General features: G+C 33.1%; 1 protein-coding gene across 2 annotated transcripts; it reads left to right on the top strand.

Annotated features, from left to right (window-relative positions):
• The first annotated feature begins 5,131 nt into the window (after window positions 1-5,131).
• Window positions 5,132-34,832, top strand: LOC117175955. Of its 2 annotated transcripts, none has more exons than XM_033365840.1 (2): window positions 5,132-5,228; window positions 33,596-34,832. In XM_033365840.1, exons 1-2 carry the CDS (start codon window positions 5,174-5,176, stop codon window positions 34,183-34,185), a joined length of 645 nt encoding a protein of 214 aa, XP_033221731.1. In that variant the 5' UTR covers window positions 5,132-5,173; the 3' UTR covers window positions 34,186-34,832. The 2 variants fall into 2 exon arrangements, with proteins under 2 accessions (XP_033221731.1, XP_033221725.1); XM_033365834.1 differs by lacking the exon at window positions 33,596-34,832 and adding an exon at window positions 11,880-14,280 and having other exon boundaries at window positions 5,135-5,228.
• Window positions 34,833-62,524: the final 27,692 nt, after the last annotated feature.

Below are 62,524 nucleotides of genomic sequence, written 5' to 3'. Positions count from 1 at the left end.
GGCACCCATCTTGCCGATAGCTTCTTCATGCCTAATTTTTCATGTAGAATTGAAACAACTGCACCTATAGATATCCTTGTGGCCTCAGCTAACTCACGCACTCTTAATCTTCTATCCTTCGACACCATATCGTGGATTTTATTGATGATTTCGGGAGTACTTGCTTCTACGGGTCTTCCTGAACGTGGTTCGTCACTTATTGATGCACGACCACGCTTAAATTCATTTACCAAGTTATAAAGCGTTGCTAAGGCAGGGGCAGATGTGCCATGAACTGAGTCCAATTCATTTTTTATCTCATATGGAGTTAAACCCTTTAAATGAAAATGTTTGATTACCGCTCTGAACTCGTTTTTTTCAATTTTTCTTAACGAACAATTTTTTTTTCAATTGGTTATAAAAACACGTAAACTCAGAAGATGTGGACTGTGACTGCACCATATATCTAGCCGGGAGTTGTGCTGACTGAAAACAGATGATTTGGAGCGATTCGCGCGCCATCTGTTGGTCATTCTAAGGACTTATTGAACTACCCTCGTATATTAAGATGAATTAGCAAACAATTCCATACATTTTCAAAATATATAAAGATGTTTAAAACTGAATCATGGGTAATTTATGGTAAGTTATCATATTTAACTACAAAATTACTACAAATCACGAAAATTTCCATGAATTACTGGAAGTTTATAGACATTCTTAAATTAAATTTTGGTCAATTCATGGAAAATTGCAACGAACTTTCACATTTTACGTTTTGAGTTTGAAACTTACACCAGGAAGGAATTTTTATAACATCGATATTATCACGAAATTAAAAATGTTAAGAAATTACGTTATTAATTAATATTATCTTAATAATTCATTTATTATTGTTTTATTAATAATTTTAATTATTTTATTAAGATTAGCTTCTGTTGTGGAGTGTCACACTTGTCGCAGACTAGGTGAAATCATTAATTATTAATTGTTTTAAAAAGTCGGCAGTCTTCAGGTTTGATCTAATTTGCACATTTTCATTTATTGCGGAGGAGAATGTAGCTGCGCTCCAAAATTAACCACCAGTGTTGATGCTGGTCTGTGAAATTGTGCAAATCCCGATATGCACAATAAAAATTTAATTTAATTTCAAATTAATGTTGACGGCTGCCTAACATTTACTTCGCCATTTAATTTGTGGACAATTCTAGGAAAAGTCCTCTTCATTCCCGATGTCTCTAAGGTTTTCCCACCATTAGCAGTCCTCTGTGAGACGACAAAACCTAGAAATCCTGATGCTTTTATAAATAATTTTATAGAAGAGTTGAATGAGCTCCAAAGAAATGGCATTGCTATTTCAAAAAGACATTTTATTGTTCAATTAAAGTGCGCGATCTGCGATACAGCTGCCAGAGCGATTTTGAATAAACTATGGTGCACACATGATTTTAAGTTTGTGAAAGATTGAGGTTAAGAGAAAGAATGGAACATTTTAGATGATTGCAACATTTTTACGAAGAAAATCCATACGAGTTTCAAATAAAAACCAGATCAAAAAATTTGTATAAAAGATGACTTGTGTAGACGCGTTGATGGAGGAGAAATTGACATCACAATTAGATACGTTGATGGTGTTCCTTTTATAGTCACCAAGAAACAAGGACACGTCAGGTGAACGGCTCAACGCACACGTCTCGTCAGTCCACTGTATGCCCAATCCTATAGGAAAAGTGGCGCAAGAATCGTTCGATGATAGATCGATTGCAACAGACTCAAGCATTTGATTGCAATTGATCGATGATAGATTTTATTTTGTTCAATTTTTGGTTAGTTTTATTGGTTATTATTATTTATGTATCTATTTTAGAAAAAGAAGTCAACATAATCTACAAATCAAGGTGAGAAGGGAAGGGGGGGTCTTTGCTAGAGACAATAGTTCTTGCTACGTCCCCTGGGTGGCGCTGATCTTGTATTTGGCCACAATATATAAGTAGCCTCTCTAAATACATGGGATTGGGCACACCGTGCGTCAGTCTACTACGTGCCTACCATCTCCGCGCATCTACTAGTAAAACATATAAGGTCTTTGCACTAAACTCCTTACTCCACGATAATCATTTGCTGTCCCCTCAGCTGTGATGACATTTTCATTTTAACGGAAATCTGGCTTTCCAGCAAATTTCACGATGCTGAACTGGATTCAATGGATTCACTTTACATCGTTATGATCGTTTCTCAGCAACTAGGTCATCAGTGAGAGGGGGGGGGGGGCAGGAGTTCTCATCGCTATTTGTCAGACTAAACCGTCATCCCTAGTTCCTGTCCCTGCTAGTTCGGCGGATTATCTTTACGTCTCCATCTGTTTGGAGGACTTCAAAATTATATTGGGGAAAGCTTATATTCCACCTGGCAGTCCTTTATCTCTCTAAGAAGATATTAGCGCAAACAGTTTAAACATCCAAGCTCGATTTCCTAGGGCTCAATTGCTTTGGGTTAGGGACTTCAATCTTCCAAAGGTCAGATTTGAGAATGACTTTAACGGAGCACCTTGTAGAACTGAATGCTATGCACCTTCATCGAAACTTACAGCTGAATATTTCACGAATGTTATTGGTTTTCTAAATTTGTTTCGATTGAACAGCCAAGTGATTGGCAACAGACTTTTCGCGGTCTGAATAGTACTGAGGCTGTAAGTGTTTTTTATGGTATTTTGTATGATGCGTGCGACAGAAGCATTCCAAAATTCAAACTCTATAATATGAAATATCCACCATGGTTTGACGCTCAATTAAAGCATCTCATTTTCCAAAAGAAAATTTCCCATCAGGAATTCAAACGCACTAGAAGCTCACGAGCTTATGATAGGTTTTCGTCATTCCGCGCTAAGTTTATAGCTCACTTTCATAAATGTTTTGTAAATTACCATCACGCAGTAGAAAATTTGCTAGATCTAAATGTCAAGAACTTCTGGAACTATGTACATAAACTGCGCAAAAAAACTACCTGAAACCCTTTATAACTATGATGAGGCAGCCTCAACTAACCAAGATACTGCTGATATTTTTGCGGAAAATTTCAAGTCTGTCAATCATTCGCCGGATGGGCTACGTATTTACGATACCACTGCTAATCTGATTGAAGATTTAGTTGATTTCCATAACTGAACAACAGCATGGATTTCTTCCTGGTAAATCAGTTATTACAAGTTTGTCTATCTTTCATAGCGATCTGTTAGAGGCTGTAGATGAAAATCACCAAGTGGATGTAGTCTATTCAGATTTTCCCAAGGCCTTTGATAGAGTTAATCATGATTTGCTTATACAAAAACGAAAATATGATGTCCTCTCTGACTCGGTTCTTAATTAGATAGAAAGCTGCTCAACTGATAGGAACCATTTTTTAACAGTAAAATAGCCTCATCTTAATCATTTAAAGTTTCAACCGGTGTACCTCAGGCTTCCCGTCTCGGCCCATTACTATATAATATTAATATTAATGACTTATGTCGGAAATTTAAATTGTGCAAAGCTTTACTTTTTGCAGACGAGGCGAAGTTCTCACAGATAACCAACCTTGATGACGATATTAAATTTCAACAGGATTTAAATGAATCGCCTAATGGTTTCTTGAGAACTTTTTATCTTTAAATATTAATAAATGTCAAATGATTACATTTTTTCATAAAAACACTACATTTAACTACGATTATGAAATTTATGGACAGCTCTTGAAACACGTTCACGAGGTTGTTGAAATTACGTTCGTATCGTCGCTCAATTTTTCTAAAGACTTAACGAACTACACTAATAAGGTGTATCAAATTTTATGTTTTATTAACAGGAATTTCACTCATTTTACTAATCCAAAAACATAAAAATATCTATATATTTCTTTAGTCCGGCCTCTTTTATCATTCGTCTATGTTATTTGGTAGCCTTCTACTTATTTTAGCTCCAACAATCTTGAAAAATTACAACACAGCTTTCTTAGACAACAGGCTGTCAGGTCTGGGACACCTATTCATAAATTTAACCACAATTATTTATCCTTTGAATTATTATTTAACATCTCCTCTTTTGCTCTGCAAAGGACCTACCAAGATCTGTCCTTTCATTTTAGAATTTTGAATAGCTCTATCGAAAGCTCCTAATTAAGAGAGCATATTATTCTATATGTTCCATGTAGGCCAATAAGAGGCAGGTCAAATCAATCGTTTGCAATTAGTGACAGAAGAACTAATGTTAATAGCAGTGGTGTTCTGAAATCGAATTTGCTCTACATGTAATAAGTATGTGGACAGACTTGAATTTTTTGGAGTCTGCCCTGCGTCATCTCATTCTTCTTTGCAGCGTTTGCTCTATTTCGAATAGTTTATTGTTACCGGATACTGATAAATTTTCTTTTGTTCCACATTAGTTCGTTTTATAATTGTCTCTACTTCTTTATCTGTTCTTCTTATTTAATGAGACTCTTATTGTTTTCTGAGTTCAAAATTTGGCTATCTTGCGTCTTTAATGATTCTTCTTATATGATGTTATTATTTATAGTTAACAATTTTTGCTATCACACACATTATAAAGGGATTTTACCTGTTAAAGCTGTCAAATGAATAAATAAACTCATTGCTTGTGAATGCTCACAACTAAATTCATATAACAGACGATGCAAAACATTTGCTTTTATGATTATTTTACTCTGGTAATTAAACTGGTTAAGTTAAAAATCTTGTACAAATAAAACATTTGAAATATTTGTGCTCTACAAATATAAACCACCTCATCATTTTTAATCCTCAAAGTCAATGAATGATACAATAAATTTATTAATCATATAATTTTGAGCAGTCTTAAGTGAAAAACTTACATCGTTTATTTCGAGTCGTTTAAGATTAATATAAATAATTATTATAATTACTGTATAATTTTTGAAAGTAAAAATCGTAGTTTGTTGAAAATTGTATGATTTTATTAATTTATAATATCAGTTTTCTAGAAAGTATTTACTGAATTTTTTTAAACCCTAGATATCGTGAAGAGTAAATATCTCAGAAGGACAAGCTGCACGCTGATAATATCAAAGATAAGGACTGCGATACGATTTATAAATAATAGAATAAAGCGCTAGAATATTTATTATTTAGTGTTAGTCAGGTTCTTTAACATTTCCTTAATCAGTCTTGCTTTAATTTGAAAATATGAGAATTTTTTATGATATTTTCATATCATTGGCAGTTATCCTAAATTACATTGGTAAATATAATCACATTATACATCTATAACTTTAAGTACATTTTTTATGCTTGAAACAAAGTAGATTTTATTCAATTCATTCCTAATTCCTTTTGAAAAACTTCTGAATTTGTATTTGATAATGAGTGGAATTCGACATGTTTCCCTGTGAATACGAAATATTTGAGGATTTTAAAACCATAAATTACTCTCGAGTCCGCATTTAGGTCTCTGACAACTTTGTATGTTGTAACTATCATGTGTGATTTTTTCCGTTTTTTTCGGACAAAAAACAGAAGATCGATTTTTTTTTAATTCCATACTCACGGGTTTTTGGGGTCTCGCTTATTACGCAAATGAACTTTAGTTATTTCAAAAGTTAATATTCAAAATGGTGAACTCCTTGAATAAAAAAATTTGTGTTTCTTGTTAAAACTATTCGCAAGCGGATCTTTTAGGACGCTGATCACGAAAATAAGCTGAAAAAATGTAAATTCAGGATGAATGTTTTAAAATGGCGCACTTTTTTTATAGAAAATTAATGTTTCTTGTTAAAATCAGTAATCATGGAGTTTTCAAACTCGCTGACTAGGAAAACCATTTCGAAAAACCAAAATTCAAAATGGTGGATTTAAAATTTGTCACGAGCATTGTTTTTATGTCTTCTTGCAAAAAGGTGGTAAGAAGTGGAATCTTTTATTACGTAATTTGATTCCCTATACCTTTTCGCACATAAAATCATTGGAGCCTGCTGCGGATCTCTCCAGATAACAACTTAATTCTTAAATGGTTTTATGGATTGCATGTAAAAACAAAAATTTGAAGCAGTCACAATCACGAAGCATTCAAGTTAAATTAAATCCACGGAGTAATAATGAGAACGGTCATACTGTATAAGACACCTTGAGTTTTGAATAAATAACCTCTGATACTGATTTTCATAAATATATTTTTCTCTAGGAGAAATAATTACGACGCTCTCGTGGAACTGACTCAACCGAAAATTATTACTCGACAGTTTTTAATGACATAAATAATTAGAACAGTTAATTTAAAGTAAATGAATAGATGGTTTTAAAAAATAGAAATCGAATACAGGACTACTAAATAATTATTATTCATATTTGTGCGTAACATAAAGGTTATTTTATACTACAAGAATTAGGTTTGTTGTATTCTGCCTAATTGTTTACCTAAAAACAAAATCAAAGTTTGAATCTTGAGTTCCTGTTTATCAAATTTTTTACGATTCTTACTACCAGTTTGAAATTTTGGTATTGTTGAATGAAAAAGTCTAGTTTCAGATTGGCCGTTTTTTATACATAAAAAAATTAATTTCTTTGAAACTCCACACACGAGAGACACAAGAAATTAAAACACAAAAGTTGTGAAGAGAATTTGCTCACGCAGCAGGCGGATTTTTTTCTTTTACTCTTTATTATGTTTTTCACAATTAAAATAAAAACTTCGCAGCCTATTAAAAAGTAATTAATAACAAATTTGTAGATCTTTTTCAAATGCACAATTTATGTCTACTCTTCTTTTTCTGTATTTTGCATGGGTTTAGAACACTCAGAAATAAACCACAGGCCAAACTAATCTGTAAACTATTTTGAAAGTTATCGTGCTAATAGCCTAAAAATCTACAAAATAACAGACAGAATAATTTTAAAACTATATATTTTTTTTATTAAGCGACAATTCTGGTGTTTCAGTTTTTTTCATTTTATAAAATGTAAAAGTAATTATCAGCTTATTTAAGAAAGATTTGCAGAAATTTATACTAATAATTTGAATATTCTGTTTATATTTTACATGTTGAAAGATATCAACAAAAATGTTGAAAAATATTATCCGTAGAATTATCTCAGGGCGTCTACTCAAATTCTATGAAAAAAATTTCCTGACACTCTAGGTTGTTGCCAGGTATCTATACATTTTCCCAAGGTATAATTTTCATGAATAATGAGCCACTCAAATATTAAATATCACATTGTTCAATGAAATTCTCATTTTATATCCCTTAAAAAGTATTACATAATACTTTTAAAAAAACCTTCCATTATCCATCTGAGAATTGTTAAATGGTAGTTAACTAAGTTTATTAAAAGTGATAAAAAAATAGGAATAAATCAAGTGTGGTCCAAAAAAGTATATTTTCACAAATATCTAACCTAAATATTGTTTGTTTTGGTGTCCAAACGTTCCCGACAATTGCCATTATTTATTTATTTTTTTAATATTTAGGGATTTCTCAAGTCTATTTTTGCACAACATTTCTTTTTTTAATTTCCACTATCAATTTATAATTTTCCTTCAGTACATATGAATTTTTTTTTCTAAAGTAAAAAAAACCATTAACAGCGGAAACTAAAATAACATAAGCAAGTTTTTGCAACTTACGGGCTAAAGAGATACCTTGAAATTTTTTTCATTCTGCCAATATACAGTGGACATTTTACACGAAAAGAAACAATTTTCAGGCATCAGGCCATTTTGAAAGACAAAAATAAGGACACCCAGTGCGCAGAAAGTTTGGCGACGTCCTTACGACATCGTTACGACATCTTCACGACATCTGTACGACATCCTATGGCAATGCCGTTGAGGTGTCTTTACGATATCGTAAATAAGTCGTATGATCTGACGATGTCTTTACGATATCGTAAAGACACCGAAACGACATGGACGTAGAATGTCGTAAAGTTGTCGTAAATATGTCGTAACGATGTCGTGAAGACGTTGCAACATTGTATGCGTATTGGGTATTTTTTAGACCACTATTATAAGTGTAGAACAATTACGCAAGTTAATTACGAATAATCTTTTTATTTATTCTTATAAATATATAATTGCATAGGAACGGTATAATTTTTGTATATAAAATCAAATGGTGTTTCTTAATTTATGAAAGTAACTTTATAGAATGGCAAGAAATTTCCTAATGGCACAAGCTTTTAGGAAAGTTATGATTACCACTCAAAAATTTCAACTATTAACGAAAAATAATTTTAATATATTTAACTCTGACCTACTTACTCTTAGAGCAGACGCAGAACACAATTAAATTTTTCTAAGTGCCACGACTTTTCTAATATCTAAGTTTTTAAGGAAATAATCCTATAACAACATGTTTCGTCAATTAACACTAGCTATAATTTACTGAATTTTATATACCCAATAATATATATCTGGAGCTTTGATAACTTATCATTTGTGAGGTAGACGCTGTACCGAAAACAGGGAAATGACCGGGAATTTTTTGAGACCGGGAAAAGCCAAAAAATTAGTATGATTGTGAATTTATTTATTTACCATAAATTTCGAAAGTTTTTACAAGAACCATCTCTCAAATCAGTTGGAATATTACAAATATCATATCACGTAATATAATTCAATTAAAAATAAATTCGATTTCAACATTTTTGATGTTAAGTTTAGTTGTTAACTGTTTTAATAACATTCATTCTTAAATGTACATTTTTAATTAAAAGAATTTAAGAGTACGAAATCCTTAATAATTAAGCAAATTGACATGTGTGATTTAAACTTTATGAACTAATTTTAATGTGAAAATAACTTAAAATTAATATATTCATTAATTAAAAGATTTTATTTTATTTAAAATCCTATTCAAATATTGTTTCAGTCGAAAATATTAAATTTTCAACCTATTCAGATCGAAAAGTTTTAATGATTAAAATGCCTGAGTGAACAATTATACATCAAATATTCAAAAGTAAAAATTTTTAAACTGAATCTTTTGAAATAGAAAGCCTTGAATAGTAAAAATTTCAGAGTGCAACATTTAAACTCTAACGTCACAATAGTTATTGTAACGTTGAATAACAATTGAAATGATAAAATTCTCATTTTTGTTAAACTGGCAGTTGGCAGTACATTTTATATTTTCAAAGTTTTTTTTTTATTGGAAGGGGCCATTTTTCAAGATTTTTATTGTGTTTGAAGAACAATTTTTTCTAATTTCAACATAGGTTTTTTTATTGCTACAGTAGTTATAGAACTAGAAAGAAGGAAATTCGTTTCTTAAAGTTTTTCTAAATAGGAATAGGCAGTCATTTTTGGATATAGTTAGATGATGTCTTTGTTGTTTTTTGAAAGATATCGTTTTTTAATTTACCCAACTATTATAACAGTAAAGACGATTTTCAATTGACATTCCGGTCGATCATATTTATTTTTTTGTGTTCTGAAATTAATTAAAAAGATATTAATTTATGTTTGATAACAATTTCAATTAGATTTTTGATATTTTATACCGGACTGACTCATGCTTACTATATTTTCCAAAAAAAACTTTTTTTTATAACGTTTTTATTGAGTTGGAAGAAGGACATGTTTCGTTCCTTCACATTTTTATTAATGCTAGTTGAAATTGAGGATTACTTTTAATTCAGAGAATTTAAAACTATAGTGCGAATTCATATTTTTTAAACAGATATCTTTAAACAATTCATGTTACGTAAAATTCTTACTTTTGACCATATTTTTTACAAAACTTGTTATTGGCCATTATCAGGTTTTCAAACTCACCTTCTTCAAACATTAAATAAGACATTTTCTAAACATGAATGCTAATTTTTGTTCGCTTAAGTTTTTAATAATACATAAAGAAATACCATCATCTCTTATTATAGTAGAAATCCTTATAGCACTACCAATTATCTCTAAATTCTTACATTTTATTTTAATTATACATATAGAATGAAACAAATATTGATATAGAAAGTCTCTCTGTGTATCCTTGGCTATTGTTCTTAATTCTATCAGTAAATATAATCATGCAGTACAGCTATAATTAAAGATCACATTTTAAAAATCAGAGCTCATTCAATTTTGTCCGAAAGCATTCTGGGAAATTTATAATATTTGTGTAATAAAAAGCGGAGTTTGAAAATTATTCTTCTTTATATGAAATGGCTGTAGGTTTTAAAACCAAAGAACGCTTCTAGTCAACCTTAAGGTATCGGAAATTTTTTAATTGAGCAGTTTTTCAAGTTGGAGTGTTGATGAACATCATCTGGATTCCATAGGGTTAGTATAAAACCTAGTAAAAGAGTTTTTTTTACGGTCCTATATATCGAATATGCTGTCGGATAAACAAAAAAAGAATGCGGATCGTCATCTTCGTCACTTCCCGTCGCAGATGACGACCGGTCGTCTTCAGCGATTGTAAAGCGCGTAACTATCTGGTCACGATAGACTCCAAAATTCACTAGACAAGCTGTAAAGTTGTAACTCTTAACTTTTTCTAACTAATGAAACTCGAATAAACAGTCGGTCCTTTTCAGGACTAGCAAATCGAATCTGTTTTTGAAAGCGTTTTCTTAGATCGCTTTTTCCGGGAAAAAGTTAGTTAAAAATTGCATGACGCTGGTTCGGTTGAGCAGAGCAAAACCTTTAAATTGAACTTTTTTCTAATCAGTATTCTTGAGTAAAGTACCTTAAGCCTGGTCTACAATCGTCGCAGACATCCTGTTGCGGCACCGAAAGCAAGTGCCACACCGCAAGTCACCGAGAGAGCGAGTCAGAGGTATCCGTTGTAGAGGCGAAAAATATTTAAAGGTCAAAGCACGACGATAAAACAGTTTATTCGATAGTAAGCTTTGATTGGCTGCCGCAACAGCGCCACTCGCGACCACTGTAGATGATTCCTTGCGTTGCGATGCCGCATCGCATTGCCGTGGCTTGCGCGGCCGCAACGAGCTATTCACAGTGATTTTATACCAGACTTTACACGGCAAACATCCTTACAAAGCGAAGAGAACGATAACCACTTCTAACGGTACAGAAGGGGGATCGCCAGCCAATCACGACACAGCGCGCTCTGCCCGCGCGAGCAGGCCGTTGAAGGGGGATGGGTATACTTCACTTCGACACTCGCGTCCTGAGGCTTATAGTGAATACCTGTTTTGGGTTTCTTCTACTGATTACAGCAGTGTCGTTTGTTCAATGAAAGTTGCAACGTGAATAGGCGTTCGATTCACGATCTTGAATATGCCTGATAGCATTCTCTCCCAAATGTCCAATTTTTTTATTTCATATTCGTTTCTCTGAAGAAATGCGTTTCTTCTAGGGCTTGTAAAGAGGGTGTGGATAAGGATTTTGCACAAAGGCCAGCGGTCGAAGTTAAATAGAGACACTGCACGTATATCTCTGGGAAGTGAACGCGTTCTCGCCCTAGCTACATAAGTTTATTTTGCTTTTAATTTGAATCCCGCAATGATTTCTCTTAACAAAACCTAATAAAACCAAGAGCCCTCACGGTTTGCTGTGTTATCACTCACGATAGACTGCACAAAATTAGTCATATGGCAAGGGCATCTATTTCATTTTTTCTAATTCTGTTTTAGGATCAAAATTTATTTGGATTTACTTAAATCCTACATATCGCGAGTTAATTGTCACTTTAAAAATTTGCATTATCCTTTTTAAAATTCAAAATCGGAAGGTTTCGGCTTCGCAATCTCCAAGAAACCCAAACATAATTAAATTAATTTCTATAGATTGTAGTACTAAGATAAGGTTCTAAAAATAACTGGGGATTCTTCATATTTCTAAAAGGAAGGAATAGACTTTGGGAAGATTCTTACTTTTGCACAATATGGAAAGCCGAAACACCTCCTTTTATTATTATTTTTCTTTTTGCAGACTTAGGTGCGCAGTTTGAAAACATACCGAATAGAGAAACTCTTTCCAGTGTTCCTCATTCCGGTACTCCTCGTGTTCTAGATAGGAACGTTTCTTCTGTCAGACAACATTTTCCTGACAGTTCTGCTTCTGCTGGTGAGCCTAATCTTCGTTTGAGATCCAGATCGCCTGCTGCCATACGTCGTCCTCCTTTTCGCATATTTGGATATGATATCGAACAACTTGCGTTTATTAGACTTATTCCCAAAAAAAATCGGCACTGGATATTTGAAATTCACAGATACACTTTTCCTGCCGATACGCCCGCCAAATTGAGAACAGGATCTGAGCTGGGGCCCATGCCAACCGGAGAAAGATTTGTTTTAACGACATCAAATGGTGAAATAATGGCATTATTGGAACGTTCTAATACAATTCTTCGTGGAATATATGCAGTTCAATATTTTCTAAAACGAGTGAAAGTAAACATGTACAGCGGTCTGGTGTTCCCCTTGAACAAAATTGAAGCAGACGTAACCCCTACAAGCGGAAATCAGCCCATCGCAAAAAATTTTAGATTAGAATTTATTGATAATAATAACGGAACATGCGACCCTCAAACAATATGAAAATTGCATTCCTGTGCAAAACAGAGCCCGTTCAAAATCTACATCACTTTTTAAACCCCTCTCAAGCTTGAAGTAAACGTTATTTTTTTTATTTAAATAAAAAAAATAAATAATTTGGCAAACTTCTCTTATCAACTTTTGAAGGTATATACCATGTTAAATAAAACAATCGGTTCTCTTGGGAAAAGTTAAAGTGGAAACGGTACCGGGAAGTGCTCTCTTAAACTGATTTAGTAAATTGTCACTGGTTAAATCCGTACTTTGAATTATCACTAGTCAAGCTGTGATTTTCCGACTTTGATTGGGTTGGCCAGAAATGATGCAACCAAGGCAGCGTTACAGAATATATCAGTAAACATAAACAATAGATTAAACCAGTGATACAGCGCTTTGAGCGACCAAAACCTGAACCTGCTCTAGAAGTCTGGTACTCGCTATGCGCCAGTCACGTTTTTGAATTTGTGGAGTGAAAACGAACTTCATTATGTGTTTGTGTTATAATTATTTTTTGCATGTTAGCAATAAGCTGAGGATCTAATATCCCTTGCTTGAAAGTTGTGATGCCCTTGACCGCGTAGGTTTGTCTTTGATCAACGCCACACATTAACATAACGACGGGCCTTCCTACAATGAGATGCAAGATATTATATCCTATTATATAGCAGCTTAACCCTCATTGATTGTTGTGAGAGTAATACGCAGTTTTAAAAAACTAATTTTTTTAAAGTTTGCTTACTAGTGATATATAATAAGTGGCATACCTAACCAGCTGCCGAGGAGCAATGCGCACGGCCAAATAAATACACTCACTGAGAAACCAGTGAATCAATAAATCTCACTGAGTGCCAGTGACACACTTCCGGCTGTTTCGGCATGTGAAGTTTCACTGGAAATCAGTGAGATTTCACTGCATTATTTTAAGGTGGTGGCTGATTTGTTCGAAATCAAATACTCGAAGAAGAAAATTCAAATTGTGTCAAAGCCTTCCGGCATAAATTGCCTCTTTGCCGAGATACCAAGTTTATTAAAAAAGGTCCTTAATTTTTAAGTGTAAATAATTTTTGAAAACATAGATGTTGAAAATTTTTTGGTACAACTGGTGAATAACCTATATACTAAAAAATAAACAAAAATAAGCAAAATTGATTACTTGAATTTTACCTTTCACATGGAACGTCCCATAAAATAAAACAAAAGCGTGCCCTCTGAGCTAAGTAATTTAATTCTCGAACGGACATACTTTAATCAATAATTTTACATTTTTTGGTTCAATCGTGGCACAGTGAGTCGGAACCACACAATTGCAGGACAAGAATCACAGTTCGGCTTAAATAAAAAACGATATGCTTCATGGGAGTTTTTGAAGTCTATAAGACCGAAACCAGTTTAAAAATTACGAAATTCAAAATGTCGGATCGAATTTGGCGGTCGAAATTGTAAAATTTTGGCCAGTATTACTGAAAGTTATTTCCTGCGAGTTTTTAATGTCGCTGAATGCAAATAAAGTGTTAAAATGGCAACATTTGAAACGGAGGATCAAATATGGCGACCAATAGTGTGGAATTTTAGCTAATATTTTTTCAAATTGGTACCAGGAGGTTTTTCAGGTCGCTGAATCCAAAGATGCTTTCCAAATTATACAATTCAAAAGTTTAAGTGACCTGACGGTTTTCGGCGTGCTTGATTAAAGTTTGTCTCCTCCTCTCTCACTAACAAAGATATTTAATTTCTGTCCGAATCGCGTTATCTTCTGAAGAACTATAAAAACATTGTAAACAATTATTTGCTGGTACTTGTGGAAATTTCGAAAGCGCAATACATTTTTTCGGAATAGGTTTTGATTTATTTCTAGGAATTGGTGCTTTTGATATAATTACAGGATTAGACGCAAAAAGCAGTGCATGTAACAGATCCATCATAGTATGTTTTATTGTGGTTTTGCGTTGTTTTCCCTGCAGTTTTTCAAAATTTTATTACATGATTCTTGTACTTCCTCTGAGAGTTCAACATTCGGAAATAAAGCATTTTCTATGATCGCTGCACCATGAATCAGAATTTTGTGTACAGAAGCTGGCATACAATACCAACCATATAGTTCTATGTAGAGTCTTGTTGCATCTTGGAGCTTTAATTACATATGATTCGCATCCAGAAGATAAATTTAGTAAAATCGTAGCAAATTCTTCTATCAATAATCTCAGATGAAGTTTTAGGATTGTTAAGAAATCTGTAAGCTGTATTTCCATCGTTCGTTGTCCTGCTACCTACGGCCTTGGCAATATCAATCAGTAGACCCATCCTACTCTTCAAAGCTGCTTGAATAGCTTTTTCCTTTCTTTAAGACTATCCTCTCCAGGAGGACTTCGAGTTTACCACTTTTTGAATTCAAAGCGGTAGGAGATGTGCAGCAAACATTCAAAACACCTAATTCAAGCGTGTAATGGTGAGAGACCAAACTGAAATGAAGATGGATCAGTTTCTCTTCTTCTAGCTTCGTCAATCTTGTTCATTATAGTTGGTGTCACCCCGCAAACGTAACATCTTTGTGAAGTGGATATTTCTGTAATGGCACTGAAGAATTTACCATCTATCGAGGTTAACAGCAGAGTATGAGAAGTCGAAATGTCACCTAGTTCATTATGTTTAATGAAGCTGGGCGAAAGATTGTCTATTTGACTCTCTATCGGATCTTATTCAGATTTAGTTACTTCAGTAGTCTCTTGAATGAATTGAATTCTTATTAATAAACAACTTCTAAAGGACGCCGGACGATAATTTTTCCACATGATTATTTTCTCAGATGCTTTTGTGGTAAGGTCTTTATTGGAGAAACCGAGAGAACGGTGATCCAACGTACAAGGATACATTAAAGCCAAATCAGGCTAAAACATTTCACGCAATCAGCACTAGCTGAGCATCATATTGAAACAGGGCACAGCATTTTATTTGAAAAAGCAGAAGTCATCGCAAAAAATACAATACTTTTCCAAAAGAATTATAGAGAATCAAGTGAAATATGAAATAAAAAGCATAATAACATCAATAGGGGCAAAGGATATAACACCAATACAATTTGGTTTTCCGTTCTCCCAGGTTTGAACAAACAGAACACCTTTAAGTTTTTCTCCAAATACGGCATTTATCATCTTCCTTTAAGTAAGCTGGAAAAAAGATTGATTCATCGGTTGAAAAACATCCCAAAAAAACTGGGATGAAAAGTATTGGTGGAGTTACAAAAGCATTACATTTTACCGAAGAGATAGATCGCGAAGAGAAGAGAAAATTAAACGTTTGATTCAATTCAAGAATCAATTTTAAAGCACCACTTTGAGAGGCAAGAAGACTTAAACCATAAAATGCTCTAAATTATCAGATTCGAGGAGAATAACACCATAAATCACCTTGAAACGTGAGAGGTAGGCGGACGCACTAAACGAATATCATAATTTAACAGACGAGGAGAACCATCCTCCATAACTTTTTTATTCTTTGGCATTAAATACTGTTTTCCTAAAACAAAATCGTTTTGAGCATTTCATTCAAAAGATACCCAAATCGTTCTCTTACTAAAAAAATTGAAAATAAAATTATTTCGAAATAAAGTTATTGAAGACAACAAACATTATTTTAACAGTTAAAACATAATTTAAAAATACGTAAAAACTATATTGAATCTATTAGCACTATGTGCACGTCTCGAAATCAAGAGATAGTAGGTTTATTTCATTTCTAAAGGAAAAATATTACGCGTGTATTTATGGCAATCGCGAATTTCTCCAAAAGCGCTGTTCGCAGTTGTTTTTTGAAAAATAACTGTTGTACCTTAAAAAAATATAGGTCAGAAATAATCTTGATTTTTAAAATATTTTTATATCAGAAAGATACAACGCGAGCTTATGTTCTCAAAAATTATTTTTAAAACTATAAAAAATGTTACTTTTTAATCGCATGCTTTATTAATAGAAAAACCAAATCTTTCTCTGTAGCAAAAAAGTGCTTTGTATAAAACAGTGTAGGAAGCGCGCAATTTCGGAGGGCGGGCTGGTCGGGCTCTACGGCTGACCACGGCCCTGTCTTTCATCGCAATTTACTCATTCATGCCCGTTCGTTGTTTCTTTTTCCTCTTTATCACTTATCCCCCCTTCTTTCATCACTTTCACTACCTCTTTTATGTGCATTTCATTCACCCTCTCTCTTTTTCCCGTCAATTTTCTCTCCTGTTCTATTTTTCTTCTCTTATGATCCTATTCCTTTATTTTAGCTTTACTCCGTTTCCGCTTCCCTACAGTTTCTTGTGGGCTCCTACATTCTATTCTTACTTCCCTTACACTCTCATCCTACAAACCTCTACTACGCTCCTCTCCACAATCTTTTGGTCTTCATTTCTTCCTTATCTTCCCAATCACTCTTTTAGATTTCTGTAGCAGACTGTTTACTTCTTCCGCTTCCTTATTCTCTACCTTCTAGTTTTCTATTCTTTCCCTAAATGCTCTTAACCTATCTTTTCGTATTGTATATTGGACCTTTACATCATTCTCGGTCTCCTTGGTATTGCCGTTAAATTTTAGCAATTCCGTCTCTTTCAATAAAAACTTATATTCACAAGCCTTTTCCACTTCTGCCTTAATCCGCTTTTATATCTTTTGAGTTTCTTATGGAAAGCCTCGACTTTTTCGTACCTTTATTCTCCTCCTTAAGTCTACGCGAACACAGACAGCCGCTTTCCCCCTCAATAACACTGAATACTCCGTCATTCCTGTCCAACTTTTTATAATTCTTCATCATCTCTCTTCTATTTATGCACAAGTACAGGTAAGAATACTTAAAGTAAAGAAAATAAAGTATTAAAAAAGGTAAAACAATCTGTCGGGTTTTGATTTCCACAGTTGTTGCCACAGCGACTATGGAGCTCGCGGTTTACAGAGATGTTTGACTGTGAACATTCTGAGTGAGCGTTTGCTTGTTTAGCAATTTTTAGCAATTTTTTAAACTCATACATTCAAAATTATGCATATACTGTTAGCGCTTGCAACCCAATTAACAAATTAGAGTTGAGCCACTTTTGTTACTAACAAATAATTGAAAATTTTCGGAATTTATTTACATTACAGTGTGAGTTTTTCTTCTTTGGTAGGTCGTAGTTAAATATTGATACAAGATAAAATAGGTTCTGCATGAGAAATATTTTTAATAAAATAGTCTTTTCCACACAATCTCGACTACTTCTTAACAATTTTCTATTTGCAATAATTTCATTGTAAAAAACCGACATGCAGCGCAGGCATATTATCATCACGCGCTGCGCGCGCGTTTCACTGTTTTGCTGATTTATTTACCTTGTGTTACTGGCTGGGTCTTTGTATTTTTACAATTAAAACTTAAAATATTTACCACCGTAATTTCGAGATTGCGAATTCTCTTTTTGTTAAAAGAGCTTTACTCTAAAGTCTGAATGCACCTAGGGCGCGCGACTGTTGGTTCTTGCACATCGCGCTCGGTCCTTGAATTTATCCGATATTCGTATTTTAAACTTGGAAGTGTACTGCAAATAAATAAAATTGCTAAAACAACAAAAAACTGTTTGTTTCCTTGGGGTCCTTTAATAGTCTACTTTCGCTAGCAAGCGCGAGAATTGACTACTATATTGGCTGGCAGCCCCAGTAGCAGCAGCTTCTAAATATTTGAATATTTAAAAAAAAACACCTGAGAGTAGATTGATAAGAAAAATTGTACTATTTCAAGCAGTCTACCAAAGGGTCAGGAATCCTTTTTTTATAATAGCACATATGATTATCTTCGAAGCGGCGATTGAGTTAATGAAATCGTAAGTAAGAGTGACTTTTAAATTAAATTAATTTTTGCGTAATCTGATAACGTTATCTGCAGTATGATTTGGATAGCCCCCTTGGATACGATGCATGAACCAGTTAATGATAATTCATTTTTTCCGCATTTGACATTATTTAACTCTGTCCCATTTATGCTTTAAGTGAAAGGCCATTTAGTACCATCCTCGAAATCAGACTCTAATGGGATTTACAGTGTAATTAGAATGATTTTCAGAGTATAACATAATATTTCTACAAGAGCACAACCAGTTTTTTAAATTTTTTGTCTGTAATGAAACATTCATGTACAACATTTGCAAATATGAGTGGTATCATAAAAAGTGGAAGTTTGTCTTACAAACCGCACTATGATAATCGAAAACAGGAGAAAATTTAAAGGTTTTCTTAACGCGTTTGCTTGTGTACTATTGCTTTTGGTGAAACAGAAGGTAAAAATGCCGTAAACCTTAATTTGCAGAACATGAAAAAACTTTTAAAATTTCTTTTGTTTAAACAATTTTTTAATAAAAATACTTCAATAGATATTGATTTGTTAATCAAGATTTACTATCTCGACTATAGCTCTCATTTGGAACGTTTGGAATTCGCCACCTTGAAGTACGACTTGAGAAAGAAGCCAATTAGCGCACAGCGCAGCCATTTCCCCTCCTCTGCGGACCAGTGGCGGAATCCCCTTCAGGGTCATATAAATATAGGAATCGCACATAGTCAATACTGAGGGCCCTCTAGAGAAGAACGCAACAATGTTCCCCCTACTACTAGTCCTCATACACGTTTCGGGATAGGGAGTCGTCATACCACTTGCATACGCGTTTCCTTTGAACACTGCTGTATAGCTTAATAGCAGATGTATCCCATACCTTCACACCCACCAGTGCCCGAGAGGATTTATCCCGGATCGGGCCTTGACCAATCCGTGTTCGAATAAAGATTTTTGCGTCCTTCTATAGAGAATCTTAATTCAATGCCAGCATACCATGTTGTACTGTACGGAAAAGTGGATACTTTATTGCTTGTTGCAAATTTAAGTGCACAGTTCGAATGTCTAGCTAATGACAACCCTATTCGTGTCGTTCCCCGTAACAGTACCTCTAACTATTTAAATTTGCCTTTTTCTTCTGATAGACCTCATTCTCCTGTTACGTCTGATGTTCCTGCGGAGCCATCCATATGTGTCAGATCCCGCTCTCCATTTCTCAAACGTTATTCTTCACTCCTGAACGAATTGGTGGAGAATCCTGAAGAACTTATTTTTGTTTGGCTTATTCCACAAACGAATCAGTGAAAGGCATTCGAAATTCTCCGATACACTTTTCCTGTAGATACTCCAATCAAATTCAGAACAGGAATAGATACCCATAAGCCAGTGCCAATCTCAAAACTACTGGTTTTAACAGCATGAAATGGTGACATCATGGAAACATTTGAAAATAATAACACAATTGTTCGTGGAATATTCAAATATTATGTCTTTTTAGAACGGGCAAAAATGAACCAAAAACATGAAAATTAGGCACTAGAAAAATGGTTAGTCAAGCCAACTACGTAGTTAGTAAGATATGGTACTACTATTCTATTAGTTGATACTGTTATTTTATTAGTTCGTAAAACAATTCGATTAGTTGCATTGACTATTTAGTTAGCTACCAGCAACTAAGTAAATGGTTTTCCTAACTAATAAAACAGCAGTGCCGCATCTTACAAAACAAATATTTTGTCCAACCATACATTTGGTTTAGTGTGCCCTTGTGCAAAACAGAGGACTTTTAGCATCTATGTCAGGTTTTTTGAAAAATTTCTCTTTCTTTGTCACAGATCTTCACAAAAAGCTCAAATTGCCCTGAGTGTCGTAGGCTAAAATGGGTCATCAAATATTTCAATTTTTTACGAACTGTTACCAGTTAAAAATTTGTTTTTTTTTCAAGAGTTTCTACTTCTGTATTTCTCCATACATAATCATAAACTAATAAATGTCCTACAATGCTGGTTTAGTTTAAATCAGAATCATTTTTAAGGGTGTCCATCTACATGTCAGTTCTGCAAGTAAAGATTTAAAATTTTTGAAAATTCGTTTGTTAATATCAAAATTTGATCATAGAGCTTAAAGCTGGGACATAGAGGTATTTCCGAAAAGTTTAACATTAACTGGCTTGAGTTTAGAATACATAAATTTTCTATTTTTCGATTCTCATACGGTAGAGTGTAATGTAATCGTCTAAATATGTGATCACCGTTTTTTAACAGATCTTTACGTTTCATCATCACTCATAGAGTCCAAAAATCATACAATTTTGTCGGTTTCTCTCCGCATGTATTTATGTATATCTGTATGGCTGTATGTATCGTTACCTGAATATTTCAACCGTGCTAACTTTTGAAGGATTTTCTCGAATAAAGTCAGCCTTTGATAAACTTTTCAATGATTATATAAAGATATAAAATGTATTTAAAAACAAGCTTAGCTTAATTTTTTGATTAGCCCAAGACTAAAAATATATAAAACAAAATGAAAGAAGTTAGATCATTTTCAAAAATATGCAATTTTATTTTTAAGAGATCCGTAAAGCGTTATATTGAAAGACATGCCATTACTTATATGCTTGTTAAAGCCGTAAAAAAGCAAGCACTAAAGTTGATTGTATGGCACTGAACAAATTGTAAATTTTTCGCTTTGCTTACTTGGACATTATTTTTAATTAATAACACAATATTTACCTTAAAGCAGACATGTCATCGAACTCTGATGGACATAGCTTAATAAAGATTATTACATTACAAAATATTAATGCAATTAAAGAGATATGATGAATTGATAAATATCATTTGCAGGCTTTGGTACAAACTTTTAAATACAAAGGCTTATTTATGTCAGCGCGCTAAATCTTAAAAACTTTTTGAACTGCGCTTGTTTCGCGCCAGCAACACGATTGGTTACTGTCAGCGTGCTGATTTTGAATAGTATCAATATTGAAATCTAATTTTGATAAGAATTAATAATTAGAAAATGCATAAAAAGTCATTTCTTAATCCTAATATAAGGTTTCAGAGTGAAAAAGAAACAAATAATTCGGTTTTTATTACAAAGACGGTATGAATTTCGATTTCAGAGAAAGAAAACATTTTTTTATCGCAACTCTGTCGAGTATGGAACTCTGTCAAGCTTCTAATTTTAATTTCTTTTTTTATTCGCCACAATTTGACTCAAAATAAAATCAATAATGTTACTAAGAAAACGAACTCATTTGGATCTCTACATGTATCTATTGTTGCTCACCCAGTGGGCACAAAATATAGCGACATCTTTACGACATCGTTACGACATCTTTACGACAACTTTATGACATCCTCTGTTCATGTCGTTTCGGTGTCTTCACGATATCGTAATGATCGTTAGATCATACGACTTATTTACGATATCGTAAAGACACCTTAACGACATGGACATAGGATGTCGTAAAGTTGTCGTAAAGATGTCGTAACGATGTTCTAAAGACGTCGCTAAATTTTGTGCCCAATGGAAAAGTTTCAAAGGTCACCAATTTTCATTTGAGCCGCAACATACATGAACCCTCAGCTTTTTCTGTGATTGCATGGCATTGAACTGGTACGATCATTCGACTGCATTCAATGAATTTACAGAGAAGCCACTTTAATTCCATATTTTTTTTGTAGATTGAAAATGATTCGAACGGAAACTGTCGAATGTCAACAAGCGCATTTGGACAAAAACGGAATTTCTATACATTTATAGACATTGAAGTGTCAACTTTTTTAATACCATATAATCAACTTCAATGCTCTCCTTTTAAAGAGAACGCATGTGCCTCTGTAAAAATGCCGTAAAACTCAATGTAAAGGGCCTGAAAAAAAGTTCAGAATTGCCTCCATTCAAAACCTTCTTCAATAATTATACGTTATGAGATATTGATTTGTTAATCAAATGTAGCGTGTTTTTTTTAATGTGGATGATTAGATGAATTTTCGTCGTTATACAAATTTCTTTCAATTAAAACGATAAAATTTCATTTCAGGCACACAATTTCTTATCCTATCTTTACAATTCACTTCACAGCAAACTCCTTCAATCTTTTCTTCACTTTATCCATAATTGTCACTCAGCAATACTCTGCTAGAAAAATATTACTTTGTTTAAACTCACACCTATCAGAATTCATTTTCAATTAATTGAATTCCCGTTAATTCCCGTGAACTCAACAACATTGTGTAAATTCCAATTAATTCGATTAAATGCAATACAATATCTTGGAATCTGTCGAAATATCTTTTAATTATTTAAAATATCGTGATTTGGCACTTTCAATTAGATGAAAAAAAGTGGAAGTACTGGAACTCAAAGATACTAGCAATATTTTTTTAACTGACACACTTAAATGGGTACATAATTGAACCATAGAAACTGTTACTATACTAAAGAAGAGACTTTATTGTTGCTAGCAAATAACTGGAAATTGCAGGAATTTAATAACATTGATGAAATATGAATTTATTAACTAAAGGTGCATTAACGTTGAGTAAGCGACTTATGTAATCAAATTATACTAATGTCATAAAAATATAGCCACTTTTCCTTATAGATCTATAATGTGAATTGTCAACTGAATATGAGAGGGTTTTTTAATTGAACATCCAAAAATGGTATGGAATAGGGGGTTGAGTGAACCGGCATTATTAATAAAATAGTATTTCTTACAGGGTGTCGATTATTCTTTACCAATTTTCAATCTGCGATCATTAAAATGCAAAAAATGAAAATAGAAATGGTCAGGAAAATAGGAATTAATTTTAAAGTCTTAAATGGGCCGTTATTGCAGAGATTATATAAATATCTTACGTCAATTCGTTATGCCTCTACGAAGTAAATTGTTAAGTCTATATAGCAGTATAAATTTAAAAAATTATAATTTTAACCTTATCCCTGTTAAGAGCACGAATTAAATGCTGATAATACATACGGTAACGACTCCTGCATATAATACACATAATCCATAAAAGTGCTGAAATTTTCATGGAGGTAGCGTTAGTCAAGAAATTCCTTTATAAAATATTAGGAAGGTTTTGTGCTAATTAGAAAAGATGAAGATTTTCTGTACATTCTTTATGTGCTCGATAGTTATCCTCAACTCTTTTGGTACGTAACTCATATAATACATCTATAATTTAAACTACAGTTTTCAAAGCTATACGAAAATTAGAATTTTAAAGATTTATTCTGCATTCTGTCCCAATAGTTTTTTCCCAACATTTTATTTAGCTTTATCAGAAATGTGTGCAATTTCAATCTGAATTTATGCCGATGGAACACAGAATCTATGTATAAAGAAGTGGATTTTGAAAAGTATATCTATTAATAGAGATTTGTAAGGACTTCAAAACTAGAAATTATTCTGAATTAAAGTGTAAGCAGAAATCTGTCCAAAAGACATCCCCTTGAAAGGTGATGCTTTGAGTTGCCACTCGATGATTTGCAGATAATACCCTAAATCCACAATACCCCATGTGCAGCATTTACCCATGTTTTGCATTACGAAAAGTGTAACTATCAAATGTGCAAGATAAAATGTATACAAGTACCATCTGTACATCGCAATGACTGGCAGGTAAAACTATCGTCTGTCTTAAGCATACGGAGCGACCCAAAAATACCAGCATTCTGCATCCACAATACCCTATTTGTCGCATTTACCTATCTGTTGTCTTACCACAAGTGACATCCCCTTAAGCGACATCCCCTTAAAATGATCAGTTAATAATTTTAAGGTAGAATTTATATCGCTGTGGTATCCCTTTGTCCTCAGTAGTATCTTCTGATCGAATCAAACGTTTAATTTCCGAAAACTGTAAATATGACGATAATTTTAAGTATTTTGTTTACAACAAAATAAAAATTTAAAAACGATTTTTCCTTCCATATTTATTAACCCAGAAATTGGCGTCAGACAAGGACGCAAGCGTGACGGCAGTGGCGACTAGTGAAGAAGAATACCGTCTGCTTTGTGCGTTATTATGAGATACTATCAGCAGTAGCATACTTGACGTACAAGCTTTGACGTAAAAAGTTGTTTTAATTTTTCCTCAATTTTTTTTTAACATTAAATGTTTTTTCTTTGTGATACTGATGGAGCAGTCAGTAAATTTAATAACGGTGCTTTCATAAAATTATTTTTAGTGTCAATATTTCTCGCTTTAAATAAATTCAAATATAGCGACGTTCTACGGATCCTCAAGTCAGTAAACATATATGGCTAGCATGTTGTGTGCTACCAAAAATTTACAGCTTTGAAACAGAAATACGTCATAGAATTTAGAAACTTATCTCCGTGTTAAGCTTCTAGAATGTTCTTCAAATATCGGATGACGTCACCGAATAATATTTCGCAATTGAAAGAAAGCCGAAATTGTTAAAAAAGATTGAAGGTTATCACCTGCACGTTCCAAGCTTATATGATAGATTAAAATGATTTATTGCTTCCCTCCTAGATAATACATTTTATTAAAAAAATTGTGAATTTATTTGATGCGTAAAACATACACGTTTCAAGGTTACAAGAGAAAAAAATAATAAATTATAGCTTCCTTTTAGATAATATGTATTCCGCAATTTTAAGAAGACCGAATTTGCGAAAACAAGATTCAAGTTTGAAGCGTGCACGTGTCAAGGTTACATGAGAAATCCAAGGATGATTTATCGCTTCCTTCTAGATCAAATATTAAATTAAGAAAGCAAAGTTCTGGCAGGTGTTAAATTACAGTAAAAGATTCGCCCATTTTCACCCTTTCCCCTTAGCCTGGTAACCCTGTAACCTCATGACTCCATAATCCCCTAACTTCGTGATGATATAACCCCATAACCTAAAAATCCGGTAAACTCAATCAAAAGAAATATCTTCTTTGGGAAAATAGAACAATTCCTTGCATTTTTATTGCGCAACACAGTAATGAGCGAGTAGCTCTGTATCCTCGCTATCTCATAACACCATAACCTGAAACCCCCTTCATTTTTTTTATTCTTAATTTATTCTATCAGTATTAACGACAGTAAATCCCTGATAATGATTCTTTTTATTCTTTCGAACTCTCTTGTCTTCGAAAGATCTGTGCAATGAATTTTCCCTTGATGGATTTCTCCATCGCCAGTGTTCTTTAAGGTGAAAGGATTTAAAATTTCAGAGAAAAATTGTATATCTTTTGACGATTATAATCGTCAACAGTAGTAGTGTTGTTAGTAGTAGTTTTATGTTTATATTTATTATTTTTTTTTTAAGAAGGGGAAATCTTGCATATGACACCCATACCATCAATCGTTTACAACAAAGTAGGCAATTTCTAGTATGGGTAGTGTAAGATTCTTACTGACTAAAACCCCTCCTTTCGACGACGCATGTTCCTGGAATCCGCTCTCGCATTCCATCAGGAACATAGGGAAAAGGCTAATAAGCCGTACATCGGCATCCAGCTTACTTGCCCGCTTGGACATCTCCTTTTGCAGCTACTTGATCCCCCCTCTAGGGCACGCATCGCCCTCGATAGAAGAGACTAATGTCTCTTCTAGGGCTCGCTGGACATCGACCTTGTTTAGAAATCTCTTGTCCTGCAAAAAACAATACGATTATCTGATGTTAAAAAAATTTTACCCAAACCATCAATTTCTGATCGTTGCGCAACTTCTCCTGTTTTTTGTCGAAGGATCGACTCAACATAAGACGCCACTTACTACAGTCTTCTTTTCATGTTCCTTCCTATTCCGCAGATATAGATAGGCGTTAAAGTGACCATGTCCCGTGAGGAATTGGGTGATGTGAAAATTCACCTCCCCATGCCTTCTCCCGAACCACGGGGCCACCTCCCCTGTAAATCGTGCAGTTTATCTTAATTTGTCGTATGTGCACCAAGATTGCATCCATTCTGCAAGCCTTCTGGCTCTTTCCTGAGCGCCGATTGCTTGTAAATCTTTCTCTAATTGACTTCGCTCATAAATTCTTTTCCTCTCCATGGCGAGGAGGAAAATCAGTATGACTCCCGCCATAACTATTACTTCCGAAGCTGAAACTGCGCAAGACGCACTTGCTATAAGCAAAGCACAACGTCGCTGCACCGAAACTATTCTTTTTCTATACTTTTAAACATTCAGCGCATCAGCCTAGATCCCCGCACCATAGAGCATGATTGAGTGGGCCACACTTATTACAGTTTTCCTCTTGCTTGCGCTGGGTCCTTTTATATTAAGCATCAGTCTGGAGACCTTCGCTACCACTGCACTAGCTTAATCAGCTGCTTTCAGGATATGTGGCCAATGCGTGAGCCTCTTGTTAACATACTCTCCTAGGTATCGGGTCGCTTGCGCACCCACAACAGTTTCCTCTGTTGTCTTAGAAACACATCTTCCGTCTTACTGGAAGTTAATGAAAGACCATGTTCTTTCAGCCAGTTGTTGTAAAGACCAGTTACATATGTTACTCTTATTTAAGCTTGCTCTGTATTCCTTTCCAATATCGATGCTCAAGTATATCCAGGATATCAACTCACCTCGCTGAGTTGAAGGCGTTCTTCATATCGAGGATCAACAGTACGCAGCAGCTGGCAGAAGTTTCTCACAGATATTACCTGAATTGTCCGGCATGCATAGTGGTCTGAATGACGAGGGAGTGATGGGAGGGCCCTTAACCTTGTGCAGCAGAATCAACCTCTGCATCTTCCATCTTTTTGCAAAGATCCCAGCCAATAGGCATACAATAAACATGTTTAGTGAAACGGATGGGTATTCGCTCGAAACTAGCTTAAGCATTTCAATAGGAATCCCATCTAGACCTGGAGCCTTTCGCTTGCCCAAGGAAGAGACAGCGATTTGCAATTCGTCGTTGTTAAAAAGTTGAACATCAGTTTCCACTACCAGTATCGGGGCACAAAGTCTTCCCGGATGTTTCGGAAAGAGTGCATCCATGATGGACTTCATGGTTACTTAATCCCGCAGAGGAACTAAGGTCCGAGATCCAAGGCAGCGAGAGAGAATATTGTATCCGCGACTCCAAGCGTCCTTGTCTATTTCCTCAAGAAGAGAAGCCCGCCCTTGCCTCTTACTTATTTTTATGGCCTTTTTAGTGCGAAAAGTTTTACATTATTACGCTAAAGTTTCAAACTATTTTCTATTTTCGTTCTAGCATATATTAAATCACTCATTTTAAGGTCTCAAATTAGCCCCTCAAAAATAACTAAAGTTTAGTAGTAATGACAGGTTTGAAGTGAAATTCTCAAAAAAGGAAAATAGTTATCAGGTTTGGTATTTGAGTGGTTAGTATCTGGAATATTATACGTCTATGTCGAGCGTTCACACCCTGGTACCGAAGAAAATTGTTGTTTTTTCTATAGAAATCTTTTTAATCGTCAAAATTCGAAAGTTTTCTTAAACATTGTATGAATACCTTATGTACACACGGTATTTCGTTAAGGACTAAATTATTTTGAATATACAGTGGTATACATTTTAGCAAAATTATAACCTACTATAATCAGAAAGACAATATTGATGCTGATAATAAATAAGATAACGACTGAAGCAGATAGTATACTTAATCTAAAAAGCGCTAGAAGTTTCATTAGTTACAATGTTACTGAAGAAATTATTGAATGAAACATTAATAACCTATGCTTTTAATTGAAAAAGATGAAGATTTTCTATGTGCTGATCATATCTTTGGTGGTTATCCTGAACTCTAAGGGTTTATTTAATATTTAACAGTTTTTGGTGCTTCTCTGAAAGACATCCCTTTGAAAAGGTGAAACTTTCAGTTTTTACGCGATGTTTTTCAGATAGACCATAAATTCACAATACCCCATGTACCGCACCCCCTATCTGTCACATTAGCACAAGTGTAACATTGTCACCATAACCTTATGCGATTTTTCCCTAAATGCTTCAGCTAACAATAAGACAAAGGAATACTACCCTTTGTCCTTAACTATTAAGGAACAGACTCATTCGTAATATGGTTTTTACGTGCACCTTTATAGCGGGTTATTTCTAAATTTTCACTCTGAAATTGCAGACAGTCAACACCTGCATACCATTCTGTATTCAGCGAAAAAATTAGTACTCTGTTTTTTGTTACAGAATTAAGTGCACAGTTTGATCGTTCTCCAGATCGACCTGTTACTCCTTTCAGACCTCAGTCTTTTGGTATACCTCATTCTCCTGCTACACCTTATTCTCCTGTTAGGTGTGATGTTTCTGCCGAGCCTTCTATTCGCGTCAGATCCATCTCTCCTCCTCTGAGGTACCGTTCCTTAGTTCTAAAGAACTTCCTGAAGAATCCTGCAGATCTAAACCGTATTCGGCTTATTCCCCAAATGAATCGAAGCAAGGAATTTGAAATTCGTAGATATACTTTTCCTGCTGATACTCCAATCAAATTTAGGACAGGACGTGGTAACCCTGGGCCTATGCCAACCTCAGAACTACTAGTTTCAACAACATCAAATGGTGACATCATGGCAACATTTGATTACAATAATACAATTCTTCGTGGAATATTTGCAAAGAATATCTTTTTAAAACGGGTGAAAATGAACATGTACAACGGCACGGTTGGCGTATTGCGGCGAGATGAAATTAAGGAGGTTCCCGTAGGCAGCCATCGCCCAATCTCAAAGCATTTTATTGCTATACGTCTAGATCGCAACTAAGAAAATCGTGAGAATAGAGTCCACCGAAAACAGGAAAATCATGCTTATATGCGACACAGGGGCCGCTCAGAATTTACGTCACTCCACAGTGACGAAAAATTTAATTTTTTTTTCAACACTAAATAACTCATTTTAAGGTCTCATAGTAACCTTTGAAAGAAAACCCAAAGTTTAATAAGAACAAATGGTGTCAAGTCAAAATCTCGCAAAAGGAAGAATATTTATGACGTTTTGAAGTAGAATGGTTGGTGTCCTGAATTCTATTAATAAGTATCTCCGGAATAGACGGTGAAATTCGAATCTCGATCCTTCGATTCCAACAAAAATGTTCAATTCGTGAATCAAAGAGTCGACAGTAGAAATCGATTCTAAATTCCGATTCCAACGATTCCCGTACCTTGAAAAAATTTGCTATTATTTAAAGTTTGATTTGAGTTTATTAACGTCAATTCAGATCAACAATTACTAAATAATGCGAATGTAAATTCAAATTAATAATGGATTGACCACATAAAAAAGAGTTCGATGCGGAAATTCATTAGGGAAAGCCCTAATGAATTTGTTCTGTACAGAGAAAAAAAATTTTGCAAAATCGATGAGGAACGAAACCTAGTCCTGAAGTCAAGTCGCTGCTCATCTACTAGGGTTCCGGAATCGGCAGTGAAATTCGAATCTCGATTCTTCGATTAAAAAAAAAAATGTTTATTCCGTGAATTGAAGAATCGAAGGTAGAAATCGATTCTAGATTCCGATTCCAACGATTCCCTTACCTTGAAAAAAGCTTCCTATTATTTAAAGTTTTATTTGAGTTTCTTAGAATCAAAATAAGTGTTCACCGGATCAAATTTTAATTTCTGGTTTTTAGCAAACAAATTATGATGAATAATAATTTTTTTTATACCTACATTAGTCCGTGAAATCTGAAAAATAGGAAATAACTGAAGGCCAGCAAGGATTATGATTATTTTCTACCAATTTTTTGTCTGCAATAATTTTATTTTAAAAATTATATTGTCAAAAAATAAGGATAATTTCTTCAAAGTCTTAAATAGTCCCTTCAAACTCAGATTACGTAAATGTATCATATAAATACCTTATTTCTCTGAAAAGCAAATAATTGCATAAATTGTGATAGCAGTTGTAACTAATTTTTAATCCGCATATTTTTCCTGAAACTGAAATGCTTGCAATGTAAATAACTCAGAAGAACAAGGTTGATGCTGACGATATATGAGATAAGGAATGTATACGGTATTAAACATAATCTAGAAAAGTGCAAGAATATTCATTGGTTACAGTGTCAGTCAAGAAATTCTTCAGCAGGAATTTAAATTTGTTTTTTTTTCTAATTAGAAAAGATGAGGATTTTCTATACTGTCGTAATATCCTTAGCGGTTATTCTCAATTTTATTGGTAAATTAATCATATATTACATATATAATTCTCCATCGCCTTTAACTTATTACATGGCTTATGAAGCTTGTAGCAAAAATCTTAAATTGATCAGAATTAGTCTTTCCAGTTTTATCTTTAAATTAAGCTAATACATTTTTTTTAATCCTTAAGGGTTCTAGAGGTTCGACAAAAAATTTACAAGCGTGTCTGCGCCGAATTTCAGTTGCTTTATTATATCGTATTGTAGGTCGCAGTACTTGCATAATTTAAGAAATAAAATATGAGAAATTCTCAGCTGCTACCGCATTTCCAGTCGACAGCAGTAAACACCGACCTCATAAAATAATTAGTCTGAATTCGCAATTTTCGCTACTGCTTTTCTTAATCATGCCACACGTTGAAGTCAAATAAGAAATCCAGGAATTTTTTTAACTTCTCACGAAAAAAATTATCTCCAGAAGGTCAAAAATATTTCTATAAAAGTTGAATTGACATGTTATTTATTAAGATTCTTAACGGTTTTTGAAAAAAGCCTCTTGTTCTATTTTTGAAAGAGTAATCACAAAATCGACATCTTTAATGATAACTATGATAGGGACGCGGCTAATAAAACCATTTATTCCATTAATGGAATAGATGACCCCAAAGAAGATTTGATGGAGGAGATAGAGGACCAGAAAACCAAGCTAAGATCTAAATATTGAGAGAACAAGCAAGAATTCTAAAATCATACACTTCTATCCGACAAAAAATATACCATTAAGAGGCCCTGTAGGAGATAGAGTAATTAAAATTGACAACAATTCTTTTAAATAAGAGGTTTGATAAAAAAGGTTACTTTTCAAATTTCGTACGCTAAGCTGATTCGATTTTCCATTTTTTTGTTATGTTGGTACACATGCTTTAACAAATCTGGACATCATTAGCCATTTTACATGTTTATTTTGTTTTTGACAAATATAAGGGTTATATGTCTTTTAGTATGCTTAGGCATTTTTAGCGAGCGAAAAAATGGACAAAAAAATATTGTTTGCTGGAGATGTGATGGCTACTGGGCAGGCTTCCTCGCAGGAAAAACTTTTCTCTGGCTCTCGTGTTGGAGGCCGTGTTTGATTTCGTTGATAGAATGCGTGCTATTTCTTCTGCTGCTTTTCATGCTGGATAAAGCAAAAGGCTAATCAGAAGAGAAGAAAACTCCACGCAATTATGTTGACTGCTACAGCTCCAATCAGCAAACCCCGAGTAATTGGGTTGTTGTGCATAGTGTTTAAAAAAGTTTAGTTTGAAAATGCAATTATTTTGAAAAGTGTCCGCTCGCAAGCAGAAGAGCTTGCATGTGACCCAGCAGAGTAGCGCGCACTGTTTGAAGCGGAGCCTGCAGCACAGCCTGACTAGCTTCACGCGCCTCTGTCTGCAGAGTGCGCAACAGCAAAATCAAGCAAGGAACCCAGCAGAAAATAGCACCGTGTGCGGCGGACTTTAGAGACGTTTCTGAAGATGTCGACATATCGGTTGGCTCATGCCATACAATTTTTACGAATGTTTTGGCTTGAAACGTGTGACAGCGAAATTTGTCCCGAAATTACTGAATTTTGACCAAAAGAACCGTGGCATGAACATCGCTAATGAGCTTTTGAATAACGTCAACGCGATCCATATTCGCTCGGAAGGGTCATCACTGGTGACTAAACATGGATATATGGTCAGGACGTCAAAAATAAGGCTCAATCGTCTCAGTTCAATCATCTTGAATCCCCAAGACCAAAAAAGCACGCAACGTTCGGTCCAATGTGAAGGCTTTTCTGACTGTTTTCTTTGTTGATAAGGGTATGGTTCATAATGAGTTCTTTACGAAAAAATCGCCCGGATTTGTGGCGAAACAATTTATGATTTTTGCATCACGATAAGGCACCTGCTTACATATCGTTGCTTGTTCGTAATATTTTGGCTAAAAGTAATCAGGCTTCAGTCACCGTATTCACCGGAGATGGCCCCCTATGACGTTTTCCTGTTCTCAAAACTGAAAAGAACCATGAAAGGACGACGTTTTTCCACGATTGAGAATACGAAGACCGCATCGCTGGAAGAGCTCAAGGCCATACCAAAAAGCGCATATCAGAATTGTTTCGAGGACTAGAAGAAGAAGACAATGCATTAGAAAAACTCAAAAGCTTAGTTAACTGAGACAACAAGGAAATCATTTTCACGGCTTTGGAAGAAAAACTATTCTTAATTTTGATCACAGAAAATTAGGAGGATACTCTACCCAGACTAGACTGCACCCCCGCATGGAGTGAACTCCTTAAAGCCGGAAATAAGAGGGCTTGGGATGGGATAGATCGGTCTCCTTTGTGAAGCCTTCTGAAGAGAAGCTAATTGATCGCCACGAGATTTGAGAAGCAGGCATAGTTAATGGATGGTAAAGGAAGTGTAACTACACAAATTCCTAAAGATGGCATGAATAATTGTTACACCATATCTTTAGAAAGAACCTACAAACCGCTAACTGGAAACCCGCTCCCTAAAAAACAATAAAACCCCAGAGGAAGAATAACCTTAGGACTAAAGGATTTGTCATCCAAACCCATAAAATAATTTAAGATGTTAGGAAAAAATACTACCACTGAATAAGAGATTTTTAATATCTTCCAGAAAATTTCTGAAGAAGGAGTTCCTGATTGAGGCGCACCGAGGAGCTGGTCACTCAGAATTTAGAAAGTCAGATTTACCATGACTGTCACTGGAATAAAGAAGACTTTTTAGAGACCTCCCTCGGACTAATTTAAGATTTCTTGTGATTTCCCACGAAGATCCTACAAGAAGTTAATCGCGCGGTACTTAAAACAGGTATCCTGAGTGTTCCCGATAAAATTACAAATCTTCCCGACTGGGATTCCGCCGCACCGGCCGGCTGAAGCGAGAATTATCGTAATGCACTGAGACTAACTGGGACTAACCAAGGAACTACGGAGAGAATTCAGAGATTCCTACTGACCACCACAGGGACTTCCATAAGTCCAGAAGTCACCTGAAATCTCAGTGACCAGCCCCTCAAAGCGCACGCTCTCATTTATTTATAGAATTACTTTTGGGAATTGCACACAGCTAATACCAGCATACCATTCTGTACGTATAGGAAAAATTAATACTCGGTTTCTTGTTGCAGGTTTAAGTGCACAGTTCGAGTGTTTACCAAACGGCGAGCCTCTTCCTGGATTTTCTCGTTCCAGCACTTCTTGCTCTTCTGACGAGCCCATTCCTCTTGGCAGATCTTTTACTCCTGTCAGGTCTGTTGCACCTGCAGAGCCTGCTTTTCGTTTAAGATCCAGGTCTCCTCTTCGCAGGCGTCGTCCTTCACTCATACTTGGACACGATCCTGCAGAACTTAGCTTTATTCGGATTATTTCCAACAAGAATGCTCACCGGATATTTGAAGTTCGCAGATTCACTTTTCCAGCCGATACTGCAATTAAATATAGAACAGGACGTGGTGCCCCTGTGTCCTTGCCAACCTCAGAGCAACTGGTTTTAACAACACCAAATGGTGACATCATGGCCACATTTGACTGTAATAATACATTTCTTCGTGCAATATTTACGAATAATATCTTTTTAAGAAGGGTGAAAATGAACATGTACAGTGGCATGATTCATGTGTTGCGACGAGATGAAATTGAGGAAGTTCCCGCAGGCAATAATCGCCCAATCTCAAAAAATTTTAAAGTACTACATCTAAATCATATCTCCAGAAAATAAGAGTCCACTGCAAAATACTTCACGCAATTTTCAACACTTTTTCTACACCATTTCGTATTATTCACTGATCTTTAGACAAAGCTTAAGCTCCCCAGAGTGACTTAATGAAACAATTCTTTCTTCAAGTATTTAATTTGTCAAAAGCTATTAACAGTTTAAAATTTAGGACGCTATTTTTATAAATATTTATCATAAAAAGTTGCAAAAATTAAACGTTTTTCGATAAATAAAGCAATGTTTCTTCGCACAAATTTATAACTAAATATGTTTTTTTTTTATTTTTATCACAACAATTTGTCGCATTTTATTTGTTTTAATAGTACTAAATAATGTTCTAATCCGATGCTGATTAGGTGTATATAAGAATCTACTCGTATCACTTTGAGTTATTTAACAACTTTTCGTAGTTTCGAAACTAGGTATTTAAAACGCTAAAGCAACGGAATTTTATACATTGAAAACTACTGAAATTTATTCAAAATTGAACTGATTATTCGAAGGTTGAACTACATACTTAAAATTGGTTGTTTTTTGTCAATATTTATCGATTTGGTGGAAATTGAACTATTATGTTTATAATTCGTTTTGCAGTTTTTGTTATTGTTATTTAGGTTAAGAAGGGACTGGTTTTATTCCTTAATTTTAGTTTTAAAGACGCTGGCACAAAGAATAAATGAAAATTAAAATATTCAATTAATGCAGTCATGTACATATATATTCAAGATTTTTTTTATGGGTACCAAATTAAACTGTTTGTTTGAAAATTCATCTCTGGTTAAAAATTCATCTATTCTATTGAATAAAATATCTTTTTTAATATTCATCTTTTGTGTTCTAATTTAACTGTTAAGTTTAAATTTACTTTTCAAACTGAAAATTGATTCTTTTTGGTGGAAAATGAAACTTCTTGGTTAAAAAATCAACTTTTTGGTTAAGAATGTACCACCGTATCACAGTGGAAAAAAGTCTTATAAGATTTCTAAGAGAGTTGTCGAACCTAATTTCTAAGATTTGCTTTTATTTGTTTATAAATAAAAAAATATGACAACAAAAGACCATTTTTTATTTGACGTTCTCAATGCTCTTCAAAGCAAGACAATTATTGAAATCGCCTAATTTTTATAGAGTAACATTAGTTGTAAGTATTCCAATATTATATACTAAAGAAAAAAATTGTATAGACAAATTGTTCCTTGAAAGAAAGTTTTTCACGCTTTTTCCTAATTGTACATTTTTGTAAAGTAATAATGAAAGAAATTTGGATAAAAATAATATGATGATTAGGAAATTTCTCATCAAAATTATTACTGCTAATCTCATAAACAAATCTAATAACAAATGCATTTATCCGGCATTTTTCGACAGAAATATTCGTCTTTTTATGTCATTTTTTTAAATAGGACTATTCTGATAATTTTTTTAAAATGCATAATTTGTTGATTAACCTTATGATTTTTTAAAAAGAAATTCACTGAATCAATTCATTATTTGGACATGTGTCAGCAAATAATTTAGTTTTTTTTTCAATGTTAGTCCTCTTAGTTGGGACTTCATGACAATTTCAAAAACATTCATACATTGTTGAACAATATTATGATTTTTTAAAGCAAATTCATTAAACAAATGCACAGTTAAGTCATATGTCGAAATGAAATTTTTTGTTTCGGTGACAACTTTTCAGTTTAGGAATTTTATAATAATTTCAGAAAATTTTCATAATTTTTTATAAATTTTATAAATTTTTTAAGCAATTTTATTTTAAAAATGCATTATTACTAGATAATCTCTCGACGGAAATTTTTGTTTGTTATTATACTTTTTAATTAGGAACTTCATGATAATTTCTGCAAACAGTCATAATAAGTTAATAAATTCTGTTTGTTTGTTATTCAAGTCGCAAAATGCCAAAAAACCATAGTTTTTCATAATTGAGCTGCCGGTTCTGCAGCATTAAATGATTTTACCTTAATCTGTTCAATTGTCATAAACAAATTTATGAACAAAATCGATTATTGCTTAAATCGAGTGAAATTAATTTTACGTTGAAATCAAACACCGAAGTATAATTTTTTTGATTGTTATAAACAAATTGCATATACAAATTTAATAAATAAGCGCCTCTGTATATATAAAATGCATTTTTTCTGCGCAATCGTTAGGTTTGCCTTCAAAAATGAAAATTATATGACAAAAATGAACAATATAAATATTTACCATTGCCACAAACAATAATGATTAACAAATGCATTAAACAGTCACTCTTTGATAGAAAAAATTAATTTTTTTTGCATAATTGTTTATTTTATCCTAAGATTGATATTTTGATAGAGGAAACTGACTGAGCGATTTTCCCAATATTTTTTATGATATGGTCAACATTTCATCAAGACAGACATTTTTCCTATTTTAAAGCGTCTATTAAATGCATTTGTTGAGTAGAATTGTTAATAAAAATGAAAAATATTATCAAACGTCAGTTTACTACACAAGAATATTAATTCAGGGATAAATTAAACAATTATGCAAATAAATCGATTTTTTCTATCAAAGAGGGACTGTTTAATACATTAGTTAATCAGTATTGTTTATAACAATAGTAAATATTTTGATTGTCCACTTTTGACATGGAATTTTCATTTTTGAATTCCAACTTAATGATAGCGCAGAAGAATCCACTTTATATATACAGAGGCGCTTATTTATTAAATTTGTTTACGAAATTTGTTTATAATAATCAGCAAAATTATGTTTTAAGGTTTGATTTCAAGGAGATATTAATATAACTTTATTTCATAGGAAAAAACGCGATGAAAAGAACTTCCAGGCTTCAATGTACAGCAATAATCGATTTTTTCATAAATTTGTTTATAACAATTGGACAGATTGCACGAAATTCATCTAAGTTGTTAAGATTTTTTAATCGATTGTAAATCTATCAGTTTTTCACATTTTCGAGGTAAAATTAATGAATGCTACAGAACAGGCAGCTCAAATATGAAAAATTATGGTTTTTTGGCATTTTGCCAATTGAATAACAAAGTTCCTAATGAAAAAAGTGACATCGAAAAAAACTAATTTTTCTGTCAAAAAATATCTCATTAATGCATTTGTTTATTAAATTTCTTTAAATTGTTAACTACATTAATCTCAAGAAAAAATTCTTCATCATTATATTGCTTTTATTCAAATTTGTCTGCAATGTAACTTTAAATAACGTAAAATATTGAGAAATCGTAAAAAAATTCTTTCACAAAATAATTTGTGTGAACAAAAGTTTTGTTCGTCATATGATATTGGAGCATCTTCAACTAATGTTACTCAATGAAACTTAGGCGATTTGAACCATTTCCATTTTATTAAGGAGAACCGGGAACGTCAGAATAAAAATTAAAAACATTTTTAAAAATTATTAAATTTTTTATGAAACAATATAAAATCAGTAGCCTGGAAATTTTATTTTACAATTCCAAAAAACCGAAAAAATCAATTGTTTTCTAGGATGGCATCTCTGAAATTGAAACTTGAGACTTTGTTTCCTTGCTTGCTCAAGTGGGAGCTGACAGTTTAAAAACTTCTTTGCTTTTAATAAATAAGTTAAAAATTCACTGAAATTGTTTTTAATACCGTGAATTTAATACAATGATCTAAAGTATATTTAGCAAAAGTCGTTTTTAACTTTGACAATTGCATATTTCAAAAATTGTCTGATACTACATTTTCCTTTTGCATATAAAATGCTTCGAAATCAGAAGAGAAAAAGTCTGTGAAGAAAAGTCGGGAGTAAGAACGTTTACTTTGAAAATGAATTAAAAAGTGTAATAATCCAGGAGAGGGTGCACAAATTTTAGCTACGTAATTCTTAGAAAATAAAAACACCGGGAATCCAAAGATCGAATTTGAAAGTGGGACTTTAAAGTGGAATTCAAATATTGAATCATTTCGACTTTAGTTTCTCAAATTTTAATAATTTACATCAAATAATTGCGAAACGCAGTTCAAAATTAGTCCTGGTTCGACAATTAGTCTTAAAAATTTAGTCATTTAAAAAATTATAAGCGCTTGAATTCTAAAAGTTTAATTTAACGTTATTAAATAGAGTTTTCTATTATAACTGAGAATTAAAGAATAATCTGCATTGAAAAATATATCCCATGTTATTTTTCAAACAAACGAAATTCAGAACCTAGCAAATGTCTTCCCAGAAAGTAAAATCATAAGCCAATGGTATAACTGATCTAGGTGGATTCGAAAAAAGAAATATATTCGTAATAAAATTCTCATCTCCGGACGACTTGAACATCACAATGAAGAAAAAGGAAAATCCAAAATGCTAGAAGTGTAAATATAGATATTTTATATTTCCTTTGACAAAGAAGAAGATATGTGACATGAGAAAGATGGAAAAAGGCTCAAATTGTGGTTAGAAGTCGATATTAAACACAGGTAACTGAGGAGTCAGTGTGATTATAAATGAGAGATCAAAAAAGCAAATCAAAGATTATGAATGGGTATCTCCCAGATTGTTGTGTGTTGAAAAAATGAATGGCTATCAAGAGATACGAGAACTATGACAGAAAAAAAATTACTGGGATCAGTAAATCAAAGGTAATGTGTTCATGGCGCTTTAAAAAAACTCACAGAATCACTATTAAATTTGAGCCACATTGAACCTATCAAAGGAATCAATAGCTAAAGTAATTTCAAAGGGCAAAACGAAGATGTTTAAAAGAAAATTTTTTTTTGCAATAGGAAAAATTAATAAATATCACCAATAACAAACAAACGAAAATTGCCCAAAAAATCGGTTGATTTCGAATCTAAATTTATCAAAACAAAGAGAAAAAATTTGTGAATAGAACTAAATAAGATAAGAAACATCCATGTAACATGAAACCCGGTCAAGAAGCTTAACCTGCTAAGGACCAAACGTCCGCTTTCCCGAAACTTTTTTTAGCGACATTTTCTGCTACCGAATCGATTGTGAAAATTTTTTTAAACAATTAATTCTAAAGTAAAACTTCCTGAAAATTTGAAATACTTTATCACAGTTGCAATACAATTTACACTGAAATAATTATATTGGTTTATTTAACAAAAAATAAGAATTTTTCATTGCATAAAATCTTTGCTTAATCATTTTCTTCCCGAATTTGTGAGGTAGAGTTTTTGGGTCCGCTGATGACGAATCGAAAGTCGCTCGTGACGAATCCGTAATCAGATTTGAAAAATTCAAGATAAGCAATCTAATAAGGCTATCGAAAGTTACAGAAACACTTTGATTTTTATAAAAATTTGTACAGGGGGGGGGGGGTTGTGGCCGCTCAAAACGAATCCTGATCAGATTTGCTTGTATAGTGGGCTCACGGTTAGAAACAAATAAAAAGTGATTTCAGAGGGTAGAATCTAGGCAAAATGTACTCCATAAGTATACTTATTCGACTGCGACATATACTTTTTAAAACGATTCAAAACCTTATTTCGAACAATGAAACATTACCCTTAAAAATAGAAATGAAAAAAAATTGATAAAATTATTTTTGCAAATTGTCACTTCCACGTGGTACGAGTTGGGAAACGGCGATGAGTACATCGATGGTGAAAAGGCAGTTTAGAAATGCAAACGAAATTTGGGGACAATTGAATTTTAAGCATCTGATCACGAATTCATTATCAGCGGCCTAAAAACCTATATGTGCGAATTTTGATCAAACTCGGAATGTCTCAGTAAGTTGTGAAAGCCATATTGGATCCGCAATGAAACTCGGAACTCTTATGTAACTTTGGACAGCCATATGCTATATGTCATTGATTTTATGAAAGTAAATTCTTCAAAAATGAAAGGAATCCAATTTATTTTTTTATTTTTCAACAATATTTTTGCAAATACAGTGGCAAAAATGAACAGTTCTGTTAAACAATTGTCCTTTTGGGTAGTAAATTCAAGTATCTTAATGCAAGATTTACTTTCTGTCTAAAACTCATATTTTCATGTTAAGAAGTGAAACTGAATTTTTTCTGAATGAAATTCAACTCTTGTTTTTCAGTATGCCTGTTTACTTAAAAAATCCATCTGTTTTCGTAAAACATGGATTTTTCTTCGTTAAAAATTAAGCTTTCTCGGTGTAATATTTAACTTTGTGGTTTGAAAGTTTATTCATTTGGGTGAAAGGTTCAAATTTGACTATTTCGTATTCATCCTTTTTTCAATTTTGTAGGTGTAATTTAAAATTGTAAGAAAAGCTTGCATCACTTTAAAATATATTTAGAAGTTTTGAAAGAATCTTAAAAATAATTAAAAATCTGAAAAGATTCCAAATAATTAGAAATGAAATAATACCAGAAAATTTTATGAAGATTCGTATGAAAATTAAAAATGTTTTTTTTTTATCTTAGAAATTTAATTTTAAGAGTTCTCACGGAAATATTTATCATTTTTTTTAAATTATATTTGACAGAATACGTAAACAGAGTTTCAAATAAAAAAAGTTGAAATAAATAATAAAAATTGAACAACTATTATTTTAGAAAAAATTCTGTTAAGTTTGAGAGATATTTAGAAGTTTTAAACATATTCAAGAATGATTAAAAATTTGGAATAATACAAAAAAAATTGTAATAAATTTTATATTTTTGGAGATCTTTAAATAAGATTTTGATGTTTTCACATTATTTTTTCAGATTTTTTGATAATAAAAAAACATACTTAAGATTCCTGTAGAAATTTGTAATCTTGTTTCTTTTTAAAAAATAAAAAATAATTGTCATTTTTCAAGTTTTAATGATTTACATTGAAAATTGCTTAAAAAGATAAAACTTTGAAACGTTTTAAAATTTTTAAATGCATTTTTCAATTAAGAGCACTAGAAATTACAGCGTGTATTATTTTTTTAAACTCTAATCTGTACAATTCATAAAAATGAAAAAAATGTATTCTAAAATTTTCCTATATTTAGTTTCGAATGGGGAAATGATTATTAACAAAAAATTTTAAGGATGTTTGTAAAGATTTAAGAAGATTTCAAAACTCTAAAAACTTTATAATTCCCAAAATTGAGAAAATTGACGACTTGATTTTTTTTCTTTGACATGGAATGATCCTTGGGCGTTTTTCGAATAAAATCGAAGAAAATTTGTTACTTAAAAGTGGCGAGGGGTCACACAAGGAAATTAGAGAATTAATGAAATTCACAGAATTCAACGAATTCAAGAAATTCACAGAATCCACGAAATTCACGAAATATCTGGAGTTCGCGGAAATGATGAAATTCGCTGAAGTCACTGAATTCGCCGAATAGATGGAATTCAAGAAAGTCATGAAAATCACAGAATTCGCGGAATTAATGAAATTAAAGGACTTCGCAAAATCTATAACATTCATGAAATTAACGGAATTAATGAAATTCAAGAAATTCCAGAAATTCAAGAAATTGTAGGAATTCGCAGCTTTATAAAATTAATTAAGTCGAAGGAATTTAAATAATTAATGGAATTTACAGATTGGATAGAATTCAAGAAATTCTCTGAAATCATGGAACTCAACAAATTCATTCAATTTAAGGAATTTAGGGAATGCGCTTAATTTACCGACATCACGGCCTTCGATACATGCACTAAATCAATGGAATTTTCGTTATTGATTGTAATGATGAAAGTGGCAGAATTCAAGGAATTCATGGAATTTATGCAACGCCCGTAATTCATGCAATTCCCGTACTTCATGGAATTTAAGGATTAACGGATTCCGCCGAATTCACTGAAATAAAGGAATTCGCGAAATTCATGGAATTTGTGAAATTCAGGAGGGAATTTAAGGAATATGCGAGCTTCAAGAATTAGTTCAAATTCCGTGAATTTCTAGAGTTATGTGAATTCCATAATTTAGGTGAATTATACGAATTGTATGAATTTCGTGAATGCCATAAATTCTACGAAGTCTCGAATTCCATAAATTCCGTAAATTTCATGAATTCCGTGAATCTCTCAAATTTCATTAATTCAATGAGATCCGTCAATTCTTCGCATTCCGTAAATTCCTTTAATTCGGTAAATATCTTGATTTCCGTGAATTCTTTATATTAACTGTACTTCATAAATGGCTCAAATTCCCTGTTCCTCATAAATTCCACGAATTCTGTAAATTGCGTGAATTCCGTGAATTTCCAGGTGCGAATTGCCGGAGCTAAATGTACGGCCTAGTGTTGGTCTATTTAAAATTGCCGATTATCTCACCGATGCTTGGCCCAGTATCGGCATTTTATTACACCAAATCTCACTTTTAGCATGGGGAACAATGTTTCACGAGAATCAGCCAAAGTTCACGATGAAATTTGTAAGTTCTGTCATTTAAAATGGCAGGCCATAGTTATCGTTCTGTCATTTGCGCGATAATGACATCCGAGCTTCGGCAATATTATTTCCGACTACAGGCCAATGCTGGGCTGTATGTGACTTCGCACTTGGTTTTCTTCCCGAGGGAATATTCTAAAACTCCCTCCATGCTCTCCTAATTCTCTACCAAACCGAGTTTGCGCCGATGATTTCAGAGTAAGAAGCTAGAACGTAGCGAGATTTCAAAAAATACTCAATCTATCACAAGCGCTCGCTAAAGTACGTTTAATGTTTGCGGAACCCTATTTATTTCCGAATTCGCAATCTTTGAGCGTTTTCGAGAAAAAACGGGGTCTTGTTGAAACATTGATATATTCGCGGTAACCTCTCCTAGCTATCTTCTCAACCTCTGTATGTGCTCCCTCCATCCTCGCTGCTGCCTCGCTAAGGCCTAGCCACATGCTCTTCAAATACTTGCCTCGTTCTCTAAAAATCATCTTCCCATAATCTTTAAATCCACCCACAAAAATCTTCAGATCCTCCCCGCATGCTTTTTAAATCGTCTCCAGAATGCTCTTTAAATCCTCCAGGAATTCCCCCAAAATCCTCCTCCCATGCTCTCCAAAATCTCGGTTTATTTGATGAACCTAATTTATTTTAATTTTAATAAATGACATAAAAAACGCAATGCGACATTTTTTTAAGGTAACTGTATATTTGAAAAATCTATATAATTTGTAAATGCTCTTGCAATATGACTCTAAATGCTTGTAATTTGATATTCATCCTTTATGGATTCACCAGTGAATGCTTAAAAAATTAGCACGCTTTTATTCTCTGCCGGATGGCACAAGTTATAGGTTTGTCAATTTGTGTTGATCTGAAAAAATTGAAGCAAAAATAAGAAATGTTGCTTGGACGTTATTGAAAATGTTTGAAAAAAATGGTTACTCGTACCAGTACTACGAAAAGTTTGTCTCGGAGTCGGTGGAGTGCAGGCGTCTGGAGTTGAGGTTTCCTCCTAAATGGGACACTCTTCCGTATAGGCGATTGTCGATGCTAGGACTCTTAGAAGCCTATGTCATTACTTTGTTCATTACTCTGAAGTTGGCTTTCAAAATTTTCGGAATTTTTTTATTTTATACATTAATTTAGTTTTTATTTATATCGCTCCGAGCTCCTTCCAAGCTCCTTTCTTACTCTGTTTTTTCTTCTGCGTGCACTCCCTTTCATCAGACTCGTGTCATGCTCGATTTATTGTGATAGAGGTTTCAGAGAGTACTAGGCGAGAACAGTAAATTTATGAAAAGCTTTCTCCAACCTCGCGCAGAACTCCATTTTTGGTGATAGAGCATGCAGGCAGGACTTTTCGAGATTCAGGATTTTTTCTTGAGCTGATTTTCTTGAATTCTGCTAATGTCATTGAATTCTTTAAATTCCGTGAATTCATTGAATTCTACGAATACATTAAATTCTGTAAATTCCTTAATTTCTTTAGATTTGGTAAATTCCGAAAATTCCGTTAATTCTTTAAATCTCGTGAATTCCCTGTACTCACTGCATACCGTGAATTTCTCACATTCCGTGAATTTCATGAATTATGCTAATTTCATGAAATTCGTGAATTCCAGGCTTTATATAAATTCTGTGAATTCTTTAAATTCTGTGAATTCTACGAATTCCTTATGAAATAGAAGAGTGTGCTTTGTGCGACGACCTTTAGCAATCATGGAGGAGGTGTGAGAAAAGAATTGAACAGAATTTAAATTTCCATGGCTTTATTTTTTCTAGATATATTCCTTATATACTATTTTAAAATGCCTGCTAATTGAGTGATTGCTGCTTGTTGGAATTTCCTTGATTTCGCTTCGGTTCAATCCAATAACTGCCCCGCTGTACATGTTCAGTTTCACCCTTGTCAGAAAGATATGATTTGTATATATCCCGCGAAGTACTGTATTATTACGGTCCAGCATCGCCAAGATGTCACCATTGGATGTTGTTAAAACAAGTTGCTCTTCAGTTGGTGCAGGCGCAGTAGAACCATTTCCTGATCTCAGCTTAATCGGGGTATTCGAAGGAAAAGTGTATTTGCGAATTTGGAGTACGCAGCGTGGATTTTTCTGCGGAATAAGCCGAAGATGACAAAGGTTTTCAAGTTTGTATCCAAATATGTATGACGGTGGACGGCCCAGAGGAGGAGACCTGCTCCTTGTACGAAGTGTATCCCCCACAAAAGAAGCAGACCTGTCAGAAGAATGGGATGGTCCAGGTGGAACAGATCTGTTAGGAGAATGACTTGTGCCAGGTGGATGAGACGAGTCAGGAGAATGAGGTTTTTCAGGTAAAACAGACTTTTCGGTTAAATTAGAAGCTGTGCGGCGTGGAACGCTTGGAAGAGGTGCGCCATTAGGTAGACATTCAAACTGCGAACTGAATTCTGCAACAAGAAACAGAGGATTAATGTTTTCATAAAGCACACAATGATACGTTGGTATAGGCTGTGTGCCATTCTCAAATGGAAATTGAGAAACGACATACAGTATAAGAAGTGGCGACTGCATTATTTAATGGTTATATGTTATAGGTTGACGGATAGAGGCTTCAAGTAAAAAGTGAAATTGAAATATCGCGCAGTGATAGAATTCGTTCAATTGCAAGGTGAAACATCATACAGCAATTACGTAATATTGCAATTATTCAATTCGAGGAAATTACGAGACAAACACGAATTTGCAAAGTATGTCGGAAACAAGCTAATGGCTCGATTGATATCAAAGCTTGATCTTTTTACTTCTTTCACTCCAAGCTTTTGAAAAATTATTTTATTTTGACCCAACACCAGCTTTCTCTTGGTTGGTCGGAAACTTTTCAATCCACCCTCTGGGATAGGTAAGGTTCACTTTAGAAAGACTCATGATTACTGGTGTTTCTGACGTGAGGCAAATTGTTTATAGATTCACATGGAGATTCATCAATTGGTTTCAGCATCACCGAAATTAGTACAGAGGCGACAATTTCTGCGGATCGCCCACGATAAAGCTGATGACGCGTTTTCCGTAATAGGTAATAGGTTGAGATAATTGTAAAGAATTTGACCTATTTGACTATTTATGAATAGGAGGTCGCGTATCTTTTAGTTGGCTATATCGATTAGGCATATTTTTCTTACATTTCTACAAATTAAAGCTTAGTGCTTGAGCCGCAAGGCTAGTCACTAAGAAATCTTAGATTTCTGCGCTGAAACTATTAGAAGAATTCTTGGAGAAAGTCTTGAAATTCTTGAAACTGTTAGAAATCTTAGAATTCTTTCATCAAGCATAGAGCATTCACACAAGGAAGCATTCACACATTCACACGTTTATGATGCATGCGCTTCCCCGGTGAGTCGAATTAACGGGCGACCCCATCCGAACGCCGACGAGCTTAGCCGAGTCTGATTTCTCCTGGAGAGTTTCAGTCTCGACAAGTTTGCAAAAATCGTAATCTTTATTTTATGAAATGAACTTTTTTTCATAAAATAATTCATAATTCATCATTTTTGTTCTTTTTTTCATAGTTTTAATGCTTTGATTGTTATTAAGATGTATTTTTTGAAAGTATTTAGAATCAGACGCAGTTTTAAAGAAATATTCCTTGTCAAAAATTTTGATTTTAGGCAATGACTATAGGCATTTTTTCTTGTGTTTATCAAAAATTCACGGAATTCATGTAATTTATAACATTTCAGGGATTCAATGAATTCATGGAATTAATGGAATTCAAAGAATTTGTGGAACTCCATGAATTCAATACATTTCGTGAATTCTGTGATTTCATTTACATTCATTAACTTAAATTAACACAAATTAGTTGAATTATGTAAATTTCTTGAATTCCGTGAATTCCTCCAAATCCATAAGGTCCGTGATTTCCATGAATTCCATGATATCCGCGTTAAGTTAAGTTTAGGAAATAAACTTCCAATACATGTAGTGGAAGTTTTCAACAGAAATGTTCATAAATACGTGTTAGTTGAGCAGTTCGTTACGAACTCTTTCTAAACAATTTTAGAACTCTTTCCGCAATCGTTTCGATGTTGTTGCTTTTTAATTATCCATTTTTAAAAACCGGGTTTATCGTGAATCTAAGAATCACATTCCCAAATATCGATTTTGTTTTAAATAAAGTAAACAGCTGCTGAAATGTTAAGCTCTGTTCAAGTTTGCAAATATTCGACTGAAAAATCTGATTTTGAGACCATTCACAAATGAGCTACAAGAAATATAATATCAAAATTTTTATGTTTCTTGACAATAATGGTACGAATGTCGAAACCTTAAGATTTTCACGTTTACATAATCGTAATTCAGGTGTGAAGGATTCATCTTTGCTCAAAAAAGTACCTAAGCAGATGACAACCTCTCAATTGTATACGTGTCAAGATGGTACACGTCTAAATTTGAATGTGTAAAATTGCTACGTTCAAAGATGATCGGTGTTATATGATTATATTTACCAATGGAATTCAAGGACATCGTCAAGGATATGACGAAAATATAGAAATTCATCTTTCCTAATCAGTCGATGAATTTATGAATTTATCATTGAAGAACTTGATATAGGCTGCAACTAAAGAATATTCTACTGCTTTTTTATATAATATAAGACGCATATTTATTAGGTTTTCTCTCAGAAATTATCAGTGTCACGTATGTCTTTCTGAGGTATTTACATTTCATCAGAGTTTAATCCAACGAAGAAAATCTCGTTACTAAACTTTGTTATGACTGATATCGCAAAGTGAATAGTCATTTACTTTGTACTAAAATATGGTGTTTGCATAAAAAATGTATAAAGTACACATTATAAAGACCATTTGAATCTTTAAAAATTGCCAAAAAAATTAAGATAGGAATCTTTAACTCTAGGATAATTTTTAAAGGTATCAAATACAAGAGCATATTACGCGCGCGCATAATTTATTCTAATCAAATTGAGAGGAATAAATCATATTTAAAATGACGTCCCTATTACATTTAAATCTTATTTACTATATAAATTTAATTTTATATATTCTTATAATTTTTTTTATTGAATGATTTTATTTATGAGATTTTTCATTTTTTTCATCTTCCTTCTTATGTAATTCAAAATTTGGATTTCACATATACTTTATTTCTTATATTTTTGTCTTATATTATTCGTCGTTTATCTTGGATCTTTTTGTTTCTGGCTTTTCGTTTCTCTGGATTTTGGGTTCATTTATGCATTATAATTGAAAAAAATTTGTAATTTCAATTTTGACTCTTGTATTTAATAAATCTTTATATTCTAATCAGAAAAGGTACTAGTTTTTTGCAACATTTATTTCCACGAATGGGTTTAGCTGACAAACGACACAAATTATATGAATAATTAAAAAACAATAGTTTTTATAAAAAACAGTTGTCATAAATAATTTTTGTATAGAAGGCGTCTTTTTTCTTTTATTTAGAAAAATATATTAAAAAATAAAATTTTTGGAAAAAAATGCAAAGCTACGAAAAACTTAATGAAAAAAAGGTGTAAGCCTAAAAAATATCTATAAATTTGGTATAAATGATTTTTTATGAAGTGCGCAGTTTTTCTTTAAATGCAAAAAAAATTACAAATAATTCTTTTTTAATTATGCGTGAAATTTTTTTTCAATTATTGTTAGAAAATGCACTGAAAATAGATAAATTAATGTTTGGAAAGCCACAGCAGAGGCAAAAAAAAGTAAAAATACAAAACTAGTTCAACCAAAAAAGATCTAGTGATTTTACAATATTATCTCAATTCTTGGTTGAGTATAAATATTTCCAATTGAATTTTCAAAGTTTGATTTTTTTTAAACTTTATCATTTTAAGTTAAAAATTCAATTATTTGGCAGAAAATTAATCTTTTTTCTTGAAAAATCACGGGTTACGTAAAAAATTTGTCATTTTCAGTAGTAAATTAATTTTTTTGTCAAAAAAGAATCTGTTTGTTTGAAAATTCAACTATTTGCTTGAATACCATGTTAAATTTTGTTTTTTAATTCATCATTTTGGTCGAAAATTATTCTCATTGATTAAAAAATGATATTTTTTGTTAAAACTCGTATTTTATATAGGAATTAATGTTGTTAACTCATTTTTTCCTTTCGTAAATCAAACTTGATATATTTAATTCAAAATTGATGTTTTCTGGAATAAAATGCAACTATGTGGTTGTAAGTTAACTTTTTCACTGAAAAATCGCATTTTTTGGTAGAAAACTAATTATTGTACTGTACAGATTTTGTATTTTGACTAAAAAATTGTACTATTTTTTGAAAAAATGGATGTATTTTTTTTAATTCTTCCTTTTGTCAAAAAATTATTACTGATGGTTGAAAATTTATCTTTCTAAATTGGAATCATTTTGCTTAAAAAATCTACTATTTTGTTAAAAAATCCCATTGTTTAGTGTCAAATTCAACTAACAATTTTATATACAAAACATCTTTCCTTTTATTAAAACTGTTCTAATTGTATACTGTAATGGTTTGTACAGTAGATTAGCTTAAATAAGAAACTTGACTATTAGCAGAGTAGCTACTATCAATCAAAATAGATGTCACTCCACAATCTGTCAAAAGCTTAATCAAAACTATCGATCAAGTTAACTCTTCAAAAAACAGAAAATAATTAACGTCATTTTTGGCGAGATGAAATTTTTTTTAAAATTAACAATTATATTTTTCTGAAAAAGGATCCTCTTAAAATCGCTTCACTGGGAATCGAACCACAGAACTTCCGATTGCCAGCCCGGTATAAATATCACTCCCCAATCTGTGGGGATAGAAATCAAACTATCAATCAAGTTAACTCTTCAAAAAACGGATAATAATGAACGTGATTTCTGACAAGATGGAAAAAATTGAAATTTTTTTAAATTGAAAAATTATATTAAAAAAAAAAAATTCTCTAACAACCGCTTCCCTGTAAAATCGAACCACAGAGCATCCGATTACCGGTTTCAATTCTTTTTTAAAAGTTCCCTGTTAAAATCAAGAATTTTAATACTTTTCGAAAATTCTCCATTTCAACCCATCGTAAGATTTCGATTTTTTTTTGTAAAATTCACTGTTCGAATTCAAATTTTCCACTTTTTTTCTAAATACCTCACTTCAACACAGAATAATGATTTTGTTTGAAAAATTCAATTTTCCATTGAGAATTGTTATTCCTCTGTATAAATTCCAATTTCAGCTTAGAACTGATAAAAAATTATCTTTTTAAATCCAGAATTTTAAATCTCTAAGAAAATTCTCCTTTTCAACTATAAATTCGAATTTTTTTCTAAAACTCCCTGTTCCAATTTATAATTTTAATTTTTGCGAAAACATTCCGTTTTAACTCGGAACTAGAATTCGTTCTTTAAAAAATTCCCTGTTTCAGCTCGGCATTTATTTAAAAATAATTCGAATTTTTGGAAAAAATTTCCTGTTACAATTTAGGATTTGGTTGATTTTCGAAAATTTCCACTAATAACTCAGAATTTTTTTAAATTTAAAAAATCCCCGTTTCCAAGTCAGAATTCTTACTATTCTGGACAAATTAAAGTTTTAACTTTGAATTTGTAAAAAATTTGAAATTCGCTGCTCAAATTAAAATTTAAATTATTTTAATTACAAATACTTTAAAAATCCTGAAAATGCTTCCAAATTTTATTTTAAGATCTTGAAGCATCTGCATGCTTTTTTACATTTTTTAACTTGATTTTGAATTTTTTTTAATCTTCTAAATATGTGTGCAACTTACTCGAATGTCTTTATATTACCTTATTCAAACATTTATCAGTGGCACTTATGATATCAACTCGATATCAATTTTTAAATACATTTTCTATTCTTTTAACATCTTTTAAGCATTTTTAAAAAGTTTATTTATTTTTTATTAAGAATCTAAGAAAATTTCCTATTATTTCAAAATACTGTTGAAAATGATAAATTTAAGCTATAAATTATAAATGATAGCTTCTCTTTAAACCACCAGACTCTCTTAATTTGTCTAGTAATGATTTTCTCCCTTCCTAATTCTTCTCTTAACATGTATCCCTGGCAACTCCAGCTAACCCCCATTACTCACCTCAAAAATCGCTCATGCATTCTACCTACTTTCTTACGATCCTTTCAATCCTAGCGCTGCACTCCATAATACAACGCCAAAAACCTAGATAACATAACTCCTCAAAAACTTCCACTTTTTGTCCGTTGATCTTCCAAACGTAATTTATTTTGCTTTTTATATTTCTGAAACACATCACCTTTGTCTCATCTACGGTCACCGTCAAATCTTTTGCTCTCACATACTCTTCGAAGATTTTCATTATTAGTTTCTTCCCCTTATCATCATTTGCGTATAAAAACACATCGTCCGCGTACGTTAGCGAGTATAGTTTGCTATTACAAAAAACCGTTTCTCCTTTCCTTTTCTCCTTTAGCTTCTACTCTCAGTCTGCCAGCAGCATATAAATTAGTAACGGATGCAATGGGAACCCTTGCCTTAGACATCTTCTTGTCTGTTTACTAATTAGTTAAGTACGTAGATGTTGCCAATAATTCCTATCCATTTTCTAAATCCCGTCTGAGTGTGTGGGATACTTTCTTTTTGTTCTACCTGACTCTCCAACCTTTTTCTGAAGATTTATGCACATATTTTAGAGCCAAATGGCATGAGAGTGATCCCTTTGTATTCTTCTACTTTCTTTCCTTCCCCTTTCTTAACAATAGGTACCACCAGTCTTGTCATCTACTCCTCCGGTCACCCTTCCCCTTTCCAGAGCTTGTTTCAGATCTTCCTAATGCCATCACTAACCTCTTTTCGTCCATACTTGATCACTTTGTTCTCCATCTCATCTTCTCTTGTCACCTCGTTTCTTTCTAGCTTATTTATTCCCTCATCTACTTCTGCTCTTGTTATCTCACTGCCTTCCTCTATTTTTCCTTGGACAATTCTACTTTTTTCCCTTTTGATCTTATTTTGCTTTCCCCCTAATAGACTTTAGAATAATCCGTCCATTCCTTCATTTCCATTTCTTCATTAATGCCATTTCTTTCCCCTCTATCTCTATTTATCACTTCCCACACCCTACCTTCTTTCATCGCTTTTTCTACTTCTGCTTTATATTTATCATTTTCCCCTTGCCTTTTTCTTTTCAGCATCTCCTCATGTTCTTTTTTCGTCCCGTTATACTCCTCCTTTTCCATTTCACCTTTTCTTTATTTTCTTACACACTCTTTTATTCTCTCTTTACTCTCCCAGCATTCCTCGTCCCACCAGCCTCTCTTTCCTCGTACTCCTTCTTCTTTAGTACCCAGCGCATTCTTTACCTTCAAATCGACCCCTTCAACTTTTTAATAAACGATTCTACTCTCTCGTCTTTTTCATACCTAATCTTCTCCTTTACCATCTCTTGTTCAAATTCTTGTAATCTATCTACCCCCTAGAATTCCATTTTCATGTTCCTTCCATAATCTTTTTCTTTTCTCCCTTTGCCGCGCTTACTGACGCCTATCATGTCTAGTAACTTCTTTCCCTCCCTGGCCGCTTCTCTATTTTTTGAGTTCCTTATATATGCCTCCTTTTCTTCATCCCATATCTCTCTTCCTTGTTCGCTAGTTCATACATTTAAGTCCCCTCCTAATAAAACTGTTCTTCTGTATACACAAACCACCGCTATTTTTACTTTCCCAATTTTAATTTTTCTTAAGATTGCTCTATCTTCTTCCTCTTTATGTCCCCATATTTTCTTTCTGTTACTGCTAATTCTTTTATCACCCCTGAAACCATGCGCCCTATCTCTTTCTCTTTAAGGTGTTCTTTTCTTTCTTCCCGCATTGTCCACACATAACTTTCTGTAACAGACTTTTTATCCCCATCCAGTTCTTCTCATCTGTTTAAGTTTCACTAATCATTATCACAACCCACTTTCCTATCTCCATCCAAAAATCTTCATTCTTGTTCTTCAAACTTTACTCATTGTAGAAATCTAGTTTTACGTTTCTCTCTCCCCCTAAACCCTTTTAAAACTTTTTGCTTTTTTCCTTAATTCTTCTAATTCTTCTTCCCAGCACCATTCCTCCCCATTGATCGATAATCTGTCTCTCCCTATCCAGACCATATGGCCCTTTTTCTTCTTTACCCAAACCCTCTGCTCTATTTGCCATCTTCTTTCCTTCTCCCTCCATGGCAGATCTTTTTCAATTCTTTCCCTACTTCCTCTGATAGTTTTTTTCCTCTATAATTTTCTTTATCTTCTCCTCACTCAACACTCTTACTAGAAACATTCCTCCTTTTTCTTCGCTCGTCCCTCCTTTCGCTTGATTCCTTCTATCCTTACCTGCACTCGAATGTCTCTCCAAAGATATTTTATTTCCACTTCTCCTGTTTCACTCTTCACGTTTAATCCCTTAACTACTTAGTTATTGTTCCCCTTCGCCCCTTCTTCCCCTTCTAATCTTCATGTGATATAACTCAATCTTTTCTTCAATATTTCATTATCACTTTGCACCTTCTTTTTGGTCCCCTTAACTATTTCCTCAATCTCTGTTTTTTCGCAATATGATCATGTTGTTTAATAATTTTAAATTTTATCCATATTTTATCTTGCTGAATTTCCAAAGTTAAATAAATTATAATACCAAAAACACAGACCCAAAAAAAAGTTGTCTGCACGAGACAAGTGACTAGGCTACCCTTGTAGATTTTTGAATCGCTGAATCCGAATCTGGCCTCAGAATTTGTCCTACAAGTCTCAGTTTTCTCCTAGATGCATAAAATTTGAGAAACCTAGGGATATTCTGGAAATTATTTTGATAACACTAGTATACAGAAGAATGAACTTACGGGTGTCATATTCTTATCTGTTGGGACTCGTAAGGACCAAATTCATACCCAAAAATTTCCCAGTGTGCTTTTCGTTTCTCCTGGCAAGGATAAATCTAGGGAAATTGAAGGACTTTCTCATGTTTTGAAGACTTTTATGGTAAACAAAATGCTATATACTTTACAGTTTAACGCGCTCAATATGAATTAGACCATCAAGTTTTTCGGGCTTGTACCATTATCTCCCTAGATGCACAAATTGGGGAAAAGCCTAGGTATTTTCTTGACACACAGGCCCACAAGGAAAAGTTGTCTGCACAAGACAAGTGATTAGGCTACCCTTATGGATTTTAAGCCGCTGAATCAAAATCTGGCCTTAGAATTTCTCCTATACTTCTCAGTTTTCCCCTAGATGCAAAAAATATGGAAAAACCTAGGGATATTCTGGACGTTATTTTCATGATACCAGTATACGCAAAAATAGACACATGGATATTATATTTTAAATTGTAGTAACTTGTAGAGAATTAATTTGTACAGATAAAATCTCTACTGTGCCTTCTTTTTCCCCTAGGTGCAGTAAATAGGGGGAAGCCGATTGATTTTTTGGCATTACTTATATATTATAATTACACGCGAAAATAAAGATTAAAGTGTGATTTTTCTATGTCTAGTAATTCGCGAAGACCAAATGCGTTTTTACATAAACGCTCTCGAGTACTTTTCTCCCCTATCTAGGGAAAATCTAGGAAAATTGCTTAGTGAATTAAGATTTAACGTTTGAATTTTGCTATAGTACCTGGAATTTTCTCAGATTTGGGAGTGGTAGAAAATCTAGAAACTTAGAAACCGTTTGGACATTTTTCTCTGTGTCTTACAGGAAAAACCTGCTGCCACTGATGACTCTGGAAACATCGACACTGCCCGCAAGGGATCGCGGGGAATTATGTGTTTTCCGATCTCAGTGGTAACGAAGTCAGCGAAGGCGCGCTGCCCTACATAGGAGCGTTAGGCTGTGGGGATGAAGCCGTAGTGTGTCCGACGACGAGTTGAGATTCTCCTCGTCAAAGTTGGAAACCTCACATACTGAGACCTAGGGAGGAATGTGGGTTATCACCCTTAGGACGGTGCACTCGCCTGCGATTGGACCAGGATCCCTAACACGCGGATTTTCTAAATATATTAAGGCTCCTACTAACAAAACATAACTTTCCAAAACTTTTTTTGTACAAAACTGTACTACAAATTCAGATTTATTCTCTTACGTTTGTAGTGAGTGCAAAATAAATAAAAACAGCCATAAAAAATTACAGATAATGTTAAGGAACTTTATAAGGCATGCTTTGGGATGGATATTACAAACCAAGAAAGTAAATGGGTGCCTCATATAGTATGCAGTGCTTGTTATAGCAAAATTTGTCACGCGGAAACAAATAAATCTAACGATAAGCAGATTTTTACGCCTAGCCAATGCAAATATCCCAAAAATTTCCTATGCTAATGTTTCAAGTGTAAAAAGACCTGTAACTACTACCCAACATAAGGTGGAATAGAAAGAAACTCTAAGATGAGTTCTAGCCAAGACAACCCTTCTTTGATAGCTAAATCATTTGATGACGAAATCGAAGATCACCAGCAAAAAGATGCATCAGAGGCTACTGAGAACGAAATGAGCGGAAGCGAGTATTACGACAGTGACGATATTTATATTTTCTCAGGTCAAAATGATACTACCCATAAACTATGGTCACAGGAGAAATTGAATGACATCGTTAGGAATTTAGGATTAGCTAAAGATGCTGCAGAATATTTGGCTTCTGAATTGAAGAAAAGCAATTTGTTAACAAAAAGAACAAAAGCCACATCCTATCGAGACAGAGAAAAAGAATTTCGAAAATACTTCTCTCGAGGCTCTGATAATGTGTATTGTAATGACATACAAGGTTTGATGAATGAACTCAAACCAAACATATATGAAGCCAAACAGTGGAGATTGTTCATTGATTCTTTAAAGCGAAGTCTAAAGGCTGTGTTACTTCATAACAAAAAGAAGTACGATTGTATTCCAGTTGTCCATTCTACGATACTTAAAGAAGAGTATAGCAATACAGAAACTTTTATAGAAAAAATCAAATATTCGGTACAAAAGTGGAAAATTTGTGGAGACCTGAAAATTTTGTCAATGACATTGGGTCAGCAATCCGAGTTCGTAAAGTTCCCATGCTTTCTTTGCCATTGGGACCGCAAAGATAGAAAAAATCATTACAAAAAAAACATGGAAAGCGAAATCCACCGTTGAACCTGGTTCTAAAAACGTAATTAGGAAATCATTGGTAGATTGATCTAAAGTACTTCTGCTGCCCTTGCACATCAAACTGGGATTGATAAAGCAATTTGTCAAGGCTCTAGATATAGAAGGAAAATGCTTCCAATACCTAGGCAGAAAGTTTCAGAATATTTCTGAAGAAAAATTAAAAAAAGGAATTTTCGATGGTCCACAAATCCGCAAATTAACGAGAGATGATATAAACGTGGCCAGTATGCATGCTAAAGAAAAGGAAGCTTGGATATGTTTCAAAAAAGTTTCTCAAAATTTTGTAGGAAATCATAAAAGCGACGATTATCGGGAAATAGTTGCTGACATGGTAAACAATTAGGAGAAATTAGGATGCCTCATAAATCTTAAATTACATTTTCTAGATTCCTATCTTGATAGACTTCCAGAAAAAAATTGGGATAAGAGCGAAGAGCAAGGAGAACGTTTTCATCAAGACATGAAAGAGATAGAACGAAGGTTTCAAGGCAGATGGGATGAAAGTATGATGACCGATTTCTGTTGACTACTGAAACGAGAGAATGAAAAATGGTATAATAAGAGCAAAATAAATGAACTGCATAGATCATTCAGAGATAAAAGAACACGTAAACGGAAAACGATATAAATATTTAAAAGGAGAATTTAAATCAGAGTGTTAAGATGCGTGAGGAGGAATAACTCATCACACTTATCTTTAATCGGGTTTATATAAATATATGATAAATTAGGTATGTCTAGATAACGTCCAAAATTCTCCCAGATTTTCTAAAGCTAAGGAAAATTTCGGGAATAGTAAAATAAGTTTGCGGTTAAATTTTGATTTACCGCGTAAAATCACGAAGACTAAAGAACTTTTATTATTTTCTCTCATTTATCTCTGCATATCCTAATTAAAACCGTCAATCTCCCCAGATTTCCTCCTATTTACTGCATTTCGACACAACATTAAACGAGGCGAAGAACTGAGTGTTCAAATTCGAATTTCGCACTGAAAACAGCAAAATCTACAGAATTTTTGTTATTTTTTCCGTGTATGTTTATGTAATATAAGAAAGACCTTTAAATTCCCCAATCTAGAGGAAACAGAAGACGCAATAGAGAATTTCCGTGTACAAATTAAGTCTCTGCAAGTCGCTACAAAAAATAATATAATACCCATGTGTCCATCGTCCATCTTTACGTATACTGCTTTTATAAAAATAACGTCCAGAATATCCTCAGATTTCCCCTATTTAGTGAATCTAGGGGAAAACTGAGACTAGTAGGACAAATTTTTAAGCCAGATTTGGATTCAGCATCTCAAAATCCATAATGGTAGCCTTGTCACTCGTCTCGTGCAGACAACTTATCCTTGTGGGTCTGTGTGTCCAGAAAATCACTAGGATTTTCCTCACTTTGGGCATCTACAGAGATAATGGTACAAGTTCGAAAAATTTGATCTATCCCTAGGTTTCCCCTATTTTCTGCATCTAGGGGAAAATTGAGGCATGTAGCAGAAATTCTGAGGCCAGATTCGGATTTGACGACTCAAAACTGATAAGGATAGCCTAGTCACTTATCTCGTGCAGACAACTTCTTTTTTTGTGGGCTTGTGTAATTTAAAGCTAATGCATTTTATTTGATTAAAATTAAATATTATTTTTCCAGAAATGTCACATTAAAATGAACAATGATTGCTTAATTAAAAAAGTTTTAAATCAAATAACATATAGTTGTATTATTTATATTACGAATATAGAATATTATATTTATAAAATAACAATTTTTGAATTTTGAGAATGTTGGATTCCATAGTTCATTCCTCCTAATTTATTTTTATTTTCTTGCAAATATTGTAGTGTTATGAATAATGTATTATATAATATTAGGAAAATGTTACATTTTAAATGATGAACATTCTGAACTATCTTGTACATATGTATTCATCATTATTGAATGGTTTAAAATAACCATAAGAGTTTTATTTCTTTAACAGTTATATTCATAACTGCTATTTTTAGTCCAATTTGTAAATTAAATAATTATTTTCAAACATTTTGTTCTAATATACTTTTTTATATCAAATATTTATATTATTAATATTTAATTATTTATATTATTGAAAGTAATTAGCATAATTAAATTTAATTAGGAATATTTATTAAAATTATTTTTCCTCACTTATATTATTTATTTAATTTTAAGTGTATATTTATAAGTTTTAAAATAATATAAGAGATATTTCATTTGTTTGATTACATGACTGCAATTAATATTCAGTCAAATGCAAATGATGAAATTAGTATCGAAATTCAATTTTTAAAATTATAAGTAAATAATTTTAATTTTTTTATATGAGTTTTAAAGGCTATTAATAAACTAAACATGTAGAAATGCTGTTTCAAATTTGAAGAATAAATAAATTTTAAACTATTAGAATGTTTCCATAAAAATTATTGTTTAATGCTTTTAATTTTTGAACTGATTAATTGTTAATTGTTTCTATTAAAACTCATGATTTCTGAAATTATTTTAAAATGTTATTAATGTATCAAGTTTTTAGAAATGAAAGTTCAAATTTGAAAAAAGGTATTGATTAGAAATTATTTGAATGCTTCAGTGAGAATTATAGTTAAGTGCTTTTCAAATTGTGAAATAATGAATTAATTATTAGCTGAATAATTTTATATTAAAGTTATATAATGTTATGTCCTTAAATATTGTATAAAAATTGTATAATAAACGTTTATTTATCTTGAAATAGCCCTATTTCAATTACGTAATTTTTGAAATGATTCTGATGATGTGAAAGGGAAAATTAAAAAAAGTAGAATACAAATGATTTCAATGTCATAATTTGTATAATAAAAGTTTTTAAATATTTAAAATAACTCTATTCCAGTTACATTATTTTTGAATAGTTTTGAGGTGTTCAATAAGAATATGAATTCTGATTTCGAAATTGTATGCGAATATATTTTTATTTTTCCTAGAATAGTTTAAAGTGTTGAATAAAATATAACTAAAATGTTTTTAAAAATGTAGAATAAAAATTATCTAAATGATTCGGTGAAAATGATTCTTTAATGTTTTTTATGTTATAAACTGATTAGTTTGTCGATTAAGTCAAATAAATTTGTTTAATAAAAGTATATTTTTTTCTAAAATACCTTGATTTCAGATATATAATTTTTATAAGTTTATATGATGTTGTGGAATGAGTATCTGAGTTTATTTAAAAAAAATATATTTTAAATTTTCTGAAATCAGTTTATAGTGTTATTCATAATTTTAATATTCATACAAATATAAAGAAAAATTACTTCAATTTATCAATGAAAATAATTATTTGTTGATTCGTATGTTGCAAACTGATTAATTAATCCCTATCTTATTTATTTTTTCGCAATGTCAAACTTCATTAAAATCTAAAATGATATACAAAAATTAAAATCATCGAATCCGATTTTTTTAAATTTCTTGACCGAAAAGGTACTAAGCGGTAACTTAAATGCTTCAAATATTATAATTACAAATTCCCTAATGAATTATATCTGTCAGGTTAAAAAAGAATAATTAGAAATTGCTTTTTAACACTTCGACATGACTTTTTAGTACGCTCAACTCTACAAAATAACAAAAAATTATCAAAATGATGACTTGAGATATGCCTTTTACATAGGAAGATTATTAAATGCTCATCAAATAAAATCGAGGACCAAATTTGTAGAAAACTTTTTTCTTAGACGGCAGTGGCTTTTCGCATTTATGACGTCAATCGGGGGCCCAATTTCCATGTTTGCTGAAGGCTCTATTTTTCCTAGGTACGATTCAGATGCATTATTGTAAAATTCTTAACGATTGGGTAATGGCTGCCCGTGTGAGCCTCCTCGATTTCTCTTCGACTCAATTGGACAACCGTGCCGTTGTACATGTTGATTTTCACCCGTTTTATAAAGATATGATGTGTATATATTCCTCTAAGAACTGTATTATTGCGCTCGAATATAGCCATAATGTCGCCATTTGATTTCGTTAAAACAAATCGCTCTTCGGTTGGCACCGGGGCAGTATGACCAGGAATTGTCATCACTTTAATATGGGTATTGGCAGGAAAAGTGTATCGGCGAATTTCGAATACCTGGTTCGGATTCGTGTTGGAAATAAGCCGAATAAAATTAAGTTCTTCAGGTTTATATCCAAGTATGAGAGAGGATGGATGTCTTCTATGGGCAGACCTGGAACTGGCACGAACAGAAGGCTTGGCGATAGAAGCAGACCTGACATGTGAATCGGGTCTGCCAGGAGAAACAGACCTGTATCGCGAGTAAGAAGTATCGTTATGAGGAACACCAGGAAGAGGTTCGCCATTTGGTAAACAGTCAAATTGTGAACTTAAGTCTGCAACAGGAAACAGATTATAAATGTTTTTCTAAAGTACTCAGTCGTACATTAGGTATTGAGTTTGTGCACTTTTCAAATCGATCCGAGCGGATAATCACTGGGAAAACAGAAAATCAGACTAACAATGACTGCCACTGGTATAACGAAGATTTCGTAGAGACCTCCCTCGGAATAACTGCAGATTTCTTGTGACTTGCCACGAGAATTCCCTAAAACAGTCAATCTCGCAGTACTTGAAACATATATCCTGAATGTTCCCGATAGACTAACAGATCTTTCCGATAGGGATTTTGACAAACCGGCCGGCTGAAAAGAGACTTTTCGTGATGTACTGAAACTCAATGAGACTAACTGGGACAAGCCAAGGAACAACATAATAGAATTAAGAGATTCCGACTGACCTCAATAGGGTCTTTCGTAAGTCCGTGAGTTACCTTAAATCTCAGTGACCAGCCCCTCGAATGGAACTTTGGATACGACGGAGCGCGCACGAGACGGCGACCACAGAACTAACGCTTATGTAGGCTCAGGGCCTGGATTCTAACCCAGGCCACCAGTGCAGACGGTGCACGCCTGAATTTCAACATGCAAAGTTGCTGCGTACCAAGCTGACCGGTTCCTTAAGGGCATTTACCAGACTGTCACGTAAACAATTCGGTTAAACAAACTTGCTTATATAAAAATAATTCTAATCAATGTTCCGTACCAGATGGAAGTAAAGGTAAAAAATATGAACGTCTGTCTGGCATGGAATATTAATTGAAATTGTTAGTTTACAGAAATTGGTCACGTAATAGTATAGTGGATGCCCTTAGGAAGATCAAATCGCAAAAATTCTGATTTGTGTATGGTTTCAAATAATAATCTTTAAATCATAGATGTTTTATAGGATTATATTTACCAACGAGATATAGGATAACCTTCAAGATTATGATGAGAGAGCAGAAAATTTTCATCTTTTCTAATTCGACGTACAGCGTATTACAGTATAACTTAATAATTGGATTTACACTGCAATTAAAGATTATTCTAGTGCTCGCATATATTATGGGATACATAAACATATCCTGCAGTCGATATGGCATGGATTATAAACGTTAAGTTTGTACTCCTGAGATATTTACTTTTCATTAAAGCCAGTTTCGAGGGTTAAAATTAAGTCATTAAATATCGTTAAAATTGATACCGCAATGAGATTCAGATTGAAATTTTGATAAAGTCTGATGTTACCGTGGTTTTCATGTATGTTTAAGCAAATTTTGTAACTTGTTATTTCCAGAGTTTCGAATTCTAGCTCAGCAACATTAATTCATTCGTTGCAAACACAGCTTGTTCCGAGGTCACAGCAAATATTGCTTTTCAGCTAATGATAATCTTGGAAATTATTCTTACACGATAAATTATTCATTCGCGAAATCTGACGCACGCTTTACAAGAAATCCAAAGAGTACACCATTTGGACATAGGATGTCATAAGGTTGTCATAAGGTTATCGTAACGATGTCGTAAAGACGAATGTTGCGGCTTAAATCAAAGTTAATATGCTTTAAAAAGTCAGCTCCAATAGAAACTTATAGGGACCCAAAAGTTTTGGAATATGAATGCGCCTTTATGTTGACAAGTTTGTTGCATAACCTACAAATGATATTTGTTAAGTTATTGTATCTTTTAGTCTCCTTGAACCATGTAAGAATTATTTAGAACTCTAAATTAATTACATAACACTTAGAAATATCTCCGTCCTTATAATTTTTTCAAAAAACTACGCTTTCACGTGAACTGCTCCTCTTTTGCTTTCCGATGATATGTAAAACGTTCCCCAAAAACAACCCCTAAGTCATACATACCTACCTCTCGTAATAATAAACGTTCTAAAAGTGGGAAAACCACCTTGAACAATGTAAAAATAATTTATAACTCCACACTAATTACTAGAAACTTAGACCCCCCCTCTGATAATTTTTCTAAAAAACTACCATTCCACGGAAACGTGTGCAATCAAACATATATATATATATATATATACATAAACGTAGTTTATGTTTTTTTGTCTTTTTTTTCTTTGATGATATGCAATACGTTCCCAAAAAACTACACCTAATTGATACATACCAACCTCTCGTATTAATAAAAGTTCTAAAAGTGAGAAAACCACCTTGAACACTGTAGGATCATTTAAAACTCCAAATTAATTACTTGAAAGTTGAAAATATCTCTCTCATTATAATTTATCCAAAAATCAGCCCTTTCACGTGAACGTATGCAGCGGAACATAAGTTTCCCAAAAACTACCCCTAAGTCGTACAGACTTACCTCTCGTGATTAAAAACGTTTTAAAAGTCGGAAAACCATGCCAAACAATGTTAAGCTGATTAGAAAGTTCAAATTAATTACTTGAAACTAGAAAATTTTCCCATCATTATAATTTTTCCACAAAACTTTTCTTTGCGTTAACAT

Source organism: Belonocnema kinseyi, chromosome 1 (genome assembly GCF_010883055.1).
Source record: "Belonocnema kinseyi isolate 2016_QV_RU_SX_M_011 chromosome 1, B_treatae_v1, whole genome shotgun sequence".
Classification (NCBI taxonomy): Eukaryota; Metazoa; Arthropoda; class Insecta; order Hymenoptera; family Cynipidae; genus Belonocnema; species Belonocnema kinseyi.
The sequence above is the reverse complement of the archived record's forward strand: the minus strand, read 5'-3'. Positions and strand labels throughout refer to the sequence as shown.

Coding starts and splice junctions, on each gene's coding strand:
- LOC117175955 (XM_033365834.1), top strand. CDS start 5,174: ATGAGAATTTTTTATGATATTTTCATATCATTGGCAGTTATCCTAAAT. Junction 5,229..11,879: donor AGTTATCCTAAATTACATTG/GTAAATATAATC, acceptor TTCTTTTTGCAG/ACTTAGGTGCGCAGTTTGAA.